A 72,089-nucleotide genomic window follows, 5' to 3' on the forward strand; every position below is an offset into this window, starting at 1 on the left:
GGTTGAGAGCTATACTTGCAACGCATTTTTCTTATTAAGACTCTCTTAATTGGTCTAACTTCTGCTACGCATCAATTTTTGGCACCGTTGCCGGAGAGTTGCAATAGTGTGCTAGATTATTAATTAGTGTACATATTTTATTTTATTTGCATATTTTATTTTTATTTCTATTACCATGAGCTATACGTCTTTCTCATTGAATGACGCGATCATTGCCTGATCCGAGCTTAGCCGCTTTTGATCCTGAAATTGAAAGAACTCTTTCACGTATTAGGCGAGCTCGACGTCGGTTAGCCTCTGAGGGTGGTGAAGTGATTGTTATCAATTCACCAATCTCATCTGAGGGTGAATCTAAACCGCCATCTGAGTGCGAGACAAGCTCCTTTACTACTAATCCAGTTGATTCATGTGCAGGTGACATGGCAAAACCTAGGAGAATTACTCTCCAGGAAGTTGGAGCCCTAGATTTTACACTACAATCTTATCAAGTACGTCATCCAAATATGGCTGCAGATTTTGAATTGAAGACTGCACTAATCAACTTGATGCCCAAGTTTCATGGCTTACCTGCTCAAGAGCCTATTAAGCACCTTAGAGATTTCCAGACAGCCTGTTCTACTGTTAGGCGTAATGGTACAGATGAAACTTCTATTCTGTTAACTACTTTTCTGTTTTCTCTTGAGGGGAAGGTAAGGGAGTGGTACTACTTCCAACCTGAAGTGACTGTTACCAACTGGGATACACTCAGGAGAGAATTTTTGAAAAAAATACTTTCCAGCTGAAGTCACAGATAGACTGAAAAAAGAGATCTTCTGTATTGTTCAAGGTGACTCAGAGACTCTCTATGAATACTGGGAGCATTTTAAGAACCTTCTAGATGTATGCCCCCATCACATGATTGACAAACTAGTGTTGATCAGCTACTTGACTCAAGGCATGAATCCCCAGGATAAAACTACACTGGATGGTACTAGTAATGGTTCTATGAAAAAGTATAGAACCGCAGATGAAGCATGGCAACTGATCAGTGACTTAGCTGAGTCCACTAGGAATCACAGGCCGAGGCGTAGCCACTCAAAAGCTGTTGCAGAGGTTTCCTCTAGCATTGAGACTACTGCTCTTACACAGAGTATATGTGAAATGACCAACCTACTGAAGCAGATGCAGTTAAACCAACAACAACAAGCTCAGCCTCACCCACCACAACAGAGCCAATAGTTGGTTCCACAAAGAGTATGTGGGATCTGTGCTTATTACAGTCATTATACTGATAAATGTCTGCAGCTCCAACAGGAAGACAACACTTTGGCAGCTACTCATAACTTCTATGACCGCCCGAATCAAGGATACAATCAACAAGGTGGCAATTACAACCAAGGTGGAAACCATAACCAAGGTTGGAGAGATAATTCTAACCATAATTGGAGGGACAACTATAACAGAGGAGGCAGAGATAATAATGGAAACCAAAGGTGGAATAATAACATTAACAATAGACAGTAGAATCAGAACCAGCCTTACAGAGCACCTCACCTAAGACAATCTCAAGGATTCCAGCAAAACGAACAACAGGTTCCTCAGATCACTTACTCAAATTCCTCATCAAATAACGAGATGCTCGATTTTCTCGCACAAGGGCACCAAGACATGCAGACGCAGCTGAACTCTACTTTAAATGGTATGACTTCCATTTTACAAGCTCTCGTCTCCTGGTTAGATTCATCACCAAATTCCACCTATCAACCTTCAAGCTCCAGTGAAATTCCTTCTCAACCCCTACCTAATCCCAAAGGTGGCATCAATGCTATCACTTTAAGGCCCGAAACTATATTGCAGGAGAGGGACCAGGAAGAGCCAAGCCTACTAGAACACGCCCCAACTGAGGATGTAGTGGAAGTGGAAGATGCTAAAGAGGAAGAGGACGTACAAGACATAGTTGAAGAAGAAGTAGCTCAACCACGGAACGAAACACCAAAGGATGCAGAGGCTGTACAGGACGCCATTCCTATCCCATTTCCACACCTGGCAAAGAAATCCAGGAAGTAGATGGAACTTGATCCCAAAATGGTAGAAATATTCAAAAAGGTTGAGGTAACTGTTCCCCTTTTTTTATGTTATTCAGCAGGTACCTAAATACGCAAAGTTTCTAAAAGATTTATGCATACATAAGGATAAGATAATGAATTAGAAACTATTCCTTTAGGTAGTTCTATATTTGCTTTAATGGGAGGTATACCTGAAAAATGTAGTGACCCAGGTACATGTATGGTTAACTGTACCATTTGAGGTGTAATTTTTTCTGACTGCATGTGTGATTTAGGAGCATGTGTTAGTATAATGCCATTGTCTATATATGATACCTTGAGGCTCCCTCCCTTAAAAAGGTCAGCAGCTCATTTTGTATTAGCAGATAAAAGCATTATTACAGTAGTCGGAATTGCTGAAGATGTATTAGTGAGCATTAAGGGGCTCACATTTTCTATTGACTTCTATATCCTGGAAATGCCCCCTAATGTCTCAGGAAGACCATCATCAATCCTGCTTGGAAGACCATTCCTGAAGACTTCAAAGTTCAAGCTGGATGCATTCTCAGGAACTTACTCCTTTGAGATAGATGGTAAAACAGTGAAATTCAGTTTAAATGAAGCTATGAAGCACCCTCCAGAAGATCATTCTATATTCCAGTGCGACATTATTGATGAAACTGTAGCTAAAGTTCACCATGAAGAAATGGAAGAGAAGCACATGGAGCAAGGTCCAAGTGTGGGGACACTTTCTGAAAACAATGAAGACCCATTACCATAAAGGTTTAGAAGGCTCGAGAAATGATTGAAAGCTTTAAAAATGCATTTTTCAGAAAAACAGGGTGGTCACGTACGCATCCACATGCTCGCTGATAAACCCCAATTTTGTGGTTTATCTTGTGCTTATTTTGGGAGATTTTATCACCTTTTCTCACATTTATTCAATGAAATAGCATGGTTTTGCAATTCTCCCTTGATTTGTGCATAAATGTGAAAATATGCTTTTTAGGCCCAAAAATTGGTGATTTTAATTCACTTTAATTCCATTCGATGCCTTGATATGTTTGTTGAGTGATTTCAGGTTCATAAGGCAAGTATTGGATGGAGGAAGTGAGGAGAAAAGCATGCAAAGTGGTAGAACTCATGAAGAAATAAAGGAACCGTGAAGCTGTCAAGCCTGACCTCTATGCACTCAATCGACCATAACTTGAGCTACAGAGGTCCAAATGAGGCGGTTCTAGTTGCGTTGGAAAGCTAACATCCTGGGCTTCAAAATGATATAAAATTTTCCATATGTTGCTTTGCGTATAGGGGCGCACACGCGTCATGTACCCGTGCGCACCGATGCTGCTTGTGGCCCACTAAAGTGAAATTGCCCCCAGCGATTTCTGAAGTACTTTGGGCCCAACTGATATGCGGAAAACTTGTCTCTCAACAAATTTCCTTCGGCAAGTGTACCGAATTTGTCGTCAAGTAAAAACTCACAATAGAGTTAGGTCGAATCCCATAGAGATTGATTGATCAAGCAACTTTAATTAAAGGAATGTTCTAGTTGAGCGAACCAGAATTTGAGTTGAGAATTGCAGAAAATTAAATGGCGGGAAAGTAAATGGTGGAAACAGTAAATGCTAAAAATAAAGAGCTGAATGTAAATGGCGGAAAGTAAATTGCAGAATCTTAAATGGGGATGGGGCAATTGCTCATAAAAGTAAATGGCAGAAATTAAAGAGAATGGGTAAGATCAGAAATGGGGAGTTCATTGGGCTCAGAAGATGTTGCATTCTACGGATCAAGTTCATTTTCATCTCTTCCTCAATCAATGCATTCATTGATCTCCTTGGCAATCTTAAGTGATCGAATTACAATTCCTTGTAATTCAATCTATCAAATCTTGATCAATAGCCAATTCCTTGGTCAATTGCTCATGAGAAGAGATGAAGTATGGTCACTGATTATACCACTTGCATTTCCCAAATCAAGTGTTGGAAGGATTATAGTCACATATCCATCCACACCCAATTTGGTCCAGCATGAGAAAGCATTTCTAGCATGATCCCTTCATTCCTCTTTCAAGGTTCAGAAGAGATCCAAGTATGAATAGCTTCTTTTCCAAGATAACTACCCAATTAGATGAAGATCGAAAGCCTTCTAGTAAAATCAAGAGAAAAGATAGAAGAAGGAGAATGAAAACTAAAATTGATCCATCAAATTACAACAGAGCTCCCTAACCCAATGAAAGGGGTTTAGTTGTTCATAGCTCTGGAAAATAAAAACAAAGATGGAGAATACATGCTGAAAGTAAACTAGAAGTGCAGAGAAAGTAAAATACAGAGAGTAATTCTAGGCCAAAGGTTCCCTAAAGTTTCCAGCTCTCCAATTAATTCAAAGCTACTCCTATATATACTACTCTTCTGATCTTCTAGTTGGCTCTTCAAGTCTTGGGTATGGGCTTTTGGATCCTGAGTTTGAAGCAGTTATCTTCATCATTGGGCTTAGCTTTGCTTGCAGAGAGAAAGTGTGAAGTAGGCAGGGACTTTTAGCTCAGGACGTTAGTGGTGTTAACGTTAAGTGAAAGTGTGGGTTCGAGAACGTTAGTGACAATCACCTTTTTCACTAACGTTGCTCACCCAAGTATGAGCCACGTTAACCTCAACGTTAGTGGCACAAACGTTACCACTAACGTTGCCTCTTGGCCCTTCGCACACGTTTTTGGGACTAACCTTTCCCAATAACGTTGATAAACCTCCCCCTTCCTTACGTTAGAGTCCATGTTAACTTAGTTAACGTGGCTCTTAACATAAGCTTGCCAATCCTTCGAGAACGTTAGTGACAAAGGTGAGTGTCACTAACGTGGCTTTTAACGTAGTCATGCTAGCCATCTCCAACGTTAGTGACAAATGTGAGTGTCACTAACGTTGGCTCATCATCTCTTTATCCACGTTAGCTTCCACGTTAACTAAGTTAACGTGGGAGTTAACGTTACTCATGGTGGCTCTTGGTGGTTTACCCCAACGTTAGTGACAAAGGTAAGTGTCACTAACGTTGGCGACCAATTGCTCTCTCCACATTAGCTTCCACGTTAACTAAGTTAACGTGGGAGTTAACGTGGCTTATGGAAGCTTGGCCAACGTTAGTGACAAAGGTGAATGTCACTAATGTTGGCTTCCTTTTTGCTTCTTAACATTAGAAGCCACGTTAACTAAGTTAACGTGGCAACTAACGTGGCCAATTATGAGCTTGGTCTAACGTTAGTGACAAAGGCGAGTGTCACTAATGTTGGCCTTGTTGTCTTCTTCCACGTTAGAGTTCACGTTAACTTAGTTAACGTGACTCTTAACGTGGACTTATGATGGCTTTGAGGGCGTTATTGGCGATTACCTTTCTCATTAACTTTGCAAGTTAGCACCCATTCCACGTTAGAGGTCACGTTAGTGGGACTAACGTGACTGCTAACGTGGTTCTTCTTTGCTTTCTTTGTCCTGAAATCAAGCAACAAAGTGCATCAAAGTTCTAGTCCAAGTCATGAGTCATGCATCATCCAATTTATCATATAATTTATGCAAAATCCTCATGAAATCATGTAAAGTGCACAATGTATGCTTGAATCAAGATGTAAGTGAATATCTACCCAAAACTAACTTATTTTCTAAGAAAATGCATGAAACTACCCTAAAAACAGTAAAGAAAAGGTCAGTGAAACTGGCCAAAATGCCCTGGCATCACAACACCAAACTTAAAGCTTGCTTGTCCCTAAGCAAGTACTGGAACAAGAGAATGATGAATGGAATGCCAAGAGAAATGAGTCATTCTTGTGGAAGTCATGTTTCTGGTTTTATGGTGGTTTCATGCATAGCAACTTAGGTTCATTCCTTCACTGGCTTTCAGACCTTTATCATGTCCTAGAATACTCACTGTGATTGCATCCCATGAGAATTTTATTCATTGATCCTTTTGTTGTCATTTCAGGGCTTATTTGTGTTCTTAGGCTAAGTGCTCTGTAAGGGGGCAACTCTTTAAAATAAGCTTTCAGCCAACACTCCCGAACCAGTTGGTTCAAGGTGCTAGGTGTTGAAGCACCCCTAAGGACTTACTTCCTCAAGTCTCTCCCCCATACATACACACCACAGGCACATGGTTTGTTTATTTTCTTTCCTTGAGGTCTTGGTGTCCAGCACCTCTTTGGGTTACTAAATGTTCTGTAGCAAAGATTGCTCTTGATAGTGGACTTTCAGCTGATGATCCCGGGTTAGTTAACCCAAGTTACCAAGTGATAAAGCACCCCTGAGAGCTTAGTAATCCAAGCAGATCCTTGGTACAAGAACACCACAGACACATCCCTCAAGACTCAAACCCTTGGTGCCTAGCCTCTTTTCTTGCTATTTTTCTTTTATTCTTCAACTTTGATTGTTCTTTCCCTTTTTCTTATTAGGATCTTGTTATTTAGCTAGTCTCATGGGGTGCGTTCAAAGCATAGTATTCATGACAGATAGTTGTCTTCTCACCTTGTGGTTGAACCAACTTAGCTAACTTATGATCACACCACAAACTCAAGAACTTACTCCATAGTATGAACTCCACTCTGGTCTTTTATAAAACACTCATTCTCTTTTCATTTGATTCAAAAGGACAAGCATACAAATAAGTAAGGAAATGATGTAGTAATGACATTCAGACTAGCAAACACAGCCCTAATCAACAAAAAGTTTTAAAGACAGAATTGAAAATGGTTCAAACTAACATGGAAGCATGTTCTATCTCATACAAGATCTTCCTTATTCAAAGCATAGAAAAAGATGGACCAAAGAAGGAACTCCACCACCTTTTACTCATGTGGTTGCCCATGCTCTCCTCCTTGCTTGTCCTCTTTGTGTCCCTCTTGAGTGCTCGTACTCCCACTCCCTTTGCTCTTTCCAATCAACTTCTTCCAGAAACCACCATCTTCCATCTTCTTCTTTAGTGTTTTCTTCTGCTGTTTCACTTTCCTTTCTTCTTGTTCTACAAAATCTTTTTGAACCTCATCATATGTAGGGATAGCATAGTGTAGATGATGCATATGACTAGACATGTAGTTCATCTTGGCTTGAGTGTTTACGTTGAACTCCTCCCTATGTAGTTGCCGTCCTTCATTAAGTACAGTGAACTCATTGAATGCTTTCATCTGAGCTATTTGCCACTGATTGAGTTCTTGCAAGTGCTTATCTTGACGTTCTTGCCTCTCAGTAACTTAGTGGATGGCTTGAGTGAGCTGGGAGTAGTGTTCCTGTTGCTGCTCTATTTGTTGTTTCTGCCACTCTTCTTGTTGGCTCATCCAGTTGGACTGAAGGTTTAGTATTTGCTCTTGTCCTTCCATATGTCTCATCCCCAAATATTCAATGGCTCTTAGAAGGTGATTCATATTCAAGTTGGCTGGGTCATGATGTTCTTCTTATTGATATTCTTCTTGATGAGATTCCTCTTGATGAGCTCCTTCTTTCGCTTTTTGCTTTCCTATTTGGGGTCTTCTTTGTTGTTGGGCGGGAGTAGTATAGATCAGACACTGGAGTGTAACTAGCCTCCCAAGATTCACCCAGTTTGGATTGCTATCTTCGAAGACTACCTTGGCTCTTGTACACAATCTGAGAATAGTGCTGGGGTACCAAAGCCTGGCACCCGGATCAACCTTCTCAGCTGACTCTTGAATCCCCTCAGCTATGAGTTCATGCACATTGATTTCTCCACCCTGTACTAGGCAATGTACCATAGTCACTCGATTGATATTGACCTCTGAATTATTTGCAGCTGGGAGGATAGACCTCCTTATGAGTTCAAACCATCCCTTGGCCTTCGGGCTAAGGTCTCCCCTCTTGATGAATCGGGGTCTCCCATCTACATACCTCTCCCAGTCAGCTGCTATAACACAGATATCAGTCACGATTTCTGTGAGCTCATCATTGTCAGGGCTCTTATTTATCCTTGCATGATAACTGAGCTCATCAAAATGTGGTGATTTCAGGTGAAGAGTTCTTGTTATAGCATTTGGGCTGACGTCCACCTCCTTTCCTCTTACGTAGCTTTTGAAGGTTGGGGCCTTGGTTTTGTCTTCTCTAACCACATTTGCATAGAACTCTTTGATGAGGTTTGCATTGATCTTCTCCTCTGGATTCGTGAGCCTTTGCCACTGGTGCACGAAATTGTGATCTCAGGCAACGGCGCCAAAAACTCTGTACGCACATCTTAATAAATCGTTTTTCATTCACAACTTCGATACAATTAACCAGCAAGTGCACTGGGTCGTCCAAGTAATAAACCTTACGTGAGTAAGGGTCGATCCCACGGAGATTGTTGGTATGAAGCAATCTATGGTCATCTTGTAGATCTCAGTCAGGCAGATAATAATTGATTATGGAGTTTTCAAAAATTATAATAAATAAACAAAAAATAAAGATAGAAATACTTATCTTTATCATTGGTGAGAATTTCAGATAAGCGTATAGAGATGCGTTTGTTCCTCTGAACTCCTGCTTTCCTGCTGTCTTCATCCAATCAATCCTACTCCTTTCCATGGCTGGCTTTATGTAAGGACATCACCATTGTCAATGGCTACTTTTCATCCTCTCTGTGAAAATGGTCCGATGCACTGTCACTGCATGGCTAATCATCTGGAGGCATCACCGTGGTCAATGGCTGCATCTCCTATCCTCTTGTGAAAATGGTCCAAATGCTCTGTCACAGCACGACTAATCATCTGAGGTTCTCGATCATACTGGAATAGGATTCACCCTCCTTTTGCGTCTGTCACTACGCCCAGCACTCGCGAGTTTGAAGTTTGTCACAGTCATTCAATCCCAGAATCCTACTCATAATACCACAGACAAGGTTTAGACTTTCCGGATTCTCATGAATGCCGCCATCAATCTAGCTTATACCACGAAGATTCTGATTAAGAGATCCAAGAGATAATCATTCAATCGAAGGTAGAACGGAAGTGGTTGTCAGGCACGCGTTCATAGGGAATGATGATGATTGTCACGTTCATCACATTCATGTTGAAGTGCGAATGAATATCTTAGAAGCGAAATAAGTTGAATTGAATATAAAACAGTAGTACTTTGCATTAATTCATGAGGAACAGCAGAGCTCCACACCTTAATCTATGGAGTGTAGAAACTCTACCGTTGAAACATACATAAGTGAAAGGTTTAGGCATGGCCGAATGGCCAGCCCCCATGAAAGCCTAAGATAGCATAAAACTGATCAAAGATGTCAAATACAATAGTAAAAAGTCCTATTTATACTAGACTAGCTACTAGGGTTTACAGAAGTAAGTAATTGATGCATAAATCCATTTCTGGGGCCCACTTGGTGTGTGCTTGGGCTGAGCTTGAAGTCTACACGTGCAGAGGTCATTCTTGGAGTTGAACGCCAGTTTGTAACGTATTTCTGGCGTTCAACTCTGGCTCGTGACGTGTTTCTGACGTTTAACTCCAGACAACAGCGTAGAACTGGCGTTCAACGCCCTTTTACGTCATCTAAACTCGGCCAAAGTATGGACTATTATATATTGCTGGAAAGCCCTGGATGTCTACTTTCCATCTCAATTGGAAGCGTGCCATTTTGAGTTCTGTAGCTCCAGAAAATCTACTTTGAGTGCAGGGAGGTCAGAATCCAACAGCATCAGCAGTCCTTCTTCAACCTCTGAATCTGATTTTTGCTCAGGTCCCTCAATTTCAGCTAGAAAATACCTGAAATCACAGAAAAAACACACAAACTCATAGCAAAGTCTAGAAATGCGATTTTTAACATAAAAACTAATAAAAACATCCCTAAAATTAACTAGATCCTACTAAAAACATACTAAAAATAATGCCAAAAAGCGTATAAATTATCCGCTCATCACAACACCAAACTTAAATTGTTGCTTGTCCCCAAGCAACTGAAAATCAAATAGGATAAAAAGAAGAGAATATACTATAAATTCCAAACTATCAATGAAACATAGCTCCAATCAGATGAGCGGGACTTATAGCTTTTTGCCTCTTGAATAGTTTTGGCATCTCACTTTATCCATTGAGGTTCAGAATGATTGGCATCTATAGGAACTCAGAGTTCAGATAGTGTTATTGATTCTCCTAGTTCAGTATGTTGATTCTTGAACACAGCTACTTTATGAGTCTTGGCCGTGGCCCTAAGCATTTTGTTTTCCAGTATTACCACCGGATACATAAATGCCACAGACACATAATTGGGTGAACCTTTTCAGATTGTGACTCAGCTTTGCTAAAGTCCCCAATTAGAGGTGTCCAGGGTTCTTAAGCACACTCTTCTTTTGCTTTGGACCTAGACTTTAACCGCTCAATCTCAAGTTTTCACTTGACACCTTCACGCCACAAGCACATGGTTAGGGACAGCTTGGTTTAGCCGCTTAGGCAAGGATTTTATTCCTTTAGGCCCTCCTATCCACTGATGCTCAAAGCCTTGGGATCCTTTTTATTACCCTTGCCTTTTGGTTTTAAGGGTTATTGGCTTTTTGCTCTTGCCTCTTAGTTTTAAGAGCTTTTGGCTTTTTTTGCTTGCTTTTTCTCTCTTTTTTTTTCGCTATATTTTTTTTCTGCAAGCTTTGTATTCACTGCTTTTTCTTGCTTCAAGAATCATTTTTATGATTTTTCAGATTATCAAATAACATGTCTCCTTGTCATCATTCTTTCAAGAGCCAACATATTTAACATTCTCAAACAACAACTTCAAAAGACATATGCACTGTTCAGACATTCATTCAGAAAACAAGAAGCATTGTCACCACATCAATATAATTAAATTAAGTTCAAGGATAAATTCGAAACTCATGTACTTCTTGTTCTTTTGAATTAAAATAGTTTTCATTTAAGAGAGGTGATGGATTCATAGGACATTCATAACTTTAAGACAAAGTTACTAAAGACTAATGATCATGTAATAAGACACAAACATGGATAAGCATTTATCATAAAGAAAACGAAAAACAAAGAATTTAAGAACAAGGAATGAATCCACCTTAGTGATGGTGGCGTTTCCTTCTTGAGGAACCAACGATGTCCTTGAGCTCTTCTATGTCTCTTCCTTGTCTTTGTTGCTCCTCCCTCATTGCTCTTTTATCTTCTCTAATTTCATGAAGGATGATGGAGTGCTCTTGATGTTCCACCCTTAATTGTCCCATGTTGGAACTTAATTCTCCTAGGGAGGTGTTGATTTGCTCCCAATAGTTTTGTGGAGGAAAATTTATTTGAGGCATCTCTGGGATCTCATGGTGATAAGCTTCATGCGTCTCTTGAGATCCATGAACGGGCTCTCTTGTTTGCTCCATCCTTTTCTTAGTGATGGGCTTCTCTTCCTCAATGGGAATGTCTCCTTCTATGAAAGCCCCAACTGAGTAACATAGATGGCAAACAAGATGAGGAAAAGCTAGCCTTGCCCTAGGAGAGGGCTTTTCGGCTATTTTGTAGAGTTCAAGGGAGATGACTTCATGAACTTCTACTTCCTCTCCAATCATGATGCTATGGATCATGATGGCCCGATCCACAGTAACTTCAGATTGGTTGCTAGTGGGGATGATGGAGCATTGTATGAACTCCAACCATCCTCTAGCTATAGGCTTGAGGTCCAGTCTTCTAAGTTGAACCGGTTTGCCTTTGGAGTCAATCTTCCATTGAGCTCCTTCCACACATATGTCCATGAGGACTTGGTCCAACCTTTGATTAAAGTTGACCCTTCTAGTGTAGGGGCGTGCATCTCCTTGCATCATAGGCAAGTCAAACGCCAACCTCACATTTTCCGGACTAAAATCTAAGTATTTCTCCCGAACCATGGTGAGATAATTCTTTGGGTTCGGCTTCTTACTTTGATCATGGTTCCTAGTGATCCATGCATTGGCATAGAACTCTTGAACTATTAGGATGCCGACTTGTTGGATGGGGTTTGTTAGAACTTCCCAACCTCTTCTTTGGATTTCATGTCGGGTCTCCGGATACTCATTTCTCTTGAGCTTGAAAGGGACCTCGGGGATCACCTTCTTCTTGGCCACAACATCATAGAAGTGGTCTTGATGAGCTTTGGAGATGAATCTTTCCATCTCCCATGACTCAGAGGTGGAAGCTTTTGTCATCCCTTTCCCTTTTCTAGAGGATTCTCTGGTCTTGGATGCCATCAATGGTAATGGAAAAACAAAAAGCTTATGCTTTTACCACACCAAACTTAGAATATTGCTCGCCCTCGAGCAAGAGAAGAAAGAATAGATGAAGAAGAAGAAAAAATGGAGGAGAGGGAGAGAGAGATGTGTTTCGGCCAAGAAGGGGAAGAGAGGGTTGTGTTGTGTGAAAATGAAGAAGAATAGAGGGCTTTATATAGGGAAGGGAGGGGGGTTAAGGTTCGGCCATATGGGTGGGTTTGGGTGGGAAATTGATTTGTGAATTTTGAAGGTAGGTGGAGTTTATGAGGTAGGTTTATGGGTAAGAGTGGATGATGTGAGTGGTGAAGTGTTTTGGGGAAGAGTGTTTATTGGGAAGAGAGGATGAACATTGAGAAGAGGGAAGAGAGTGAGTGGAGGTAGGTGGGGATCCTGTGGGGTCCACAAATGCTGAGTTGACCCTGTGGAGTCCACAGATCCTGAGGTGTCAAGGATTTGCATCCCTGCACCCATTAGGCATGTAAAATGCCTTTGCATGCAATTCTGGCGTTTAAACGCCGAATTGATGCTTGTTCTGGGCGTTCAACGCCCAGATACAGCATATTTCTGGCGTTGAACGCCAGCCAGATGCTTGTTTCTGGCGTTCAGCGCCAGCTCTTCTTCACTGTGCATTTCTGGCGTCTGAACGCAGCTCTGTTCTGGCGTTGAACGCCAGACAGATGCTCCTTACTGGCGTTTAAACGCCAGTGAGATCCTCCTCCAGGGTGTGAATTTTCTTCTGCTGTTTTTGATTCCGTTTTTAATTTTTATATTTATTTTGTGACTCCACATGATCATGAACCTAATAAAACATGAAATAACAATAAAAATAAAATTAGATAAATAAAAATTGGGTTGCCTCCCAACAAGCGCTTCTTTAATGTCAATAGCTTGACAGTGGGCTCTCATGGAGCCTCACAGATGTTCAGAGCATTGTTGAGACTCCCCAACACCAAACTTAGAGTTTGGATATGGGAGTTCAACACCAAACTTAGAGTTTGACTGTGGGGGCTCTGGTTGACTCTGTTTTGAGAGAAGCTTACTGTGTCTCTTTTCCATGTTTACAGAAGGATGACCTTGAGTTTTAAACACAAGGGAGTTCTCATTCAATTGAAGGACTAGTTCGCCTCTGTCAACATCAATTACAGCTCTTGCTGTGGCTAGGAAGGGTCTTCCAAGGATGATGGATTCATCCTCATCCTTCCCAGTATCTAGGACTATGAAATCAGCAGGGATGTAAAGGCCTTCAACCTTTACTAACACGTCCTCTACTTGTCCATAAGCCTGTTTTCTTGAATTATCTGCCATCTCTAATGAGATTTTAGTAGCTTGCACCCCAAAGATTCCCAGTTTCTCTATTACAGAGAGGGGCATGAGGTTTATCCCTGAACCAAGGTCACACAGAGCCTTTTCAAAGATCATGGTGCCTATGGTACAAGGTATTAAGAACTTTCCAGGATCCTGTTTCTTCTGAGGCAATGTCAGTTGATCCAGATCACTCAGTTCATTGGTGAACAAGGGAGGTTCATCTTCCCAAGTCTCAATACCAAATAATTTGGCATTCAGCTTCATGATTGCACCAAGGTACTTGGTAACTTGCTCCTCAGTAACATCCTCATTCTCTTCAGAAGAGGAATACTCATCAGAGCTCATGAATGGCATAAGGAGGTTTAATGGAATCTCTATGGTCTCTAGTTGAGTCTCAGATTCCTTTGGTTCCTCAGCGGAAAACTCCTTATTGATCACTGGACTTCCCAGGAGGTCTTCCTCCTTGGGATTCACGTCCTCCCCTTCTTCCTTGGATTCAGCCATGATGGTTATATCAATGGCCTTGCACTCTCCTTTTGGATTTTCTTCTGTATTACTTGGGAGAGTACTAGGAGGGATTTCAGTGATCTTTTTACTCAGCTGGCCCACTTGTGCTTCCAAATTTCTAATGGAGGACCTTGTTTCATTCATGAAACTCACAGTGGCCTTAGATAGATCAGAGACTAAGTTTGCTAAATTAGAGGTATTTTGTTCAGAGTTCTCTGTCTGTTGCTGAGTGGATGATGGAAAAGGCTTACTATTGCTAAACCTGTTTCTTCCACCATTATTAAAGCCTTGTTGAGGCTTTTGTTGATCCTTCCATGAGAGATTTGGGTGATTTCTCCATGAGGGATTATAGGTGTTTCCGTATGGTTCACCCATGTAATTCACCTCTGCTATTGCAGGGTTCTCAGGATCATAAGCTTCTTCTTCAGAAACTGCCTCTTGAGTACTGTTGGATGCAGCTTTCATTCCATTCAGATTCTGAGAAATCATATTGACTTACTGAGTCAATAGTTTGTTCTGAGCCAATATGGCATTCAGAGTATCAATTTCAAGAACTCCCTTCTTCTGATGCGTCCCATTACTCACAGGATTCTTCTCAGAAGTGTACATGAACTGGTTGTTAGCAACCATGTCAATGAGTTCTTGAGCTTCTACAGGCGTTTTCTATAGGTGAATGGATCCACCTGTAGAAGTATCCAATGACATCTTAGCTAATTCAGACATACCATCATAGAATATATCCAGGATGGTGCATTCTGAAAGCATGTCAGAAGGACACTTTTTGGTAAGTTGCTTGTATCTCTCCCAAGCTTCATAGAGGGATTCACCTTCTTTCTGTTTGAAGGTTTGAACATCCACTCTAAGATTACTAAGCTTTTGAGGAGGAAAGAACTTGGCTAAGAAAGCCGTGACCAGCTTATCCCAAGAGTTCAGGCTATCTTTGGGTTGAGAGTCCAACTACACTCTAGCTCTGTCTCTCACAGCAAAATGGAAAAGTATGAGCCTGTAGACTTCAGGATCTACTCCATTAGTCTTAACAGTATCACAGATCTGCAAGAATTCAATTAAGAACTGAAAGAGATCTTCAGATGGAAGTCCATGGAACTTGCAGTTTTGTTGCATCAGAGAAACTAATTGAGGTTTCAGCTCAAAATTGTTTGCTCCAATGGTAGGGATGGAGATGCTTCTTCCATGTAAATTGGAATTAGGTGCAGTAAAGTCACCAAGCATCCTCCTTGCATTATTATTATTTTCGGCTGCCATCTCCTCTTCCTGTTCGAAAATTTCTGAAAGGTGCTTGCTGGATTGTTGTAATTTAGCTTCTCTAAGTTTCCTCTTCAGAGTCCTTTCAGGTTCTGGATCTACTTCAACAAGAATATTCTTGTCCTTGCTCCTGCTCATATGAAAAAGAGGGAACAAAAAAATAATAATAATAGGGATCATTTTTACCACAGTATAGAGGTCCCTGTGTGAGTAGAAGAAAAGAAGAAGAAAAGAATGTAATGTAAGAAAAGAAACACAAGGGTGAGGAGAGCAGAGATGTGAGATGAAGAGAAGTGTTGGTAGATGAATAAATAAATAGACGGAGATGAGAGAGAAAGAGAATTTTTGAAAATTATTTTTGAAAAATGGTTAGTGATTTTCGAAAATTAAAAGAAGAAATAAATTAAAATTGAATTTTGAAACAATTAGTTAATTAAAAAGAATTTTTTTTTTGAAAAAGAGGGGGATATTTTCGAAAATTAGAGAGAGAGGGTTAGTTAGGTAGTTTTGAAAAAGATGAGAAACAAACAAAAAGTTAGTTAGTTAGTTGAAACAAATTTTGAAAATCAATTTTTGAAAAGATAAGAAGATAAGGAGTTAGAAAAGATATTTTAAAATCAAATTTTTGAAAAAGATAAGATAAGAAGATATTTTTGAAAAGATATGATTGAAATTAATTTTGAAAAAGATTTGATTTTTAAAATTACAATTAATGACTTGATTCACAAGAAATCACAAAATATGATTCTAGAACTTAAAGTTTGAATCTTTCTTAACAAGTAAGTAACAAACTTGAAATTTTTGAATCAAAACATTAATTGTTGATGATATTTTCGAAAATATGATGTAAAATTAAGAAAAAGATTTTTGAAAAATATTTTTAAAATTTTCGAAAATAAATGAGAAAAATGAAAAAGATTTAATTTTTGAAAAAGATTTTGAAAAAGATAAGATTTTTAAATTGAAAATTTGATTTGACTCATAAGAAACAATTGAATTTTAAAAATTTTTGAAAAAGTCAACTCCAATTTTCGAATTTATGAGAAGAAAAAGGGGAAGATATTTTTTTTCTATTTTTGAATTTTTTTATGATGAGAGAGAAAAACATGAAAATGATGCAATGCATGAAAATTTTGGATCAAAACAATGAATGCATGCAAGAATGCCATGAATGTCAAGATGAACACCAAGAACACTATGAAGATCATGATGAACATCAAGAACATATTTTTAAAAAATTTTTATAAGCAAAGAAAACATGCAAGACACCAAACTTAAAAATTTTTCATGTATAGACACTATGAATGCAAGAATGCATATGAAAAACAAGGAAAGACACAAAACAAGGAAATTTAAAGATCAAACAAGAAGACTTACCAAGAACAACTTGAAGATCATGAAGAACACTATGAATGCATGAATTTTTCGAAAAAATGCAAGATGAACATGCAATTGACACCAAACTTAAAATCTGACTCAAGACTCAAACAAGTAACACAAAATATTTTTTATTTTTATGATTTTCTAAATTTTTTTTGGATTTTTGTATATTATTTTCGAAAAACATGTAGGAAAAAGAAAATAAGAAATCCAAAATCTTTAAGAAGAATTCCAGGAATCTTTCAATATTAGCCCAAAGCTCCAATCAAAGGGTTGGACATGGCTTAATAGCCAGTCAGCTTTAGGATGTAAATCAGGTGGATCCAGAACAGCAGCAGGTGGATTAGCAACAACTAGCTTGCTCTTGATAATATTGGGTTGGAAGCCCCAGTCCAAATGAATTTAGACATGGCTTTACATCCAGTCAGGCTTCAACATGCTTTATGAAACACTAGAATTCATTCTTAAAAAAATTTAGAATAATTTTTGAAAACAGATGAGAAATTTTTGAAAGATTTTTGAAAATTTTTTTTTGAAAACTTTTTGAAAATAAAATAAGAAGAAAATTACCTAATCTGAGCAACACGATGAACCGTCAGTTGTCCAAACTCGAACAATCCCCGGCAACGGCGCCAAAAACTTGGTGCACGAAATTGTGATCTCAGGCAACAGCGCCAAAAACTCTGTACGCACGTCTTAATAAATCGTTTTTCATTCACAACTTCGATACAACTAACCAGCAAGTGCACTGGGTCGTCCAAGTAATAAACCTTACGTGAGTAAGGGTCGATCCCACGGAGATTGTTGGTATGAAGCAAGCTATGGTCATCTTGTAGAACTCAGTCAGGTAGATAATAATTGATTATGGAGTTTTCGAAAATTATAACAAATAAACAGAAAATAAAGATAGAAATACTTATGTATATCATTGGTGAGAATTTCAGATAAGCGTATAGAGATGCGTTTGTTCCTCTGAACTCCTGCTTTCCTGCTGTCTTCATCCAATCAATCCTATTCCTTTCCATGGCTGGCTTTATGTAAGGACATCACCATTGTCAATGGCTACTTTTCATCCTCTCTGTGAAAATGGTCCGATGCACTGTCACTGCATGGCTAATCATCTGGAGGCATCACCGTGGTCAATGGCTGCATCCTATCCTCTTGTGAAAATGGTCCAAATGCTCTGTCACAGCACGGCTAATCATCTGAGGTTCTCGATCATACTGGAATAGGATTCACCCTCCTTTTGCGTCTGTCACTACGCCCAGCACTCGTGAGTTTGAAGTTCGTCACAGTCATTCAATCCCAGAATCCTACTCAGAATACCACAAACAAGGTTTAGACTTTCCGGATTCTCATGAATGCCGCCATCAATCTAGCTTATACCACGAAGATTCTGATTAAGAGATCCAAGAGATAATCATTCAATCGAAGGTAGAACGAAAGTGGTTGTCAGGAACGCGTTCATAGGGAATGATGATGATTGTCACGTTCATCACATTCATGTTGAAGTGCAAATGAATATCTTAGAAGCGAAATAAGTTGAATTGAATATAAAACAGTAGTACTTTGCATTAATTCATGAGGAACAGCAGAACTCCACACCTTAATCTATGGAGTGTAGAAACTCTACCGTTGAAAAATACATAAGTGAAAGGTTCAGGCATGGCCGAATGGCCTGCCCCCATGAAAGTCTAAGATATCATAAAACTGATCAAAGATGTCAAATACAATAGTAAAAAGTCCTATTTATACTAGACTAGCTACTAGGGTTTACAGAAGTAAGTAATTGATGCATAAATCCACTTCCGGGGCCCACTTGGTGTGTGCTTGGGCTGAGCTTGAAATCTACACGTGCAGAGGTCATTCTTGGAGTTGAACACCAGTTTGTAACGTATTTCTGGCGTTTAACTCTGGCTCGTGACGTGTTTCTGGCGTTTAACTCCAGACAGCAGCGTAGAACTGGCGTTCAACGCCCTTTTACATCATCTAAACTCGGCCAAAGTATGGACTATTATATATTTCTGGAAATCCCTAGATGTCTACTTTCCAACGCAATTGGAAGCGCGCCATTTTGAGTTCTGTAGCTCCAGAAAATCCACTTTGAGTGCAGGGAGGTCAGAATCCAACAGCATCAGCAGTCCTTCTTCAACCTCTGAATCTGATTTTTGCTCAGGTCCCTCAATTTCAGCCAGAAAATACCTAAAATCACAGAAAAAATACACAAACTCATAGTAAAGTCCAGAAATGTGATTTTTAACATAAAAACTAATAAAAACATCCCTAAAAGTAACTTGATCCTACTAAAAACATACTAAAAACAATGCCAAAAAGCGTATAAATTATCCGCTCATCAGCCACCCTCTTTGTTCAATTTTCTCCTGAATCTGTGGGCACTCGTCTTCATTGATTTGGAAGGTTAACTTGGGCAGTATCTTTTTGAGCTTTATCCGCTCAAATTCTTGTTCATGGAACGCAGTTTTGAATCTCTTCTCATCGAAAGGAATGCTCTCCATTGGTTCCTTCCTCTTTTGTCTCTTGGAGCTTGATGATGCCATGAACTTGAGTTGCTGTGTGAGGAGATTGGAAGGTACGGATAGATGAGGAATTTGGTTGGTTAGGACGAGGTGTGATGAAGGAATTTTGGATGCCGGAAGTGTTAAGTGTAGAGAGTGGGAATTCGAGTGTGAGGGGTAAGTACGCACCAGGACTCACTTATATAGAGAGATGATGAGGGGATGAAAGGTATGGATTGATGTGGAGGTTGTTGGATGGACGGATGGGGTTTTATAGAGCATGAGCACAAGGGTCCTCATCTTTATGAGGGCTATTGGTTCGGTCTTCAAGGGTCTCCTTTCTTCAATGTTGCATGGCAACATTTTCCAATACATCCCCCTTTGGGGCACGTGTGTTGTATCCTCCTTTTGTGGTGTCCAAACCTTCTTCATTTAATTGTCCAATCAATCCTCTTCAATGCTCCTTTCCTTTTCCCTATAAAAATAAAATAAAAAAAAATCAATATCATAAAAAAAGATTTAAACTTTACGGCTAGAATAATAAAGAAAAAGAATTAGATTGTTTATTCATGAATACCAACTAACTAACTAACTGTGCATCTTTATATGCATATTCGTGGCACCTTGGCTGACACCAAACTTAGTTTGGAGCATTGTGATGAAAAAGTCTTTGTTCAAAGCTCCAAGACTAGCATGCTCTGAGTTGCATTCATGCTTTCTTGGCATGCTTTGAACACCAAACTTGTTCTTCACTATATACTGCATAACAAGGATTTCACCAAGTGTTAGTCAAGTTTGAGTTGGAATTCATAAAAATTGACTTATTAACTATTTTCTAAAAGCATATAAAACATGGGTTGCCTCCCATGAAGCGCTTCTTTAGAGTCACTAGCTTGACGTTTTGCCTTCATCAAGGAGGTCGATAGTGCTTCAAGTCTTCTCCTCTGGCAGTAGACCTATATCCAGTAGTTGTATCAATGATCTCTACATGTTCCAAGGAGAGAACTCTGTTGATAGCGAAGACCTTAGGTAGCTGAGATGGCACAGTGGGGAGATCAGGGGGGATATCTGGGAAGTAAGCTGAGATCACTTTATCCCCTGGAGAGAAGTCCTCTGTAGGGATCTTTTTGTTCCTCCACCTCCTTGGTACCTTCTTCTTTGTTCCTTGTGATGTTGTCTTACTCTTTGTGGCCTCTTCTTCTAAAGAAATTTTGATGTTGTCTTCACATGCCTCTGGTGGTTTAGGTTCCTCCAGCTTTTCCTTGAGCTGTGACAGCTGCTTGTTTCCTTGTCCATCAACCAAGGGAGTTTCCGGATGAGCTTGTTGTTCTTCAGTACTCATCTCTTCCTTCAGTATCTCATTGTGATCCTTCCTTGGTTCCTTGTTCTCTTGATCCGTTTCTTGTGAGAGTTTGAAGACAGTGAAGGTGAGCTATTCATCATGGATCCTCAAGATTAGCTCCCCTCGCTCCACGTCTATGAGTGCTCTGGCTGTAGCTAGGAATGGTCTTCCCAATATGATTGGGTGAGTGTAACTCTCTTCCATGTCCAATATGACAAAGTCTGCTGGGAGGAAGTATTTCCCAGCCTTTACCAACACATTTTCCACCACTCCTATTGCTTGTTTTTTAGTTTTGTTAGCCAGCCTGATGACTACATCTGTGGGCATTATCTCATTGATCTGCTGCCTCTTCACAAGGGCCAAGGGCATTAAGTTGATGCTTGCTCCCAAGTCGCAGAGTGCTCTATCAAACATTGTTTCTCCTATGGCACAGGGTATGTGAAAACTCCCTGGGTCCTTTCTTTTTGTAGGCAACTCTGGTTGAATGAGGGCGCTGCACTCCTTGTTCATCACTATAGTTTGGCCTCCCTTGAGTGAGCTTTTCCTGGGAAGCAGTTCCTTCATATACTTGATGTATGCAGGCATTTGTTGGATGGTCTTGATGAATGGTATGTTTACATGTAGAGATGCAAACAAGTCAAGAAATCTTGAGTATATTCTCTTCTCCACAGCACCATTGAGTAGTTGGGGAAAGGGTGCATAGAGTCTCAGCAGCTCTTGTTGTGAGATTTTTGGTTCTTGGTGATCTTTTACCTTCTCCTCTGCTGAGGTATCTCCAGGTTGTTCTGACAGCTTGTTTGGCTTGTCCTTAGTCTCCTTATCACTTATAGTGACCATCTTGCAATTTTCCCATCTTACTTTCTTTGTTTCTCCTATTAGATTTTTCTCTGTGTCACTTGGGAATCCATCTGTAGGTTTGGGAATCTGCTCAGAGAGATACCCTACTTGAGATTCCAACCTCTTGATGGTGTCTCCCTGGTTCTTAAAATTTGCTCGCACTTCCTCCTTGAACGCCTTGTTGTCTTGAATCTCTTTGCCTATGCCTTCAAGTAGATTCTCAATCCTTGAGAGTCTGTCATCAAATGATGGGTGATTGGGATTAGAAGTGGAAGGATGAGAAATATTATTTTGGTTTTGATATGGATGTGGAGAGGTGTTGTCATGGTGGTGTTGATATGTTCTCTGTGTGAATTGTTGGTGAGCTACATTGTTGTTGGGGTTGTGATGTCTCCGATCTTGGCCTTGATCTTATTGATTCCCCCACCCAAAGTTTGGGTGATTCCTCCAACTAGGGTTGTAGGTCTTGGAGTATGGATCATGGTTTTGCCTAGGTGAATTCCCAATGTAGTTGGCTTGCTCCTGACTACCCTCTGCTTCTTCATTCACTCCTTCTTGGGTTGCTGATGAAGTGGTGATTGCTGCTACTTGGTTCCTCTCCATCTTCTTGGTGAGGTCAGCCAGCTGCTTGGTAATGAGCTTATTTTGGGCCAGCAGAGCATCTACATTGTTTAGCTCCATCACTCCTCTAGTGTTCCCTCTTTCAGAAGCATAGAAATAGTCATTTTCTGCTACAGTTTCAATGACATCTATGGCCTCCTCAATGGTCTTCTTCTTGTTCAGAGATCCCCCGGATGAGTGGTCTACTGCTTTCTTTGATTCATAAGAAAGGCCTTCATAGAAAATGTATAGCTGCACCCATTCATTGAACCTATCTGGTGGACACCTCCTTGTCAGGTCCTTAAACCTCTCTCATGCTTCATATAGAGTCTCACCATCTTGTTGCCTGAAAGTTTGGACCTCAGCTCTCAGCCTGTTGATTCTTTGGGAAGGATAGAATTTGGCTAAAAATTTGTTCACCACATCTTCCCAAGTTGTCAAACTCTCCTTCGGAAAAGACTCCAGCCACTTGGCTGCCTTATCCTTGAGTGAGAATGGAAATAAGAGCAGTCTATAGGCGTCAGGATGAACACCATTAGACTTCACCGTGTCACATATCCTCAGGAAGGTGGTTAGATGTTGATTGGGATCTTCTTGGACTCCTTCTCCGAACGAACAGTTGTTCTGAACAAGGGTGATGAGCTGCGGTTTTAGTTCAAAATTATTGGCATGGATGGTCGGCTTTTGAATGCTACTTCCACAGTTTCCTGGGTTTGGATTGATGTAAGAGCCTAAAACTCTTCTCTCCTCCCCAGCATGATTTGCTCGACCTTCTCTGCCATGGTTGTGAGCCTCTTCTTCATGATGGTTTTCCATGTTTTTTTCCATGTTTAGTTCAAAGTATTCCTCCTCTTCCTCGGCACCCACTACTCGTTTTTCTCTTGCTTCCCTCCTTAATCTAAGGAAGGTCCTCTCAGGTTCTGAATCAAAGGAAGTTGAAGCCCCGCTTCTTTTCCCTGTCATACAACCAACAAAGCACAAGCAAGGAAAATAGATGCAAGAAGTATTTCTGTTAGAATTACTGTTAGTGTGAGTGATGCAATATATCAAACAGTTAGTGGGTCAGTGAACTGAATTGTAAATAACTAAAAAAAATGAAAATGTAAGGGGAGGGGGAGAAATTAACTAAAACTGAAAGTAAATTACTCAAACAGAAAATTAAATCAAACAAACTAAAAATACTCAATCTAGTTATCCTCCAATTTAATCATTGTTGATTCAAAATCAATCCCCGACAACGGCGCCATAAACTTGATACGCGAAAAACTTGTCTCTCAACAAATTTCCTTCGGCAAGTGTACCGAATTCGTCGTCAAGTAAAAGCTCACAATAGAGTGAGGTCGAATCCCACAGAGATTGATTGATCAAGCAACTTTAATTAAAGGAATGTTCTAGTTGAGCGAACCAGAATTTGAGTTGAGAATTGCAGAAAATTAAATGGCGGGAAAGTAAATGGTGGAAACAGTAAATGCTGGAAATAAATAGCTGAATGTAAATGGCGGAAAGTAAATTGCAGAATCTTAAATGGGGATGGGGCAATTGCTCATAAAAGTAAATGGCAGAAATTAAAGAGAATGGGTAAGATCAGAAATGGGGAGTTCATTGGGCTCAGGAGATGTTGCATTCTCCGGATCAAGTTCATTTTCATCTCTTCCTCAATCAATGCATTTATTGATCTCCTTGACAATCTTAAGTGATCGAATTACAATTCCTTGTAATTCAATCTCTCAAATCTTGATCAATAGCCAATTCCTTGGTCAATTGCTCATGAGAAGAGATGAAGTATGGTCACTGATTATACCACATGCATTTCCCAAATCAAGTGTTGGAAGGATTATAGTCACATATCCATCCACACCCAATTTGGTCCAGCATGAGAAAGCATTTCTAGCATGATCCCTTCATTCCTCTTTCAAGGTTCAGAAGAGATCCAAGTATGAATAGCTTCTTTTTCAAGATAACTACCTAATTGGATGAAGATCGAAAGCCTTCTAGTAAAATCAAGAGAAAAGATAGAAGAAGGAGAATGAAAACTAAAATTGATCCATCAAATTACAACAGAGCTCCCTAACCCAATGAAAGGGGTTTAGTTGTTCATAGCTCTGGAAAATAAAAACAAAGATGGAGAATACATGCTGAAAGTAAACTAGAAGTGCAGAGAAAGTAAAATACAGAGAGTAATTCTAGGCCAAAGGCTCCCTAAGCTTTCCAGCTCTCCAATTAATTCAAAGCTACTCCTATATATACTACTCTTCTGATCTTCTAGTTGGCTCTTCAAGTCTTGGGTATGGGCTTTTGGATCCTGAGTTTGAAGCAGTTATCTTCATCATTGGGCTTAGCTTTGCTTGCAGAGAGAAAGTGTGAAGTAGGCAGGGACTTTTAGCTCAGGACGTTAGTGGTGTTAACGTTAAGTGAAAGTGTGGGTTCGAGAACGTTAGTGACAATCACCTTTTTCACTAACGTTGCTCACCTAAGTATGAGCCACGTTAACCTCAATGTTAGTGGCACAAACGTTACCACTAACGTTGCCTCTTGGTCCTTCGCACACGTTATTGGGACTTACCTTTCCCAATTACGTTGATAAACCTCCCCCTTCCCTACGTTAGAGTCCACGTTAACTTAGTTAACGTGGCTCTTAACGTAAGCTTTCCAATCCTTCGAGAACGTTAGTGACACTTACCTTTGTCACTAACGTTCCAATGTGCCCCTATTTCTCACGTTAGAGTCCATGTTAACTAGGTTAACGTGGCTTCTAACGTGGTCATGCTAGCCATCTCCAACGTTAGTGACAAAGGTGAGTGTCACTAACGTTGGCTCATCATCTCTTTATCCACGTTAGCTTCCACGTTAACTAAGTTAACGTGGGAGTTAACGTTGCTCATGGTGGCTCTTGGTGGTTCACCCCAACGTTACTGACAAAGGTAAGTGTCACTAACGTTGGCGACCAATTGCTCTCTCCACGTTAGCTTCCACGTTAACTAAGTTAACGTGGGAGTTAACGTGGCTTATGGAAGCTTGGCCAACGTTAGTGACAAAGGTGAATGTCACTAACGTTGGCTTCCTTTTTGCTTCTTAACGTTAGAAGCCACGTTAACTAAGTTAACATGGCAACTAACGTGGCCAATTATGAGCTTGGTCCAATGTTAGTGACAAAGGCGAGTGTCACTAACGTTGGCCTTGTTGTCTTCTTCCACGTTAGAGTTCACGTTAACTTAGTTAACGTGACTCTTAACGTGGGCTTATGATGGCTTCGAGGGCATTATTGGCGATTACCTTTCTCATTAACTTTGCAAGTTAGCACCCATTCCACGTTAGAGGTCACGTTAGCGGTACTAACGTGACTGCTAACGTGGTTCTTCTTTGCTTCCTTTGTCCTGAAATTAAGCAACAAAGTGCATCAAAGTTCTGGTCCAAGTCATGAGTCATGCATCATCCAATTTATCATATAATTTATGCAAAATCCTCATGAAATCATGTAAAGTGCACAATGTATGCTTGAATCAAGATGTAAGTGAATATCTACCCAAAACTAACTTATTTTCTAAGAAAATGCATGAAACTACCCTAAAAACAGTAAAGAAAAGGTCAGTGAAACTGGCCAAAATGCCCTAGCATCACAAACCCAACTCATTTCTAATACTATTTCATGCAGAATTCAAGCTTGGGCAAGGGGGGAGCAATTGTTTGGTAGTATAGCATCATGTAGGTTAGTTTCTAGAGAGAGAAGCTCCCTCTTCTCTCTAGAATTAGGTTAGGTTAATCTCCATCTTAGATCTAGGTCAATTTTCATGTTTTCATCTTGTTTCCTTCATAATTTCTTGTTCCTACTACTTGACTCTCTTAGTTTTCTTGTTAATTTCCCTTTTTGTTCTCTTTTGTGATGTTGAACTCTTAATGGATTTGGATCTCTTTTATGAAATTTATGTTTGATGTTCTTTTAATTGTTAATTTGAGTTGTTGATCTTGTCTCCTTCCAATTTGTAGTTGATAGATTTTACTATTTCTTGTCATTTATTATGCTTTCCTTTTATGCCTTCCAAGTGTTTGACAAAATGCTTGGTGGATCTTAGAGTAGATGTTGAGCATTCTTGGCTTGGAAAGAGTAATTAGGCAATCTTGAGTCATGAAAACCCAACTTATGTTGGTGATCTAGAGTTGTTAGTTAATATCATTTTCAATGACTCTAATCTTTTGCTAATCCAATTAGTAAGTTGATTAGGACTTTTGATTTGAGATTAACTAGTCTTGTTAGACTTTCTCTCATGGAAGATAACCTATATCTTCTTCCAATGTTGGAGATGACGTAATGAGATCGATTCTTGTTATTATTGTGATATGATTGATTAGTCTTGTTTGACATTCTTCCTATGTGAAGATAACATGATACCTTCTTCCATTTGTTGGAGTTGACTAAATAAGATGAATTAATCATTGTATGACTAGGATAAAAAGCCTATGATCTCAATTCTTGCCATGAATGTCTCTCTTTATTACTTGCTTTCTTTAGTTATTTGCTTGATTTACTTTCCTTGTCAATTAATTTCTTTCCCTTTTATCAATCAAAATCCCCCCTTATATCCTTCATAGCCAATAATCATACACTTCATTGTAATTCCTTGTGAGATGACCCGGAGTCTAAATACTTTGGTTAATTCTTATTGGGGTTTGTACTTGTGACACAACCAAAAATTTAATTTGATTTAAGGATTGACTATTGGTTTGGACTATACTAGTTTTTCAAGCAATTTTTCACTTGTTTCATAGGTTTTATACACTTTCTTGAGTTACAAGTAAGCCATTTGGGTAGAAATTCATGTGTACTTGGATTCAATCAACCATGAGTAAATTGATGCATTTTCATGAGGTTTTGTGCTATAATTGCTTATATGTCCAGGATAAGAAGAAGTCTCATGATTTTAGCATTGCTTTGATGCATTTGTTGATTGATGATAGGTGAACAAAAGGCTTGGAGGAAGGTTGAAGAAAGGAGATGGCAGGAATGGAAACGAGGGCAGCATTGAGAAGATCACGTTTGAGTTCACGTTTGCCTCAAACATGAACTCAAACGTTGGCCTAAGGAATCCCCTGGAAGAGATCAATGTTTGCGCCAACGTTTGCCTCAAACGTGAGGTCAAACGTTGGCTAAGGAAGCCACCTTGGGAAGAGCTAACGTTTGCGCCAACGTTTGCCTCAAATGTGAGGTCAAATGTTGGCTTAAAAGAATACCCTGGAGGACTCAACGTTTGTGCCAACGTTTTCCTCAAACGTGAGGTCAAACGTTGGCTTAAAGGAATACCCTGGAGGACTCAACGTTTGCGCCAATGTTTGCCTCAAACGTGAGGTCAAACGTTGGCTGAAAATTGCCTTGGAGGGATCACGTTTGACCTCAAACGTGAACTCAAATGTGAGTGACAACAAATCCCCATTCTGCATGATGCCATTACACGAAGACGTTTGAGTCAACGTTTGCCTCAAACATTGACTCAAACGTAAATGATCCCAAAGTCCATAGTGCGAACGGATTTCTTCTCAAGACCAAGAGCAATCAACATAGGCTATCTTCAACCCACTTCCATCAAGGCCAAGGGCCTAAATTCAAGGCTTAATGGCCATTAGAAGGAAGTGTATAAATAAAAGCTAGTTTGAGTTAGAAAGGAACACTTTTTTCTTCTTTTACAATTTTCACCTGTAATTTTGAGAGTTTTTACTTTGATTTTGGATCTTAGAGAATTGGGAGGAGAATTGAGTTCTCTTCCTCTGGGTTTTCTTGTTTTCTTTTCTACATACTTTGCTTGAGTCTTGGGTGTTGAGAATTGAGGAAATTTCTTTCTCAATCTCACCTTGAGATCTCTTTGTTCCTTTCTCTGCATAATTCAAGATTTGGTGATTTGAATTCAAGTTTCTTTACTGTTTGATCTTTAATTTGTTTGCAATTGTTCTATGAGTTGGATCAAGGAAGGTAGTGAGATCTAGACTTGGATTTCTAGTCTCTTGACCCCTGAGATCTGCATTTTCATTTTAGTTCATTTGCTGAATGCTTCTTCAAGCTAATTTACTTTTCTGTTTGAGATCTACTTCAACTCAATTCATCTTCTACTCTTCTGTTTGTTGCAATTTACTTGTGATTCTTTAATTTCTGCACTCCCAGTCCCCAAATTCTTTTATTATTCAAGCCATTTACATTTCTTGCAATTTAAGTTTCAGTTATTTATATTTCTTGCAATTCAAGTTTCTGCAATTTACATTACTTGCACTTTAAGATTCAGCTCTTTTAATCCTTCTGCACTTTAAATTCTTGCCAATTATCCCTCTCCCTTTAAATTCCATGCAATTTAGCTTCTGTTGGATACAAATCACTCAAATCAACTCTTATTTGCTTGACTAAATCAACCACTTAACTAAAATTGCTCAATCCTTCAATCCTTGTGGGATCGACCTCACTCACGTGAGTTATTAGTACTTGATGCGACCCGGTACACTTGCCGGTGAGTTTAGTGTTGGATCATTTTCCACACATCAAAGTTCATAATTCAAACTTGGATAAACAGTGGAGAAAGGTTCTCTTACCTTATTCCACGTGACTTTGGGTTAAAACCTTGCAAGAACTCACCATTGAATCTCCCCTAAACATCAAAATTCAAGATCTCCCAAAAAACTCAACCCAAAACACAAAATTAAAAGAAAATTGAAAACTGGGAATGAGTTTCGAGATTTCTTATCACAATACCTAGATAGACTTGAAGAGCTTGACAAGGGCGACGTGCGGCTACAAACGGCTCGTCGATTGGAGCTCCAAAGAGGAAGTTATGGTAGATTTAGTGTTTATGAGCTTAGGGTTTCTCTCTTGACCATCTCTTCTTCAATTTCAGCATGAGTGTGTAAATGAGTGAGTTGTTAGTGCTGAAATGGCCTAAGCTAGGGCTTATATATGTTGGGCTTGGGTCCAACTTGAGTCCGGTTCATATATATGGCCGTTTAGCCCAATTTTGGGCCAAAACCTTTAAGATTAGCGTTTTAATGTATGTTTTAATGATTTGTTACAATCTCAATTACAAATTTTTAACTTTTTAACCTTTCTCACTCATAATTAATCTTCTCAGCTACAGTAGTAGACAGATCTCAGCTGGTACTGCCGGTCAAATTTTTCGTATGTATTTTTACGCAGAAAAGTATGTTTTTCGACTCAGAAAATCCACCGAGTCCAAATCTCATATTTAAATTTCTCAAATTACAATTGGTAAATTTTCCAACTATTTTCGCTCTCATTTAATTTATTACTTAATTAATTACGGTTTGACCGGATTTTATATAAATAATGACTTGGAATTTAAATTCAAACTAATTCAAAACAAAATCAAATCTAATTCAAATCAAATATTTTCTTAATAAATCTTAACTAATTAGTGATCTTTCTTGTAATTTGAAATTCAAAAGTTGATGTCATGCTTAGTTGAAATCATGGGCTTCAAGTTAATCTTGGGCCAATCAAAGAGAGCACTTGAAGTTAGAGACATTAGTGAAAGATTGGGAAGGATTAGGATGTCCTTGGGAGTGGTCCCTTCTTGGTGTGTAAGATGCAACATATCTTGTGTGAGACGTAGGCCCGAGGTGAAGATGTTGGAGGCCTCTGGAGTGCTGTGTGAGGTGCAAGGAGAGTTGTGTGAGGTGCAGATGTTGAGAATAGCCCCTGGGAATGGACTTGGAGGCTGCGTGAGGAGCAGGGAAACTTGCGCTTGAGATGGGGCTGCGTTCAATGTAGGAGAAGGCTGTGTTATTTGCAAGTCCACTATAAACTATTATATATCGTTCAAAACCTATGGAAGTTAGCTTTTGAATGCTGTTCAAACTACATTATTTGGACCTCCAGAGCTCAAGTTATCCTTGATGGAGTTGGAAGAGGTCAGGGTTGCAAATTCTCTTTGAACTTCCCTTGGCTTGTTTTCAATTTTTGGTTCCTTGGGAGGTTGCTTCGTTTTTCATGCCTTCTTTTTTGGTTCTTCAGGGCTTCTTTGGTTCTCCTTCTCCTCTTTTATTTTTGTCTAAAATTTTTCAATAACTTTCTATACATATCAAAGCACAAAATAACTCTAAGAAACATTAATTAAAGCACAAAAATCTCAGTTATAACAAGGAAATCACTAACTTTAGTCAAAGAATTAATAAAAAAATTACTAAAGATGCTCATGAATCAGTGTCTAAGCCTAATCTAAAGTCTAAGTCCGAACCCAAACACAACCTAAACTAGAGTTAATTCTATAGTGGTGACATATTTCTAAACAGTAGGTTTTGTGTCCGGGTTTTGTTGTGTATTTTGAATTTAGGCCTTTATTTTTATCACAAGCAAAGCCTTGTAGATTGGTGTTTTTTTTTATGAAATGAAACTTTTATTTTGGTGTTTTGTTTAGATAACAAGCCATTGACGTATGTTTTATTTTGGTGTGCTTGCCTAAACACCCTTTACAATGTTTACCTATATGACAATGGTCTGTTTAAAAAGGAATTTAATAACAATTACTACTTTCGATTACTTATGGTATTAAAGAATACAAATGTTGATTATTATGTATTAGAAATCAATTGTGAATTGATATGGAGTTCTTTTGAAATTCACAATTAAGATAGGAATTTTTTTTCTTCTTCATTGTTGTAATTTAAAGTAACAAAACAAGCATACATTACAAGAAAAATACTCATTCAAATACACTTGAAAAGTGTAGCCAAACATAAAAAAAATGATGCCTTAGGCAAAGGCTACGCTTTTCGGGCTATGGAGATGCTTTAGTGGAGGATGCTTATTCGGCCGTTGCCTATTGACGTTAGGATTTTTACCAGTAAAGAATTTTATAAAAACAGTCGCGTTGTAGATATAGTCTCTAAACCAACAGAAATCCCTTCGTACAAACGTTTTGGTTGTCACAAGTAACAAATCCCTAAATACATTGATAACCGAAGTATTCAAACCTCGGGTCGTCTTCTCAAGGAATTGCAAGGAAGTATGTTCTTATTATTGGTTATGGAGATTGTAAATTGGGGTTTTGAGAATGAGGAGCGAATGGTTTAAATAAAGTAAATGAAGAACAAGCAATTTAAATGGTAAGTAAAATAAATAAATGACTGTAAATAAACTTTTGGCAAGGTATGAGAAATTGGAGGTCCTATCCTAGTTATCCTTATCAATGATGATGAGAATTAAATCTTAATTCCACTTTGTTAACCTTTACTAAGATAAAGAAAGGTCAAGGGATTAATTGGTTTGAACTTCGAATCCTATTTATTTCCTAAGAAAAGATTGGGATTATTGAAGTTCAATTTAATTAACAAAGATAACAATTATCAATCATGTTTGAGTTTGATAACTCCTGAGTTACTGATTTCTTAACCAAGACCAAAAGGAGAAAAGTAAATCTACTGGAATAAAAATGTCTTCAGATGGGAATAACAATAATGTAAATAAAATAAAGCAAGATTAAACTGAAATACCTCAAATAACGTTAATTCAAAAGAGTAATCTGTAACATGGAAGAATTCATAAATTAAATTGCAAAAGTAAATAAAAGGGAATATTGAACCTGATAAAGAGATAATCCTGAGGGCGAATAAAATCCTAATTCTAAATCCTAATCCTAAAGAGAGGAGAGAACCTCTCTCTAAACAAAATCTAAATCATGAAGACTAACTAAAAGTGGAGACTCTCCTTGAATGGATGCATTCCCCCACTTTATAACCTCTGGTCTATGCCTTCTGGACTTGGATTTGGGCCAAAAAGGGCTTCAGAATTTGCTGGGAGCGTTTTCTGCAATTTCTGGTGCGTGGCCTCTGTCACGCGTCCGCGTGGGTCACGCGGTCGCGTCATTTGGAGTTTTTCTTGTCACGCGGTCGCGTCAGTCATGCGGCCACGTCATATGTGTTCTGCTTAAGGCGCGCGGTCGCGTCAGTCATGCGGCCGTGTCGCTGCTTCTTCGCGCTTGGCATGCGGCCGCGTCTTCCATGCGATCGTGTGGATGCTAGTTTCTTCAAAAACTCCGTTTTGTGCTTTCCTTCCATTTTTGTATGTTTCCTTTCCATTCCTTTAAGTCATTCCTACCCTAGGGGATCTGAAACTACTCAACACACAAATCACGGCATCGAATGGAAATAAAGGTAATTAAAATAATTAATTTTAAAGTATAGGAAACATGTTTTTCACATACATCACATAATAAGGAAGGGAAAGTAAAACCATGCAATTAATATGAATAAGTGGGTGAAGGATTGAATAAATCACTCAAACTAAGTACAAAATATATCATAAAATATGGGTTTATAACCTATTCTCAAAAGCTACGCTTTTCTATACTAAAGGATACACTTTTGACGTTTGGGAATCGGGTGTGCTTTTCAAGTGATGCTATTCAGGATCAAAGGCTATACTTTTCATTTTTCATACTTACCAGAATAGGCTACACTTATCCTTGCTATTGCATCACCTTTAAAGTGTAGCCATATTGTATACTATAGCTATTCTATATAAGTGTAGCTTTAGGTCCCTCATTATTTTTTTTTTAATTTTCTATATATAATATTCTAATAATTTTTTGTACAACATAATATTTAGTAATATGATTATATATATAATTATATATTTTTAATTGAACGAGTTAAATATTATAAAATAAAAATAAATACATAATTATACTAAATAATTTTTTAAATAATAAAAATTATTTGTAAACAAAATATACTTATAATGAATCAAATGTATTGGAATGAAGTCAATTTTGAATATTCATATATCTCACACTAAATTAAACATAGTCATATCAAAATAAGCATGAGACCACTTAGAATTTATTACTAATACTCTACAAAAAATTAAAATATTATATTATACATAAATATCCTCTAATAAAAATCATTAGCCATTTATAAGAGATAGTGATTGTTTAAGACTCTAAATTAGTTGTTGAATTGATCGAATTACTAATAAAATTTGTCTTAATCAACTTTTAATAACCCATAATATTCTATGGCACCAACAAAGATAGTTGATTAATAACTCATAATATTCTATGGCACCAACAAAGATAGTTAACGTTGAACAGAACAATGTTTACAATGGTCACTTGGTCAGCAAGGTAATGAAAATAATTTGAGTACAAAACTACTATGAATAAATATTTTAAACTTGCACAATCAACAACTATTGGTATTGTTATATTTAAATTGGTTATCAAATTTTCATATAAGACACCCAAAGCAAAGAAAACATAACCAAAAAAAGCATCAGATAGAAATATAGCTTGAAGCTAGAAATTGAAAACAACCTCTATGTTCAAGGAATGCATATGAACCAAGACATAAATTAAAATATTTCAGTGTGAAACTTGTTCTTTTCATTAATTTTTCCTTAAGATACTAAACTAATTGAAAACCTAAAATTAGAAAACCTTAAATTAGAACCCAAAAATCCCAAAAATTCACAAAACCAACTGAAAATTGATACATACCTTCTCTATCTCACTTAGCCACTATCAAAGCCATACACACCTTAGAACTGAAAAGTGAGAGCAATTTTAGAGAATGAGCGAGAAAGAGAGGATACATAACAGAGATTGCTTACCTGGTGACAGAGGATACAATGATGGTGATGAACAGTGACAGTGAAGAAGAGATGAGCAGCACCGGAACGGCTTGGAGACGGTTCAGCAACTCAGCGGCAAGCTCCAGTCGAAGGCAGCTCAGCGACAGAGTATGACAACAGCGAGACGTCCCTTCGAGCTCCTCGGCGGCGGCATAGCAACCCGACGGTGGCAGAACGGCGACGACAACAAGCCCTAGCAGCGGCGGTGGAGCTTCAGCGGCAACAGAGCACTCCCTTCCTCTCTCCTCCATTGCGTTTTCTCTCTTCCTCGAGCTCTCTCTCTCTCTCTCTCTCCATCTCACACTGTTGTTCGACGAAGACGATGGTGGAGCCCTAGCCGGCGTCGTCCTCTCCTTCCTTTCCTCTCCTATCTTTTTTTTTCCCGTTCTCCCCCTTAGCTTTCTGATTTCTTCCCTCTTTCAAGTGTGTGTTGAGTGAGTATGAGGGGGTCTATTGCGTGAGTGAGGGACTGAGGGTGAGGACAAAAAATTTTTTACTTAAGTGTTTATTTGGATTTTTAATATTAGGAGACACTTTTGAAGTGCACCCAAAATATAACAAATAGGTTACTTTTCAAAAGCGTTCTCTTTGGTAAGAAAAGTGTATCCATAGATATTAAGCAACGGCTACGCTTTATATGTGATTTTTTTTAATATCTAGGGAGACACTTTTCAAGTGATGCCATACTCGTGTTTCCTATTCTCATAAAAAATGTAATACGCAAAAAAGTGTAGCCTATTCTATGCATAGGCTACGCTTTTCAAATGTAGCTTAAAAAAAGTGTTGCTGAATGGGTGATTTTCTTGTAGTAATTGCCTTACAAGGCATTACAATCACTTGTGAAAAGTATAAATAAACATCAACAAAGTATAAATGTCCATTTCTAAGCAAATATACTGCACCTATTTTCTAATGCATTTTAATTCTTCTTCTATCTCAATGATGCAAGCGCATCATGTTATGTTTTGCTATGCTTTTTCATATAAGAAATCAATGCATAATGCTTAATTATAGAGAATTTTTATGCTTAAATTGAATATTGCTTTGATTGCTTGAGTTGATGAATTTTGCAGGAAATAATAGAAAATGAAGCAAAAAGCACAAAACAAGCTCAAAAGAAGAAAAAAAAGGAAGTTTTGGACACACTTTCAAGCTTTAGACATGCTTTGGAACTTTAGTCCACACTTTTGAAAGCATGGCCCACGAAGAATTGCATGGCGTTTAACACGCCTGGTTGAATGGGTGTGTAGAATGAAATGCCTTCGAAAGTGCACTCATGCATACGCATACCTCATGCGTACACGCAACACCTGAAAAATGGGGATTCATGCGTACAGATGCTACATGCGTACGCGCAAAAGCTCGAAAAGTGAGGACTGATGCGTATGCATGCTGCATGCGTATGCACGATTAAAGATTTTTATCATGATCATGCATACGCACGACCCAGTGAATAATGGGCGTTCCACACGCCAGGAAGAACGGGCGTTTGAGCTTTACACACCTTCGACACAGTAAGTGAAGGCTTCTATGTGCAATATACAAGGGAATTTTAGACCCACTTTGGGCATGTCACATGCCACATTTTTACCTCCCAAGACCTTTTTTAGTTGAGTGGCGTTCCACACGTCGCGGCCCGGCGTTACATGCGGGGCCAAGTTTCAAGAAGACTGTTTCAAGGACCCCATTGTGAGTTCTAGAGACCAGAGGAGGAGGGGCATCACTACCACAAATATGGGCTTTAGCAACGCCAAAATTTGTAACGCCTTAAAACCGTTCTCTTAGAGGGTTTTAGACAATGATTTTTTAAACTGTTGCAATTGAAGTTCAATTTTTCACTATTTTTATAGCAACAAAATAAAACTGTTCTCTTTGACTATTTTAAAGAATGGTTTTATAACCGTTACAATGATTTATTTTTAGGCAACGGTTTTTTATTGTTGTTTAAATATTTGTACAAAGAACACGCATAAAAAATGTTGACAAAATTGTAACACTTTAAAACCGTTCTATAAGATAATATTAGAGAACGGTTTTTACAATGTTATTGTTGAAGTTCAATTTTTTACTACGTTATAGCAATAAAATAAAACTGTTCTCTTTGACTATTTTAAAGAACGGTTTTATAACCATTACATCAAATTTTTTATTAAAAAATAATTTTTTAATGTTCTTTAAATAATTTAACAAATATTATTTATGAAAAAATAAATTTAAAACAAATATTAATTTTTGTTTCATTCAATTTCCTCTAAAATTTAACATAATATATTGTTTTGACACTTAAAAAAATCCAAAATAATAATTTTTTAATATTATTTAAATAATTTAACAAATATTATTTATAAAAAAAATAAATTTAATACAAATATTAAGTTTTGTTTCATTCAGTTCCTCTAAAATTTAACATATAATATTACTTTAAAACTTTTAAAGAAAAATCCAAAGAGTTAATTAGAGCCCAATAGAAGACTTTCTAGTTCCCGTTCATTCCTTCACGTGATTATAACTCCCACCAGCATAACCCATCAGTCACCATCTTCATTCCCTTTACTAGGAAGCCCTAACCCACCGCCGAAAAAAGCCATTCGTGGTGCGCTATTGTTGCGTCTCTGCCTCTGTCCTGCGCATACTTGGGTCCTCTTTGCCGCTCTCCTTGCCGCGTACGTGGGTCGTGTCTGCCCTTCTCCTCACCGTGAACGTTGGTTGTGTATGCCCCTCTCCTCTTTCCCGGCGTGCGTGGTCGTTGCTGGTTCTCTCCTAGTCGTCGTTGCTAAAGTCGCTCCTCGCATTGCGTCATGGTCTACCCTTGTCGTCGTTGTTCTGCTTCTGAATTGCTTGCGGTCCTCTGCCTCCTCAGCTCGTTGTGGCTCAACCACTAATTTAGGTAACTCAAGTCTCTTCATATTAATAAATTGCTTCGATCTTATATATTGCTTCCATCTTACATTCTCTTTTCTTTCAATGTTAATTACTATTTGATTAAAAGCAATATTATGTGATTCATGAATAATAATAATAATAATAATAATAATAATAATAATAATAATAATAATAATAATAAATACATAGAGGAACTTAGAAGCAGGGCATATGGAAAAACCTTGTTCTCTTTTGTTAATAGAATCTATCTATTTCAATGTTTTTAATTAGAAAATAACCCACTCCTCGAATCTAGACATATATAAGTTAAAAATGTGAACGCATATATTATTCTATATAATAATTGGGTCCAAAATTTGATTCATAGGAAGCAAGGGATGAGTCTGACTCATGTCTCCAGAAGAAGGTAGCATCAGATTTGGAACAATACTAGTACAGGTAAGAGGAGGAGATTTTTTCAAGTTGACTCACAGTTACTGTTGGTGAAGTTGTTCATGGATGGCTCCCTCTTAGAGAGTCGATTCTTTCAAAAGTTAGATAAGGTACTTTTTCAATTAGATTTTAGGGTTTTTAGAAACTGTTTATGTAAGTAAGGTATTGCTTTTAGGCTTGTGAATGATATAAACTAAGTTAAAAAACTTTTTGCCTTTTTAATATAGTTGACTAGGACAAAATTTGTAGTGATTTTCTAATAGCTTGTTTGAAATTAAGAAATAAGAATTTGTGATTTATTATCAAGAATTTAAAATAAATAAAAAAATTAAAAAAAGTTAATTAGTATTAGTTAAAAAAATTAATTTCTTAACATCATTTTTTTTGTCAGCATGCTATTTATTTAAGTCTTTCATCTGCATGTCTAAGACCGCGTGTAACTATAAAATTGCATATTTAATTATAACTTATATTAAATTTGATTCATATATATATATGGTTAGGACATTCATATTTTAGTACCAAATTTAGTACCAGTCATCCCACCGACCCAAAACCTTATCCAATTTATAATATGCTCCGGTTTTTTCTTGTTTCCTTACAATTTATGCAATGTTATTATTTTTTTAAGAAATCTAAAGTATTTCAGTTATATTAATTAATGATTATATAAAAAAAATGTCAATGAATAGTAATTTTGATTTTCTAATAGCTTGTTTGAAAAGTTTCCAATGAGAAAATGTTAACATTCACTAATCACTAATATTGAGAAAATGTTAACATTCATTAATGACTAATATTGATAATGCCAAACTAGCTTTGATTTTCAAAACATGGCACAATTAACTTTCTAATTTGATGTTTTTTATTACTTTTAAATTTTTTCTTGTTTTTTCCACCTAATTATTAAGGCATCCATGTCGTAGTTCAAAAGTACTAACTTGAGCACTGTCTAGGTAATGACAAAGCACAAGCTGTTGAGAATTGCACCGTATTAAACATTCAACTATTCCACTCTTTGTAGCTGCCACCATCTTAGAAATTGAACTACACTACAGGTAAATAATTTAGCATGTTATCTCTTTGATTTCTTTTGAAGATTTAATTATTAAGAACATTTAGTGATTGATTGATTGATTAAACTTCTTTGAATACTTTATTGGATACAAATTGTTAGTTTTATGATTGCTTGAGATGTTTCTTTTAAGCATTAGTGGTTGACTTCTAGGAACCTTTAAAATTAATAAGCTATTGATTGAAAAAATCACTTATCGTTAGTCTAAAGTCTATGTCTGTAAATTTTATTTTAGTTGACAAAGTAATGGACAAAGAGTGGACTAGTTTAACAAGACATACTGAGGAGTACCAGCATGGTGTTAATTCTTTTTTGGATTTTGCCTTTTCTAAAGGTAGATCACAAGGACAAGAAATCCTTTGTCCTTGTTCAATATGTAACAACTTTAGTTGGGGGCGAAGGGATGAAGTTGATGACAATCTAATAAGTAAGGGATTTGAAAGAGGTTACACTGTGTGGGTTCATCATGGCGAGAGGATAAGTCACATGGATATTCATTCTGAAGAGGTTGAGGTCCAGCAAGGATTTTTCGATGACATTGAAGGGTTGCTAAATGAGACATTTAGGCATGTGCTTGAAGGAGATAAAGATGGTGATGGACTAAATGAAGATGCTGAAAAGTTTTATAAATTGCTTAAGGAAGGAAAACAAGAGTTGTATCCTGGTTGTAAAAAAATTTTCACATTATCATTCGTTATCCGAATGTATATGTTGAAGACTCTAAATGGTTGGAGCAACGCATCCTTTACTACTCTACTTGAATTATTGAAAGAAGCAATTCCTCATTTGAATATTCCTGATTCTTTCAATAAAATCAAGGTCATGGTAAAAGATCTAGGACTTGGTTATAATAAAATTCATGCATGTCCCAATGATTGCATTTTGTTCTGGGATATATATGAAGATGATGAATTTTGTCCAATTTGTGGAGCTTCTAGGTACATTGAAAATGTTGAGGTAGATACGGAAGTTGATAAGTTGAAGAAAAAATCTGTGCCTGCAAAGGTTTTGAGGAACTTTCCCTTGATTCCAACGCTTAAGAAGTTGTTCATGTGTTCAAAAATAGCTGAATCATTAAGGTGGCATGATGAACATCGTTCAAAAGATGGAAAGTTAAGACATCCAGCTAATGTCCAATCATGGAAAGACTTTGATAGGCTTCGTCCTAATTTTGCTATAGAATCTCGTAACATAAGACTAGGGCTACACTACAAGAAAATAAGCTTTCTGCCACGCTTTAAAAGCGTGCCAAAAAGTACAAAAAAGCGTGCCAATAACTTTTTGCCACGCTTTTTGAGCTATCGGCACGCTTTTGAAAGGGTCACATCCGCCAGCGTGCCAATTGCTCTATCGCCACGCTTAAAAAGCGTGGCCATAGGTCTTAACCTATAGGTACTATATGCTTCAAAAGCGTACCGAAAAGTACACATATCACCACACTTTTAAAACGTCCCAGAATGTATGCTTTGGGTACTCTTTAAAAGTGTGCCAATAGGAGAAGATATGGCTACACTTTTTAAACGTGCCAATAGGGTAAACATATGGCTATGCTCCAAAAGCGTGGCTATTTACAAATACGGAAAGATACGGCTATGCTTAGAAAATGTGCAAATAGATGAGGATATGAGTACGCTTTTAAAGCGTGCCGGTTGCCAAGTTATGGCCACGCTTATTATGCGTGCTTGTTGAGCCCAAAATTAAGATATAGCCTCCCTTTTTTAGTGTGCCCATAAGTTTGGTCAAAATTTTTTTTTCATTAATCTTCCTAATATTTCGTGCAAAATTCATACATAATTTTAAAATCATAGACCAAAATAAAATTATATATATTGAACTAATCCAACAAATATAAATTTTCCCATAAAAAAAGACATACATACAAAAATTGTCACCACAAAAGTAGGCTTTGATGACAAAGTACCAAAAAGTAAAGTCATAACAAGTAAATAAGAATTGCAATTCCATCAACTGTCACATATCTACTTCTTTTATATTCTTAGTTACAAAATATCAAATTTCATGAGTAGTGTGATCATCCATTATGAGCTCCATTGTTTTTATCACTACCCTGCAGAATTTTAAAGAATCTTGTGTTAGTGCATGTTATAAAAGAGACTTCAATTAAGTCCAACAAATCCAATTGCAAATCCAAATTGATTAAACATGAAAATAGCAAGGCAACTTTAATTAGGTCCCGCAATATTGCATATTCAGCCATTAGAACAAAAAACACATATCAAACACAAAAGAAATAGTCCCTATACAAGGTCACAACCATATATGCTCCCCTTGGCACTTTTTTATCTAGCACCATTGATAACATACCTATATTCTAATTCAACAGATACTTTATTTGAATAGAAGCTAAGAAAAATAGAAGGTTAGCTCCTACAATAAATTGAATTGAACACATATACTTATTTCATTCTATTTATCTACAAAAAATTGAAAGAAAAACTCATGCGAAGCAGCAAATTAAGCAATCAATAGTACATATTCAGTAATTTCCCAGCCACAAGACAATATACGAAGAAGCTTCAAAATCACAGTTGGTAGCTTCAGCATCACTTTTTTCTATTTCCAATTTCTAATGATTAGATCAAACAATTAACACAAGCTTTAACTAGACAAAAAGCGGTGGTCTTTCTTCAATATACATACAATATCACATGATCATGTGGAAGTTATCGACTTATGGGTTGTGTAGTCTTTATAATAACTCAAGTGTTGTTGTAGCTATTCAAATCAGCTACCTTTAACAGCCTGGTGCAGGACACAACATGTAATCATCCACTCATAGCTAAACATAAAATATAGTAATTAGGGAGTAATTAGCTATTTGGTAAACCTCCCTTAGTTACTTTTGGCCATGTCAATGAGAAGATAAAGCATAGAAAAAATTATAGTTAAGCAATCAACAATACATATTCAGCCAATAGTACACTACAAGAAAATTCAACAACCAATAATACGAGGTTAGGACATAAATCAACAGTACATATTCAGCCAGCAACATAAATTCAACATCAAAAATGAAATTCTATAATCTAAATCAAGGGAATGACAATAATACGAGGTTAGAACAGTTACTTACATCATTGGTTGGTGGAATGTGAGTTGCTTCGAAGGAGTGGGGAGTATTTCTTGGTCTACTACTTGAGGCATCCAAAGGAGAATTTTGGGCTACTTGCACTAAGGCTGCTACCTCTTCGTCACTCATTCTAGGATTGAGTTGGTGTAACATCACCTTTAATAGACCACAAACACCATCCATCTTCTTTTCTAATGATAAAACCTTATCATTGTATTCAACCTTCACTTGGCGAATCTCATCATCCTTTCTAAAAGAGCTTCTTGTAACTGAAGTCCAATAACAACGAACTCGACCTAGTCGGTCCTTTCCTAGCACTGCTACAAATGCATCCTCATAATTTTCCCCTGCCTCTATGCAGCTTTGAAGTTCATTCTACCAAAAGCAACAACAACAAAAATACAAAGTCACATTAACTTAATATATATACAAATCTATCTAGAATTTATATTGTACAAGTCTAAATACAAATACAAAACAACTCACAATTGTTGTTTGTGTTTTAGCATTAATTTCTTTTCCATTTTTACTTGTGCGAGTTGCTATGAAAATTTCAGCCCTTGATGGCTCTCCATTGTTATCTTTAGAGTCACGCTAGAGTATGAAGAGAAAAATTTACATGAAGCATACTAACTCGACAATATAACATGGATATAAAGGAGAAATCACAAAAAAATAAGTTATGTTACCAGCTGCTTGCGCACTATTGCAAAATTTGTGGATCCCATTTGGTGAGGACATGTTTGCTTTGACCTATTTTTAGTATTCTTAACAGACATAGCCTAAATATAAATATGAAAAAAAGATATTATTATTCTTAATGGACACATTTTCTTTCTCTTTGAAAATCACATCAACTTTTTTTGAAATACCAAGTCTAATCACAAAAAAATCAAGGATAGCTAGAAGAAATAGAAGACATAACATTACCTTGATAGTAGGAAGACTCCAATACCGAATTAGCTTACGAAACTGAAATTCAGGAATCTCTAACATGCAAGCATTTTAACAGGTAAAGACGGATAGTAAAAGATAATCTTGTGAATCCTTTACACTCGGGGTATAATTCTTGGCTTGCCTCGTCCACCAATTTATAAAATTCCTTTGCACATTCGTTGGGCCCTGTATTTTGTCTATCAAATTATGTAGTATCTCTGAATCTATCACGTAACAGCTCATCAATGTTATCATTACAATATATTCATCGTTTGTTTCACTGTCAGCATCCATAGCAACAAATGATTCTCCATGATTAAACCACCACCTATAACCTTCTACAAATCCGTGGTATATTAAATGGTTATACACGTCATCTCGCTTTAACCAAAGTCTATTACAACACTTTTTACATGGGCATTGAATTTCTTCCCCTTGAGGAATTCCCGCTGATGAAAAAGAAAAATGTAAAAACCTTTCTACACGGAGTTGATATTCTTTCAAATGATGGGGCATATCCATCCAATCTTTGGAGACATCCATTGAAAACCTATCTATTTCAAATAGATCGCTAAGTTCCTATTCTAAAGTCCTTAATTAATGTTAGTTTCACTAACTGCAAATCTAGCTTCCTATGTAACTAATAAGAGACAATGTTTTCCCAACCTCCAAAATACTTTGAAAATAACTAACAAAAAATATCAAAGAAAATTGAGTTTTAGCAATTCTTAAAGAAAGCCTTGAAGTGACTGCCTCGGGAAAACACTTAAGTAGTATACATAACATGAATAACAAATTAATGGATGTTGTTTTGAAGTTTAGCAAATTGATAACAAAAATTGCTAATGATAAAAGCAATTGAAGGATCCAACCAACAATGGGTTAATGATAATTAACGAGTGTAGTTTATACGAGGTTAGGACATAGAGAACCACGATCACATGACCTCCAATGATAAGGGTTCTTGTACAAAATAAATAAGTTATAACAACTTAACATTCATTAGCATATTTGCCTCTACAGAAGCTGTCGGAATTTTTAAAATTAAACTAAAATAAAGATAGTCAACTAGCGCCGCAGAAACTAAATCCGTACCCTAGCAGCAACAGCAGTACCACAGCAGAAGCAAACCAAGAGAGGTGGCAGCGGCAACAGCAGTGAAAAGACAACTATTAAAAGCCTGTAATAAAAAAATAGACTTAAATCAATACTAATAAGATTTAGTAGTAACCAAGTAAACACAACATTCAGTTCAAGCAAACAAACACAGAGTATCTATGATGATTATTTGTAGCGAGACAAGGAGGAATAAAAAAAAAGTTATTAAAAAATTTTAAGTAGTTCAAAATAAACCGCTAAGATATATTATTGTTGTTATGCTCACATTTAAATTTCAATTAAATTAACCCACAATTCTTCACTGACAAGTGGGATTGAGTATAGTAGGTCTATAATTTAAGTTGAATTCTTGAATTCTCAACTAATTCCAGAACATTGAATAATGACTTAATTACCTTTTTGTGTATAATAAAATAAATTTGTGACTCACTCAATTTCAATATGACTGCATTAGTGCATGACATACAAACAGATGTAGTAGTAATTGCATTTAACTGAGTTGCTATAGCTAACACAGAGATCAGACCCTACATAGTACATAGTACTTACTCTACAAAGTAAAATACAAATAAGGATAAGGTATTCTTTGCAATTTGCAAACCAAAAAATTGTAGTACTAGTATACAGAGTCCTCAATATTCAAAGAGGCAAATGCACTCAAATGAAGGTAAATTTTAATACAATTCAGCGTAGTATTGATAAAGCAAACTAAATACAAAGTGTATGTGTTTGAATAAGTTAAATTTTGTTGCTGCCTCAAACTAAAAGAAGTGAGAACTCACAGCTTAGAGCGAAAAATGAGAAGCTTAGAGCAGATAACATGAGGTTGGATCCTCATTCATCGAACTCTACCCTTCTTTTAGATCGAGGTTGTAACTTAAATATGCCTGAAAAAAAATCTGCACACTGTAAGAATACTAGAACAAACACAATTGACATGATATTAAAAATTAAATCCAATACGGGTAAAACTTTTTTGAAAAGGAATGAATTAAAATATCAGAAAGATATGATCCTTCTCGGTGGCACATGCAGAAGCAGTAGTAACCCTAATTAGTAGTTATTAACCAAAATCAAACCTAAGTTGACTCGTTAATTACACTAGTTAGCCAAAGAGAACAAATCCTAAAATAAAACATAAACGGAAAAATTAAATGGGTTAAAAAAAGTTAGAAATGAAGAGGTAGCATTAGCGTGGAGCAGTGTGGATGATCTTGATCTGAGCTGCAAAAGACTATGATCTGTGATAACAAGACTGAAATCAGATTAAATGGGTGTATTCTATTATTTTCTAATCACTATTTTTGGCTTTATGGTTAGATAGTGAGTGTAACCCAAAAAATAAAGTAGTTAACTAGTGAAAAGGTTTCAACAAAAATGAGCAACCATATGCTCGTTCAAATAATAAAAATCAGTCAACATGAGAGAAATAACAGGTCACAACAACAGCAAACGAACAGAATTAGTAAACCCGACTTCATACATAGCAGAATTTCAATTCTCACATAGCAAATTTGTTTAACCTCATCATTTTGATTAGCATCAAATTTGTTTAACCCCATCATTTCCAACACAGCAAACACAATAGCATTAATAAAGAAAACGGCAGTGCCTAATTTAAGAAAGAAAGTAGAAACACTGAAGGGTGATGTCAAATTTTGCTTTGATAAGCTTACATATATTATTATCAAGGAAGAAAGAAAGAAAATGGAGGAAACTGCTAACTTGTTTAATTATAAAGCTGCCCTATATTTCTTTTAGATTAAAAATAAAAAAATTATAAAGAACAACAAAAACAAGCAACAATGGTGACATAATTCCTTCAAGTAATTGACATTCTCCTAAAAATCAAACCAGAAAAGACGAACTTACTCCCAAAGGTAAGCATGTATTCCGAGCTGTCAAGGAGATCCCTCAATTTGCTTTCCCTTGAATTATCTCGGCTAGAAATCCCATGAGAGCCACATTGACCTGAACTTGTTAATGAAACATCATTAGAAGTTGTAACAAAAATAAAGATGGCAGTTAATTCAAATAGAATTAAACCTATAAGTCCCTACATTATATATAATTTACTATGACAATAATTCTTTAGCATTATCTATCTGCACAACTTTAACGGAATTTCCAGTTTGGTTTTTCATAAGTAACTTGTTGTAAAATTTGCAGAACTTGAGCTTTTGAATTAAATATAAACAAGTGTATCTTGTGTAAACATCTATAATGCTCATATAGTAATTCTGATCTAGAAACAATTGGGACAGGAATCCATACATCAATGTAAATTAATTCAAGAGGAGCAATAAAAACAATATTAGAGAAAGGTAAGGTATGCATTTTGCCTTTTGCACAAGCTTCACACACAACAGAATCAAACTTATTTTTATATATTACAGTGTCTAAGAATAATCTCAAAAATAATAAGTGATGGATGTCCTAATCTTCTATGCCAAGTTCTAAATTAGATTTTACATAGCAAGAAAAGATTGAAATACTTTGGATTCATTAATCTGTCTAGGTATATACATGTTCTCAAAAATATATAGATCTTGTTTAAGTATCCCTTGAAGGAGCACGTCCTTAGACACCTGAGATTTGACATAACAATGAAAAGTATAAAATTTGAAAAACACATTGTTATTTAAACAAAATTTGAAAATACTGATTAAGTTCTTTTCAAGGGTAGGAACATGTAATAAGTTTTTCAAAATAAAAATCATGTTAGTAGTAAAACAGCAATATATTACTATCACTATCACAAGAATTACCCACTAATCAATTCAATAAAACAGCAGAAAACATTCAATAAGCATCCAATTTTCTTGATTACAAATTAAAACAGCAGCACAGCAAGAGCTAATCACTAATCAATAAAACAGCAGAAAATATTCAATAATCATCCAATAATCATCTATTTTACAAATTAAACCAACAGCACAGCAAGAGCTAATCACTAATCAATTCAATAAAAAGTTAACAGTAGAAAACATTCAATAATCACCCAATTTTCTTGATTGATTCTAAATGGAGCATTTTAAAAAAATAAAGATGGAGCACAACTGAGCACTAACCTTCGAGCAGCACGGCGAGCATGTAACACCCTAATTACCCTAAGCCTTACCTCTAGCTGTAAGGCAAAGGTTAATCAGAGATTACGACAGTTCTAAGGCTTATACATATTTATATATAGAAGAAAATAATATATTCTAGAAGCCCGATGAAAGATATAGCACAAAGTAGGATTTCAAAAGCGCAAAAACATACTAACGAAGCTACTCGTTTAAGGCACAAGAACAGATATAAGATAACATAGATAAGTATATAATAATCATAAGAAACTAGCCACGGCTCGTGGAGTTTAAGCCAGCTAGCCATATACAGACGACCAGAAACTGAAGTTTTAAAAGAGCTTTTATAAGTTTTATCCCCTCAAATACATGCTTCTAGGCAAAACAAAATACAAAAGATGAGAGAATTATAACCAAAATAGACAAAAGACTCCAAGAGGGTATCAAGATCCTTTGCTTCTGTCACCATCCAAGCAACTCACCGAGGTGAGTCGCAACCTACATCTGAAAAACACAACAGAAAATATGGTATGAGAACAGGAGGTTCTCAGTATGGTAACAGTACCCAGTGATGTAGGATATAAGACCCCGGGATGCCAAAGGCAATCCTAGACTTCATATCCATCACAAGACTCAAACTTAAGGCATACTAAAACAGTTAAGCATAACATAAACCTAAACATAGATAAACCGGGTAACCTATCTTAGGGGGTTTCAATTCTAACCAACACCACTGTCCCACAACCTTCACCAACCGATCCTCCATACGATCCCATCGCCACCGCCTTCCGAACCTCTTCAATCCCAGCAGAAATCACAATTATATACAAGCCAAGTAAATCACAAGTAGAAGCATATATGGCAAGTAATTCAAATAGCGAATAATCATGTTATACAAATAGGCAAGCCATTTCAAATAGTCAAAGCATACAAACACATAGAAAATGCATATGATGAATGACTGCCCTACTGGCTGTGATATCACATTGTCGGTTCAACTGCCAACCCGACACATCTCCATGGAGACGTTGCCCTTCGGAATTCTCATATGGAAACCTCCGAGATATAGTGCTCGGATCACTATCTAGGTACCGGCGCCTGCACGCTCTATAGATCCGAATGGATGTGAGCGGGATACTCTTGCCACCGACCTCGCATCTAAGTGCAAGCGGGACGAACTACCACCCTTACGCCGCCGCCACTACCTCGACAGGCGGGATCCAACCGCAGCCCCTGCCGGGCGCATAGCGTCTCATAATCTCAATATAAAATAATATTTGAGTGGTTTTCCAGAAAACAATTTTTCAATACATCAGTGATTCCTCATCACACATTCGAGTCCGCGACTTATCTCAACCACCGTCAATTCACATTTTAATCCGAACTCAACAGTTCCTCAATTCTCATCTCATATATCAACCATTCATCACATAACACCACACCGTCCTCAGGACGTCAGAAACCTAGACCTCCGTTTTCTAAGTTTTCCAAATAATATCATCTAAAATCTCTAAATTCTTTCCCAAAGTTTGAAAGGTCTAAAACTAGGCCCAAGAGTCCTAAAATGGTGTTAGAGAAGCTTACAACCTTGTTGGAAAGGTGGAATAGTTGAAAACAAAGTAAAATTTGAGAAATAGGGTGTGTGTGTCCGCACAGGGGTGTGCGCGCGCACGCTCTGGAGAGTTTTAAAATGTGTGCATACGCACAGGGGTGTGCGTACGCACAAGTGTCAAAACTTACAAAATATGTTCAGTCGCACAACCTGTGCCAGCGCCCCCAACAGACTGGCATTCCCAACATGTGCGTGCACACAGGTGTGTGCGTACGCACAGGTGTGTGCGTACGCACAGGTTGTAATTCATCCTTAGATATGTGCGCGAACAAGCTGTGCTAGCGCCGCAAACAGAACGCATTTCCCTGCCTGTGCATGCGCACAGGTGTGTGCGTCCGCACAGATCAAAATTTTTACAGGATTTTGCATCCGCACAGGGGTCTGCGTACCCACATATCATAAATCATAAAATTTTGCAACTTAACAGAATTTCAGATTTTTAACACCAATTTTGAATGATCATAACTTCCTCTACAAAATTCCAAATTTTACAAACTTTATATCAATTTAAAGGGTTTTCAAAGATCTTCAACTCTAAACAAATCTCATCAAATTTTAAAAACCGAGGCATAAGTTATGATCGAAAAAAGTTCACCTAAAATCCCAATTTTACCAAACTTCACAATTCCCACAATTCCTTACCATACACATTCCAAACCATACCAAACCATTCAAAACTCCACTTTTCATCAAATTAACCTGTTGTATCATAATACACCAACCTTACCACATTCTCCTTCTCATTTCATTACTCTCAACTTTAACATCAACTATTTAACACTTATGATCAAACCACATTCAAATTACCCTTTCATCAATCTTAACACTACAATTATCATAATAAACCAACTTCCAATCCATACAATCATTCAACAACATCATATCATTGTAAATAATCATAATTGAACCCAACATTCATCAACTCATCAATAACCATCATACATCAACATTCAACATATCAATAATCATTTTATTTCAAACCTATCCTATAGGTCACTAGCCTAAGTGTCCATGAATATTATATACTACATAGAGAAAACCGAAACCATACCTTGGCCGATTTCAATATGCATGAAAACCCAAAATTGAGCCCAAGATAAGCTCTTAATCATAAACTAAGCCACCAAGAATCTCCAACAAGCATCAACAAGCTCCAAACTCACCATAACCAAGCTATATATACATGAATCATCACAAATCAACCTAGGGCTCATTATAATTGAAATTTCACAAGCGTTTCAATGCCTCTTACCTTGCCCAACAGTTTTGGAAGCCAAAACCAACAACAATCAAAGGCTAGAGTGTACCTAAACACCCAAAAATCACAAAACTTCACTTAGCCAAAAACCCTTAAAATTAGAAAATTTGAGGAGAAGAACTAAGAGGGATTCGAGCTTTACTTACCAGTTTATTATATGGGTTTTGTAGAGCTCTTCACAAGGAACGCGTAGCCGCAAACGGTGCGGCGATCGGAGCTCTGTAGCTCAAGATATGAGCTTGGGAAGAAGATGATGAATAGTGCTCAATCTCTTCTCCTCTCCCTCTTTCAATTTCTGATGGGTGTGTTTGAGTGTGTTTGTGCTGATTGGTTCATTAAATGAACCTTATATATGTTGGGCTTAGGCCCCACTTGGGCCCAGTCCAACCCGTTAGTATTTTTAGCCCGTTTGGCCCAACTTCGGGCCAAACCTTTAAAATTAACGCCCGGTTTTTTACTTCTAATATTTTTCTAAGGTTTTTGACTGTTTTCACTTTTTCTCGCACAGTACCAGGTAGACTTGAATCGGTTCAACTGGTTCAACTGCCGGTTTATGGTTTTTCTCGGTTTTTCGCAGAAAAAACATTTTCTGGCTCTAAAAGACCTACTGAGTCCAAAAATCCTATTTAAACCCCCAAATTCTCAACCTATCTTGCCGGAATTTAATTTGGGCATTTAAATGATTTTATTCGTAAAAAATTCGGTTCTTACATTCTCCCCTCCTTAAAAAGATTTTCGCCCTCGAAAATCCGATCCACGCGATGTAATAGATATATATTACATATTCTCTATGAAGCATCCTACTCCCAACGTTACCAACCCAACAAGTTGCCAAAGTATCTCATTCTCCAATTCCCAAGTACGCTCTCCAACTCCTACTCTCCTCCAAGAAACCTTGACCAATGAAACTTCCTTCCCTCGCAGCTTCTTCACATGGGTGTCATCGACTCTTACTGGTGTCACTTGGAATGTCAGGTTCTCTCTCAACTCGACCGACTCAGGTTCTAACACATGAGCCACATCCGACATGTACATACAAAGTTTTGACACGTGGAATACGTCATGCAAGTTAGACAGATGGGGTGGCAAGGCTACTTGGCACGCCACCGACCCAAATTGCCTTAGAATCTCAAACGGTCCTATATATCTCAGATTCAACTTCTTGGTCTTAATTGCTCTTCCAACCCCAGTTATCGGTGTAACCCTCAGAGATACTTGCTCTCTCACTCCAAACTCTAAAGGTTTCCTTCTCTGGTCTACATCACTCTTCTGTCGACTCTGGGCAGTTAGAATTCTCTCCCGAATCTTCTTAATCTTCTCCGTAGTCTCTGCTACCAAATCTGGACCCAATACACTTGCTTCACCAGATTCATACCAACAAAGTAGAGACTGGCACTTCCGTCCATACAAGGCCTCATATGGAGCTATCCCTATGCTCGCATGAAAGCTGTTGTTGTACACAAACTCCACCAATGGCATGTAGCGATCCCAACTTTTGGGTTGATCCGAAACACATGATCTCAGCATATCTTCCAACGTCTGAATGATCCTTTCTGACTGTCCAGTTGTTTGCAGATGATGTGCGGTACTGAGACATAGCCTCGTACCGAAAGCTCTTTGGAAAGCTCCCCAAAACCTTGAAGTGAATCGGGGATCACGGTTGATGAGCGGATAATTTATACCCTTTTTGGCATTGTTTTCACATAGTTTTTAGTATGTTTTCATTAGTTTTTATGCAAAAATCACACTTCTGGACTTTACTATGAGTTTGTGTGTTTTTCTATGATTTCAGGTATTTTTTGGCTGAAATTGAGGGACCTGAGCAAAAATCTTATTCAGAGGCTGAAAAAGGACTGCTGATGCTGTTGGATTCTGACCCTCTTGCACTCGAAGTGGATTTTTTGGAGCTACGAAAGCCCAATTGGGGGCGCTCTTAATTGCTTTGGAAAGTAGACATCTTGGGCTTTCCAGAAATATATAATATTCCATACTTTGCCTGAAATTTGATGGCCCAAACTGGCGTTCAAATACCCACCTGAGACCATTTTCTGGAGTAAAACGCCGGAACTGGCACCAGAACTGGAGTTAAACACCCAAACTGGCACCCAAGCTGGCGTTTAACTCCAAGAATGGCCTATACACATGAAAGCTTCAACGCTCAGCCCAAGCACGCACCAAGTGGGCCCCAGAAGTGGATTTCTGCACTATTTGCACTTAGTTACTCATTTTCTGTAAAACCTAAGTTACTAGTTTAGTATAAATAGTACTTTTTACTCTGGTCTTTAGAGCTTATGCCATATTCATGTTTGGAAAGGCTGGCCATTCAGCCATGCCAAGACTATTTTCACTTATGTATTTTCTACGGTGGAGTTTCTACACCCCATAGATTAAGGTGTGGAGCTCTGCTGTTCTTCATGAATTAAAGCAATTATTACTATTTTCTATTCAATCACGCTTGATTCTATTCTAAGATACTCACTCGTACTTCAATATGGAGAATATGATGATCCGTGGCACTCATCATTATTCTCAAATCTATGAACGCGTGCCTGACAACCACTTCCGTTCTATCTGAGCTCAACGTAGTCATTGGGCGACAGCTTGAGTGCGTATCTCTTGGGTCTCTAATACACGGACCGAGTCCGTGAGATTAGTATCTTTGTGGTAGAGGCTAGAACCAATCGGCAGCCATTCTTGAGATCCGGAAAGTCTAAACCTTGTCTGTGGTATTCTGAGTAGGATATGGGAAAGGATGACTGTGACGAGCTTCAAACTTGCGAATGTTGGGCGCAGTGACAGTGTGCAAAAGGAAAAGGGTCCTATTCCGACGCTAGCGGGAACCGACAGATGATTAGCCGTGCGGTAGCTGTACTTGGTATTTTTCATCTGAGACGAGAAATCCGACAGTTGATTAGCCGTGCAGAGATCGTACCTGGTATTTTTCATCCGAGAGGATCATACAGCTTGCCATGGAAGGGAGCACGCATGATTAGAGGAAGACAATAGGAAAGTAGAGGTTCAAAAGTAACAAAGCATCTCCAAACGCTTATCTGAAATTCCCATCAATAAATCACATAAGTATCTCTATTTTATTTTATGTTTTATTTATCCTTTAATTATCAAAACCTCATAACCATTTGAATCCGCCTGACTGAGATTTACAAGATGATCATAGCTTGCTTCAAGCCGAGAATCTCCGTGGAATCGACCCTTACTCACGTAAGGTATTACTTGGACGACCCAGTGCACTTGCTGGTTAGTTGTGTGGAGTTGTGAAAAGTGTGAATCACAATTTCGTGCACCAAGTTTTTGGCGCCGTTACCGGAGATTGTTCGAGTTTGCACAACTGACGATTCATCTTGTTGCTTAGATTGGGTAATTTTATTTTATGTTTAAGCTTTTTAATTTTATATTCGAAAAAAAAAATTTGGTTTTCGAAAAATTCAAAAAAAAATATTATTTTGTTCTTCAGAGTTTTTAAGAACGAATTCTGGAGTTTCATGAGATATGTTGAATCCTGGCTGGCTGTTAAGCCATGTCTAATCTTTTGGACTGAGGTTTCCACTTATCTTTGCAAGAGCCTTTTGGTTCCCATCAATTTGGCTGTTGTATGTAATGCTCTGCTAAAGCTTGGCTGGCCATTTGGCCATGTCTAATTCTTTTGGACCGAAGCTTTAGACTAGCATTGCACGAATCCTAGAATTCTTATTAAAAATTTTGAATTTCTTATTTCTCTTTTTCCAAAATAGTTTTCGAAAAATACAACAAAAAAAAATAATAAAATCATAAAACCAAAAAAATTTTGTGTTTCTTGTCTGAGTCTTGTGTCAAATTTTAAGTTTGGTGTCAATTCATGTTTTAATTTTTCTTTAATTTTCAAAAAATCATGCATTATGTTCTTCTTTGATCTTCAAGTTGTTCTTGATGATTTTCCTTGTTTGATCTTTAATTTTTCTTGTTTAGTGTCTTTTGTTGTTTTTCATATGCATTTTCGAATTCATAGTGTCTAAACATTAAAAATTTTTAAGTTTAGTGTCTTGCTTGTGTTTCTTTTCTTAAAAATTTTCAAAAATATGTTCTTGATGTTTATCATGATTTTCAAAGTGTTCTTGGTGTTCATCTTGACATTCAAAGTGTTCTTGCATGCATTATTTGTTTTGATCTTAAATTCTTATGTCTTGTGTCATTTTGTTGTTTTTCTCTTTCTTCCTTAATTCAAAAAAAATCAAAAATAATATTTTTCCCTTATCTTACTCATAAATTTTGAAATTTTGAGTTGATTTGGTCAAAAATTTTTAAAATTTAGTTGTTTCTTGTTAGTCAAGTCAAAAATTCAATTTAAAAATCTTATCTTTTCAAATCTTTTTCAAAATCAAATCTTTTCCATTTTTTCTTTCACGTTTTTAGAAAATTCTTCAAAATAAAATTTCAAAATATTTTTCTTATTTTTATTTCATAATTTTCGAAATTATTGCTAGCATTTAACGTTTTTATTCAAAAATTTCAAGTTTGTTACCTTCCTTTTAAGAAAGGTTCAATCTTTAAATTCTATAATCATATCTTTTAGTTTCCTGTTAGTCAAGTCATCAATTTTAATTTTCAAAATCAAATATTTTTAAATTTCTTTTTAAAATCTTTTTTAAAATAAATTTCAATCATATCTTTTTAAAAACTTAATTTCAAAATCTTTTTCTAACTTCTTATTTATTTTCAAATCTTTTTCAATTAACTACTTGACTTGTTTGTTTTAATTAAAAAGTTTACTATTTCTTATCTTTTTCAAAACCACCTAACTACTTTTCCACTTCTAATTTTCAAAAATCACTAACCACTTTTTCAAAATTCTTTTTAATTAACAAATTATTTTAAATTCTAATTTTATTTTATTTCTTTTAATAAATTCGAATTCTAACTAATAATTAAAATAAAACCAAAAATATTTTTCTTTTCTTTTAAATTAATATTCGAATGCTATCTCTCTCTCTCATCTCTTTCTATTTATTTTATTTAATTACTAACACTTCTCTTCTTCTAAAAATTTGAACCTTCTCCCTCTGTCTGTGTTCGAATTCTCTTTATTTTCTCTCTACCTCATTCTTCATTCTTCTATTCTTCTACTCACAGAAAAGAATCTTTGTACTGTGACATAGAAAATTTTTCTTCTTTTCTGTTCTCTTCTATTTTACATGAGCAAGAACAAGGATAAGGACATTCTTGTTGAAGCTGATCTTGAACCTGAAAGGACTCTAAAGAGGAAGCTAAGAGAAGCTAAAGCACAACACTCCGGAGAGGACCTTACAGAAATTTTCGAAAAAGAAGAAGACATGGTAGCCAAAAATAACAACAATGGTGGAGATGCAAGGAAGATGCTTGGTTACTTTACTGCACCAACTTCTGACTTCTATGGAAGAAACATCTCAATTAGTTTCTCTAATGCAACAGAATTGCAAGTTTCATGGACTTCCATTGGAAGATACTCATCAGTTCTTAGCTGAATTCTTGCAAATCTATGACACTGTTAAGACCAATGGGATTAATCCTGAGGTCTACAGACTTCTGGTTTTCCCCTTTGCTATAAGAGACAGAGCTAGGATATGGTTGGACTCACAACCTAAAGAAAGCCTGAACTCTTGGAAAAAGTTGGTCAATGCTTTCTTAGACAAATTCTTTCTACCTCAGAAGTTTAGCAAGCTTAGAGTGGAAGTCCAAACCTTCAGACAGAAGGAAGGTGAATCCCTCTATGAAGCTTGGGAAAGATACAAGCAATTGATCAAAAGGTGTCCTTCTGACATGCTTTCAAAATGGAGCATCTTATGTATATTCTATGATAGTCTATCTGAATTGTCCAAGATGTCATTGGACCACTCTGCTGGTGGATCTCTTCATCTGAAAAAAATGCCTGCAGAAGCCCAGGAACTCATTAAAATGGTTGCAAATAACCAATTCATGTATACTTCTGAAAGAAATCCTGTGAATAATGGGATGACTCAGAAGAAAGGAGTTCTTAAGATTGATACTCTGAATGCCATATTGGCTCAGAATAAAATATTGACTCAGAAAGTCAATATAATTTCTCAGAGTCTGACTGAAATGCAAGCTGCATCCAGTAGTACTAAAGAAGCTTCCTCTAAAGAAGAAGGTTATGACCCTGAGAATCCTGCAATGGAAGAGGTGAATTACATGGGAGAATCCTATGGAAACACCTATAATCCTTCATGGAGAAATCATCCTAATTTCAAATGGAAGGATCAGTAAAAGCCTAATCAAGGCTTCAATAAAAATGATGGTGCAAGAAATAGGTTTGGCAATAGCAAGCCTTTTCCATCATCTTCTGAGCAACAGACAGAGAATTCTAAGCAGAGCCTCTCTGACTTAGCAACCATAGTCTCTGATCTATCTAAGACCACTCTCAGTTTCATGACTGAAACAAGGTCCTCCATCCAAAATTTGGAGGCACAAGTAGGTCAGCTGAGTAAAAGAGTTACGGAAACTCCTCCTAGTACTCTCCCAAGCAATACAGAAGAGAATCCAAAGAGAGAGTGCAAGGCCATTAATATAACCAAAATGGCCGAACCTATAGAGGGGGAAGAGGCAGTGATTTCCAGTGAGGAAGACCTCAATGGACGTCCACTGACCACTAAGGAGTTCCCTAATGAGGAACCAAAGGAATCTGAGACTCATACAGAGACTATAGAGATTCCACTGAACTTACTGTTGCCATTCATGAGCTCTGATGAGTATTTTTCCTCTGAAGAGGATGAAGATATTATTGAAGAGCAAATTGCTCTGTATCTTGGAGCAATCATGAAGTTGAATGCCAAGTTATTTAGTAATGAGACTTGGGAGGATGAACCTCCATTGCTCATCAAAGAACTGAATGCCTTGGTTCAATTGAAATTACCTCAGAAGAAACCGGATCCCGGAAAATTCTTAATACCCTGTACCATAGGCACCATGACCTTTGAGAAGGCTCTGTATGACCTGGGGTCAGGAATAAACCTCATGCCACTCTCTATAATGGAGAAACTAGGGATCTTTGAGGTACAAGCTGCAAGAATCCCACTAGAGATGGCAGACAAATCAATGGAACAGGCTTATGGACTTGTAGAGGATGTCTTAGTGAAGGTTGAAGGCTTTTACATCGCTACTGATTTCATAATCCTAGACACTGGGAAGGATGAAGATGAATCCATCATCCTTGGAAGACCCTTCCTAGCCACAGCAAAAGCTATGATTGATGTGGACAGAGGAGAGTTAGTCTTTCAATTGAATAAGGACTACCTTGTGTTTAAGGCTCAAGGATCTTCTTCTGTAACCATGGAGAAGAAGCATGAAAGGCTTCTCTCAATACAGAGTAAAACAAAGCCCCCACACTCAACTTCTAAGTTTGGTGTTGGGAGGCCACCATTAAGCTCTGAGTCTCTGTGAAGCTCTCTAAGAGCTCACTGTCAAGCTATTGACATTAAATAAGCGCTTATTGGGAGGCAACCCAATGTTATTTAATTATATTTATTTATATTCCATTGTTATTTTATGTTTTCTTTAGGTTGATGATCATGTGAAGTCATAAAAATAGCTGCAGAATTAAAGCAAAATCAAAAACAGCATCAAAAATAGCACACCCTGGAGTACAGGCTCATTGGCGTTTAAACGCCAGTAAGGATAGCAGAATAGGTGTTTAACGCTCAGTCTAGCAGCATTCTGTGTGTTAAACGCCAGAATGGGCAGCATTCTGGGCGTTTAATGCCAGAAAAGGGTGTCCGGCTGGCATTAAACGCTAGAAAGGGGTAGCAGACTAGCGTTTAACGCCAGGAAAGGTAGCAGAACTGGCGTTAAACGCCAGAATTGGCACACAGAGGGCGTTTACACACCAGAATGGTGCAGGGACCAGAATTCTTTGACACCTCAGGATCTGTGGACTCCACAGGATCGCCACCTACCCCACCTCTTCTTCTCTCCTCTTTACACCTTTCCATAACACTCTTCCCCAAATACCCTTGACCAATCACATCAATACATCTTCCCTAAACACCATTCACCTATCAAATCCTACCCTCTTTCCCATATTCTCTTCACCACTCACATCCATCCATCATAAACCCCACCTACCTCACCATTCAAATTCAAACCATTTCCCTCCCAAACCCACCCCCTTCATAACCGAATTCCCTCTCTCTCTCTTACCCTATAAATACCCCTCCTTACAACCTTCAATTTCACACCTCATACACACTTAAACCCTCTTGGCCGAATTCACTACTCCCCTCCATCTCCTCCATTTCTTCTTCCTCTACTCCTTTCTTTCTTCTTTTGCTCGAGGATAAGCAAAACTTCTAAGTTTGGTGTGGGAAAAGTTCTGCTTTTTGTTTTTCCATAACCATCAATGGAACCTAAGGCCGGAGAAACCTCTAGAAAGAGGAAAGGAAAGGCAATTGCTTCCAACTCCGAGTCATAGGAGATGGAGAGATTCATCTCAAAGGCCCATCAAGACCACTTCTATGAAGTTGTGGCCAAGAAAAAGGTGATCCCCGAGGTCCCCTTCATGCTAAAAAAGAGTGAATATCCGGAGATCCGACATGAGATTCGAAGAAGAGGTTGGGAAGCTCTCACCAACCAAATCTAACAAGTCAAAATCTTAATGGTTCAAGAGTTCTATACCAATGCATGGATCACTAAGAACCATGATCAAAGTATGAACCCGAACCCAAAGAATTGGCTCACAATGGTTCGAGGAAATTGCTTGGATTTCAGTCCGAAAAATGTGAGGTTGGCATTTAACTTGCCAATGATGAGAGGAGATCCTCATCCTTTCACTAGAAGGGTCAACTTTGATCAAAGGGTGGACCAAGTCCTCATGGACATCTGTATGAAAGGAGCTCAATGGAAGAGAGACTCAAGAGACAAGCCGATTCAATTAAGAATGCTTGACCTCAAACCCGTGGCTAGGGGATGGTTGGAGTTCATCCAACGCTCTATCATTCCTACTAGCAATCGGTCTGAAGTTACAATAGACCGGGTGATGCGTGAGCATCTTATTTATCTTTTCCTTGTGAATTTGCACTTGAATTTCTAAGTTTAATCAAAATTTAAATATCTTTTAGCCACTATGGATGCTACTTTGAGTTGTGCACAATTCTATTTATTTCAGGTAGCATTTGGATGGATTTGACGAAGTTTTGTAGTAGAAAAGGGAGAAAGCAAATGATGCTGTCAATCCTGATCTCCTTGCACTCAAATAGGAATAACTTGAGCTACATAGGTCCAATTGACGTGATTCCAGCGGCATTGGAAAGCTAACTTCCAGGGCTTTATAACAATATATAATAGTGCATACTTATTCTCCAGCAACTTCTGTCTCCTCCACGTTGAGCTTGGCCCCTGCCAAGTTCAGCATGGAACTTGAAAGCTCCCAGGAAAACCATGTGCAACACTCCACGCTGAACTTGGAAGCCAAGTTCAGCGTGGACTCAAAGGGGAATGCTAAATATCACACTGCCTCCTCCACGCTAAACTTGGCTTTTTCCAAGTTCAGCGTGGTCCCCATATACGTCAGCGTGGTTGCACAAACAATCAATTAATTTTGATTAAATTTGTATATTATTTTTAAATAGGAAAAGATATTATTTTATTTTTAGAAAATATATTTTTACATTAATTAGGAATAGATATAAAAGAGAAAAGAATCATCTCTTCTCTTCTAACTCATTCCGCACTTTACAGTTTTTCAGAATCCTAGTTTTCTCTCTGAACCATGAACAACTTGATGTGTGGAAAACGATCCAACACAAAACTCACCGGCAAGTGTACCGGGTCGCATCAAGTAATAATAACTCACATGAGTGAGGTCGATCCCACAGGGATTGAAGGATTGAGCAATTTTAGTTTAGTGATTGATTTAGTCAAGCGAATCAAGATTTGGTTGAGTTGTTTGCAATTGGCAGAAATTTAAATTGCTTGAAATGTAAAGGGAAAGGGGAAATTGCAGTAAATTAAAGAACAGAAAAGTAAATGTGCTGAATCTTAAAGTGCAAGTAATGTAAATTGCAGAAACTTAGATTGCAAGAAATGTAAATCACTGAAGCTTAAAGTGCAAGAAATATAAATTGCTTGAATTATAAAAGGAATTGGGAATTGGGATTGCAGAATTTAAACAAGACAGAAGTAAATTGCATTAAACATAAAAGACAAAATTGAATTGCAGTGAAGTAAATCTTAAACAGAAGAATAAAATGCTTTGAGAATTTAAAAGACAGTGAAAGCAGTGCTTAATTTGCAGCAAAGTAAAAGAGGGTGAAGATCTCAGGGTGGAAGAGACTAGATAACAAGTCTAGATCTCAAATCCTTCCTTGATCCAACAAGAATAATTGCAAAAGAAACTGAAAAGTAAATTGTAGAATTGAATTGCAGAAGAGTAGAAGAAGATGCAGTAAACAGAAATTGAAATTCAATTATGCAGAGAAAGTAAACAAGAGATCTCAAGGTGAGATTGAAACAGAAGTTCTTCAATTCTTCACCCAAGATCCAAAGCAAGAAAATAAAAGAGTGCTCAAACAAGAACCAAGAAGAAGAGAGCTCAATTCCCCTTCTCAATTCTCCCAGAAAATTCAAAGTAAAAACTCAAAAATGAAAATGACAATTAAAAGGAAAATTCAAAGTAAAAAGTAGCTCTTCAATTTACATCAAACTAACTCCTATTTATACACTTTCTATTCTTGGATTTTGGAATTTGGGTGGGCTTTTGATTTGGTGAAGAAATGAATTAAATTGGATTTTTAATCCAATTCCTAGCCCAATTTGCACCTCCAGGGGAAAGCTCAGTTGGAAAATCCAACTTAGCTTTCAAGCATGCTCCATCCGTGTCAAGTGTGGTGTGCAAGGCTTCCTTGGTGCGCCAAAGTGTGAAAGTTCAATGCTCAGTTGGAAAAACCAACTGAGCTTTCCTTGTGTTGAGCTTTGTTGCGCCAATTTGGTGCTGCCCGTGTCATGATGCGCATGGTTTCCTTCTTGGTGCGCCAAAATGTGGGGAAGGATGGGAGAAGCAATGCTAAGTTGGAATTTCCAACTTAGCTTCCCTTGTAGCGCCTTTGCTTGTGGCCTTAAGGTCCCAGGTTCAACACTTGGTGGAGGAAGTGGAGGAAATCTTTGGAGCTAATTTCCTTGGATGAGTGGGCACTCCTCCTTAAGTTTCCAAGAATACCCAAGTTCGAAACTTGGAGGAAGCAATAAAGCTATTTTCCTTGTATTTCCTTGCAAGCTTGGTGGCACTCCTTCCTTATGTTTCAAAGAATACCCAAGTTCAAGTCCTGGAGGAAGCATTCTAGCTATTTATTCTCAAATTCCCTTGCAAGGAGTAGCGTGTGGTTCCAAGTTCGAACCATGGAGGATGCATTTTGGCTATTTCTTCTTGAATTCTTTTGTGAGGAACGTTCCTTGCCTTCTCCTTGGTCCTTGGTTCGAATCTTGGTGGCTTCACTCATGGAATTTCATCTTGAATTAATTTGAAGAGGTCCCCGATAAAGTTAACTTAGTTAACTTAGCTTTGCACCCATTCCTTGCTTTCTTTAGTGCTAAGTTAACTATTTTAACTTAGCTTTGTAGCTTCCTTCTCCTTCCATCCCTTGTGAAGCTCAGTTAGCTTTTTCAACTTAGCTTTCCTTTCTTCCTCAATGTGGTTATGCTTTTCCTTCCCTTTGTCACGCTTTCTCTTCCCTTTGGACACGCTTCTTGCTTCCTTGGGCACATTTTCTTTCCTTTGGGCGCACTTCTTGTGCCACGCTTTTCTTCTTTTCTTCTTTCTTCACCTACAATTAACCAAATCAACCAATCAAAGTATCACTAAATTCACAAGGTTTATAAATCATTAAAATTCAATTAAATTTGGCTTCAACTTCATGATTTAGCATCAATTTCATGGTGGTTGTTTGATTCAAAGAAGTCATGCATTTTCATTCCAAATCACTTACTTAGAGTGCAAGAAAGTGCATAAAACCTAATAAAAACTAAGAAAAATGCTAGTGAAACTAGGCTAAGATGACATGTCATCACAACTAAACCTCCACTGTTAAGCTTAGGAGCTCTGTCTATTGTATGGATTGATAATATTATTTTTCTATTTTAATTCATGTACTGATTTATATTTTAAGAATTATTTTCATTCTTTATCTTATAAATTTGGGTGGAACGGAAGTATGACCCTCTTTTTAATTGAGTTCTTGTATAACTTGGAAAAGCTCTTTACTTGAACAACATCTTGAAAACATATTCTCCTAAATTTCTAATTATCTGGATTTAACGGGATACGTGACATATAATCCTCTTATATTTGGGTAATTAGGATTTTTGTGGCATATAAACTAGAATTGAACTTCATCCTCTAATTGGAATTAAGTGACCAAAGAATTGGCGGTTGATGAAAGTTAGAGTAAACTAAGAAGGTCTAAGGAATTAAGGCTTAGTCATATATAGTTTGCCATGAATTGAATCTTGCATGATTAAAATAGTTAATAAGAAAAGTCAATCCGGAAAATAGATAACTCTGAAGCCTTAACTGTTTCTCCATACATATTTCACAACCTGTTTACTGCTTGCTTTATTAATTTTCTGAATTATTGTTTAATGCTTTTGAATACCAAAACACTCTTTCCTGTTTGTCTGACTAAGCCAATTACTCAACCATTGTTGCTTAATCCATCAATCCTCGTGGGATCGACCCTCACTCACCTGAGGTATTACTTGGTACGACCCGGTGCACTTGCCGATTAGTTTGTGGGTTATAAATTCCGCACCAAGTTTTTGGCGCCGTTGCCGGGGATTGATAGTGATTAACAACTATTAGTTGTTTGATTGCTTAGATTACGCATTTTAATTTTAATTTTATTTAAATTTTGCTTTAGTATTTAAAAAAATAAATAAATAGCACTAATATTTTTTTTAATTTCTGAAATTAAGTTTGGTGTTACCTAGTTATTTTCATTTTAATTTTTTCTGTTCAATTTTATATATAAGAAAAAGAGAATTCTGTTCTTTCTTCTTTTCTTTTCTATTTACCACATGGTGCGTTTAATTCTTTTTGGTGTTTTATGCTAAGAAAAATAATGGAGAGAGATCACATGGGTTACTACTCACACCCAGGGAGTGATTCTTATTATTGTGAATGGGGGAACTACCCAAATTTTGGTTGGCAAAGTTAAAACCAAAGAAACTTCAATGCTCCATATCCCAACTATCAAGAACCACCATCTCCATATTCATATCAAGAACCACCATCTCCACATTCATACCAAGAACCACCACCTCTCTATCCATATCAAGAACCATCATCTTTCTACCCATATCAAGAGCCACTATCTCCATATCCATACCAAGAACCATCATCTCCTTCTTATTCATATCAAGAGCCACCATCTCCTTATTCATCTCAAATACCATCAGATCTTGAGCTTCTCATGAAAGAATTCTTACATGATATAAAGACGAGTGTCAAAAATGTAGAGAAACATGTGCAGTCAATTATCAAGTCACAGGAAGAGGAGCAAGTAAACTCCTTTCCAAGAGATATAATACAAGATCCTATAGAAGTAAGTGAGAAAATCAATCAAAGGAGTTTACACTCTAATGAATTAGAGTACTTTCCACCCTCACACATGGAAGAAGAGGAAGATGCAAAAACAAAGGAGGAAGATATGCCAACAAAGAAGGAAGATGCAGAAACAAAGGAGGTTGTAAGGGATGAAGACAATTATGGGAATCTACACTCCAATGAAGTAGAGACTGGCATAGATAGTGAGTTTATTGAACCACCAATTCAAGAAGTTCTTGATGAAGGTACACTCTAACTATCACACAACACCCAGATTTTGAAATCAAAGAAATGAAGGCAACCAAGGAAAGCACTAAAAAGGGAATTGTGACCAAGAAATAGAAGAAAATATCCATAAAAAAAAAAAGGTCAGCAAAAAACAATCCAACCTCTACCCCAACAAGCAAGGTGAATCAAGCTAATCACAATAAAAGAAAGCTTGTTAGGAGGAATTTATATCTGGGGGCACTAATCTTCACCTCTCCCCCCTTGGAGACATTTCTTTTAACCAACTGGAAGAAGAGGAAGAAACTTCAATAATCAAGTGTCAAGCTAGTGACGTTAAAGAAGCGCTTGTCGGGAGGCAGCCCGATGACTTCGTATCCTTAATCTATTTTTCGTAGTAGTAGTTTTATTATTTATTTAATTTTTTTATTTAGTTTTTACTATTTTTCCGTTGTTTTACTTGTGTTTTGATCATGTAGAAATTTTAGAAAAGGAACCGAATAATTAGAAGAATTTTTGAACACTCTAGAGAAGGTCAATCCTACCAGCTCCATACTGAACTTAGAATTTTCCAAGTTCAACGTGGGGAATACGTACAATTTGGAAAGGAGCCTCTCCCAAGTCCACGCTGAACTTGGAAAATTCCAAGTTCAGCGTGGCATACGACATAAAGTGGGTGAAATTATTAGAAGGTCTACGCTGAACTTAGTGTACACCAAGTTCAACGTGGAGAAGGCATCTCACACGTGAACTTGAAGACGCTAAACTTACCCTTTTACAAGTTCAGCGTGGACCATACTATTTTGGCCTCCAATCAAGCAAATTCCACGCCAAATCATGCCAAATCAACCAAATCTCCTGATCCTTGGTTCCCACATTGGTCACAAACAATTTCCCACCCGTAACCCTCTACATATACATATATATATATATATATTACTACCCCCCCCCCTTATATTTATATATATGCATACGCCCCCTAGTTTATATTTATATATTTATACACATATATTTCTATATTTATATATTATATATCTATGTCCTCCAATACTATATATATACTCAAGTAAAAATGCCATATCCTCAGAGGCTTCAGAAGGCTTCCAAAGACAAGTAATTTTCTAAATTCTTATAAGTCTTCAAGAAGCTGCAGATCAACATGCCTTTTGCAGAGGCTCTTGAGCAAATGCCTCTTTATGCTAAATTTATGAAAGAATTGTTGACTAACAAGAGGAATTGGATAGAACAAGAAACAGTGGTGTTAACCAAGGAATGCAATGCTATTATTCAATATAACATTCCTGAAAAGATGTAGGACCCAGGAAGCTTTGTGATTCCTTGCACCATTGGAGATGTCACCATTCAGAGAGCTTTTTGTGATCTTGAAGCTAGCATCAATCTAATGCCACTTTCAGTGATGAAGAAGCTTCAAATTGAGGAGGTAAAACCCACTCGTATTTCTCTTCAACTTGTTGATCTTTCTATTAAATTACCTGTGGGTGTTGTTGAAGATTTACTTGTGAAAGTAGGACCATTTTTTCCTGCTGATTTTGTTATTTTAGACATGGAAGAGGATGTAAAATCCTCTATTATTCTTGGTAGACCCTTTTTAGCTATAGGTAGAGCTCTGATTGATGTACAAAAGGGTGAATTAACCCTGAGGGTCAATGAAGACCAGGTGGTCCTTAATGTTTTTGAAGCTCTCAAGCACCCTAATGACTCTGAAGGGTGTATGAGAATTGATGTTGTTGAACCAATTGTTCAAGAAGTACTGGAAGCTAAGGTACTTGATGATGTTCTAGATCCTATTTCTGAGTATGAATTAGTTGAAGTTGATGATTCACTACCCCAAAAGGAGCTGATGAACACGCCAACAAAGGAGGAAGAAGTCCCCAAGCTTGAGCTCAAACCTTTGCCCCCTTCTCTGAAATATGTGTTCTTGGGTGAAAATAATCCTTATCCAGTGATTATTAGCTCTTTCCTGAAGCCTAAAGAGGAAGAGGCACTTATTTTAGTACTCACGAGCCATAAAACAGCTCTTGGGTGGACCATTAGTGATTTAAAGGGGATTAGTCTAACTAAGTGCATGCACAAGATCCTTCTTAAAGATGATGCTAAACCAGTTGTGCAACCACAAAGGAGACTCAATCCAACCAAGAAAGAAGTGGTCCAACAAGAGGTAATGAAATTATGGGAAGCAGGTATTATTTACCCTATTTCTGATAGTCCTTGGGTAAGTCCTGTGCAGGTAGTTCCCAAGAAAGGAGGAATGACAGTGGTCAAGAATGAAAAGAATGAGCTTATTCCTACAAGAACAGTCACAGGATGGAGAATGTGCATAGACTACAGGAGGCTCAACACCGCTACAAGGAAGGATCACTTCCCCCTGCCTTTCATTGATTAGATGCTTGAGAGGTTAGCTGGTCATGCTTTTTATTGTTTTCTAGATGGATATTCTGGATATAATCAAATTGCAGTGGACCCTCAAGATCAGGAAAAGACAGCATTTACATGCCCTTTTGGGGTATTTACTTACAGAAGAATGCCATTTGGACTTTGTAATGCTCTAACAACTTTTCAAAGGTGTATGCTTTCAATTTTTTCTGATATGGTTGAAAAGTTTATTGAGGTATTTATGGATGACTTTTCTGTCTTTGGTAATTCTTTTGAATAATGCCTTAAGCATTTATCTCTGGTCTTGAAACGGTGTCAAGAATCAAACCTTGTTTTAAATTGGGAAAAATGTCATTTTATGGTTACAGAAGGTATTGTTCGTGGACACCGAATTTCAAGTAAGGGGATTGAGGTTGATAGAGCAAAGGTGGAGGTAATTGAAAAATTACCACCACCAACCAATGTTAAGGCAGTCAGGAGTTTCTTGGGTCATGCAGGATTTTATAGAAGATTCATAAAGGATTTTTCAAAAAATGCTAAGCCACTAAGCAACCTATTGGTTGTTGATGTTCCTTTTGTGTTTGATGCTGAATGCCTGCATGCTTTTGAAACTCTGAAAGCAAACCTTACTTCTACTCCCATTATAGCTCCCCCTGACTGGGATTTACCATTTAAATTGATGTGTGATGCTAGTGATTTTTCTATAGGAGCTGTTTTAGGACAGAGGCATAGCAAGCTTGTACATGTCATTTATTATGCTAGCCGTGTGTTAAATGATGCTCAAAAAAATTACACAACTACAGAGAAAGAACTATTAGCTATTGTGTATGCTGTTGATAAGTTTATGTCCTATCTAATTGGTTCTAAGGTTATTGTTTATACTGATCACGCTGCTTTGAAGTACCTTCTAACCAAACAGGACTCTAAACCAAGATTAATCAGATGGGTGTTGCTCCTCCAGGAGTTTGACATTGAAATAAAGGATAGGAAAGGGTCAGAAAATCAAGTAGCCGACCACCTTTCTAGAATAGAGCCTGAAAAAGGAGTACCACCACCCATAGCTGTGACTGAGACATTTCCGGATGAACAATTGTTCCTCATTCAGCAGGCCCCATGGTTTGTAGACATTACAAATTACAAGGCCATGAATTTTATTCCAAAGGAGTACAGTAGGTAACAAGTAAAGAAGCTATTGACTGATGCAAAATACTACATTTGGGAGAAACCGTACCTTTTTAAAAGGTGTTCAGATGGTATAATCCGAAGATGTGGCCCGGATGAGGAAAAACAGCAGATTCTTTGGCACTGTCATGGTTCTGTTTATGGAGGACACTTTGGTGGTGAAAGAACAGCTACAAAGGTCCTTCAGAGAGGATTTTACTGGCCGACTCTCTTTAAGGACTTAAGAGAATTTGTGAAGCACTGTGACAGATGTGAAAAAGCCACGAACCTCCCTGCCAACCATGAGATGCCACAGTAGGGGATTCTTGAGGTTGAGTTGTTTCATGTATAGGGTATTGATTTCATGGGACCTTTTCCACCCTCACATTCAAACAACTATATTCTAGTGGCAGTTGATTATGTGTCCAAGTGGGTGGAAGCCATAGCTCTAACCACCAATGATGCCAAGGTGGTGATGAGCTTTCTTTAGAGATATATTTTTAGCCAGTTTGGTGTCCCAAGGACACTCATTAGTGATGGTGGAAGTCACTTCTGTAATAGACAGCTGGACTCACTTCTGCAGAGATATGGATTCCGTCATAAAGTGGCAACCCTTTATCACCCTCAGACAAGTGGACAGGTTGAAGTTTCCAACAGGGAACTCAAGCAGATTCTAGAAAAGACCGTCAGTGTTTCAAGAAAGGACTGGTCTAGGAAGCTTGATGATGCTCTCTGGGCATACCGGACAGCTTATAAGACTCCTATTGGCATGTCCCCTTATCAGTTGGTCTATGGCAAAGCCTGTCACTTGCCAGTTGAGCTGGAGCATAAAGCCTACTGAGCAATCAGGTATATGAATCTTGATTCAGAATCTACAGGAATTAAGCGAATGCTTCAGTTGAATGAGCTTGATGAATTCAGATATTCAGCCTATGAGAACGCCAAGCTCTATAAGGAGAGAACCAAGCTCTTGAATGACAAGAAGATTGCCATCAGAGTCTTTGAGCCAGGGCAGAGAGTACTTCTGTATAATTCAAGTCTCAAACTCTATCCCGGGAAATTGAAATCCCGGTGGTCATGACCGTTTGTGGTTACCAGAGCCTCACCATATGGTCATGTAGAAATACAGGAAGAGAAATCTGATAGGAAATTTATAGTGAATGGCAAGAGGTTGAAGCACTATCTTGGAGGTGTGATTGATCGCTAGAGGTCCGCTCATCTGCTGAATTAGCAGAACTGACCGTCAAGCTAGTGACATTAAAGAAGCACTTGTTGAGAGGCAACCCGATAATTTCGTTTCCTTAGCTATTTTTCCATTGAGTTGATTATATTATTTGTTTGATTTTTATTGAGTTTTTACTGTTTTCCTTTGTTTTACTTGTGTTTTGATCATGCAGAATTTTTAAAATAGGAACCGGACACTTAGAAAAAATTTTGGAACACTCTGGAGAAGGTTGAGTCTGCCAATTCCACGCTGAACTTGGGATTTTCAAAGTTCAGCGTGGCATGAGCGTGTAATGTGGAGAGGTGTCTCTGCCAGTTCGACGCTGAACTTGGGATTTTCCAAGTTCAGCGTGGTTAGAAGCGTGCAAAGAAGGATTTCTTACTGCCAAGTCCACGCTGAACTTGGAAAGAACGACGTAAATTAGCGTAATAGGAGCCAAGACCCACGCTGAACTTGGAAAATTCCAAGTTCAGCGTGGAAGCCATGTACAAAGCAAAAGTTGGGGTTGCCATTCCCACGTTGAACTTGGCCTTTTGCAAGTTCAGCGTGGGAATAAAAAAAATTTTAAAAAAAAGGAGAAGGAGATCATAAAAAAAAAAACAAAAAAAAGGGTGTGAACCCACGCTGAACTTGGGCTATACCAAGTTCAACGAGGGAATGGACGCATGCATTCAAGAGCGTTCACGCAAGTTCAGTGTGGAACATGAACTTCTAACGTGACGAAGGTCACGCTGAACTCTTGCCTCACCACGTTCAGCGTGGATGACGTTGGAATTTTTGCCAGTAAAGAATGTCATAAAAATAGTCGCGTTGTAGATATAGTCTCTAAACCGACAGAAATCCCTTCGTACAAACGTTTTGGTTGTCACAAGTAACAAACCCCTTTGAAATTGATAACCGAGTATTCAAACCTTGGGTCGTCTTCTCAATGAATTGCAGGGAGGTGTTCTTATTATTGATTATGAAAATGTGTATTTTTGGGGAATGTTGAGTTTGGGCAATGGGCACAGATATATTTAAATGACAAGTAAAATAAATAAATAACTGTAAACTAAACTCTTGGCAAGGTATTATAACTAGAAGTCCTGTCCTGGTTATCCTTATCAATTGTAATGAGAATTGGATTTTTCTCCCACTTGTTAACCTCTAACTATGAAGGTAAGTTAAGTGGATGAATTAATTCTGATTCCTCAGGTCCTAGTCTTTCCTTGAGAAAGGCTAGAGTTATTGGAACTTGAATTAATGAGATGAAGAAATCCAATTTTCAATCAACAATGAGTTTGATAACTCAAGTGTCTCCAATGACTCAACCAAAGCCAAAAGGGAAGAGAATCTACTTGAATGAAAATAACTTGGATAAACACAGAGCATTAACAAATTAAAAAGAGCAATCATAAGTCTGAAATACCTCAAATTATATTAAATAAAATATTTAAATCAAAACATGGAAAAGTTCATAAATTAAATTGGGAAAATAAATAAAAATAAAGAACCTGGGATTGAGAGTCACTCCTAAAACTAAGAGAAATCCTAAATCCTAATCCTAAGAGAGAGGAGAGAACCTCTCTCTCTAAAAACTACATCTACTCCTAAAATTGTGAATATGAGAGCCCTCTCATGAATGGATGTATTTCCCCACTTTATAGCCTCTAATCTGTGTTTTCTGGGCCAAAAACTGGGTCAAAAACAGTCCAGAATTCGCTGGTTTCGAATTTTCCCACGCTGGATTTCCGTCACTGCAACGCGGCCGCATGGATCACGCGGTCGCGTTACCTAGCGTCAGGGGAACCATAACATATTATATATTAAATCGAAGCCCCGGACGTTAACTTTATAACGCAACTGGAAACGCGTCGTTTGGACCTCTGTGGCAAAAGTTATAGCCGTTTGAGTGCAGAGAGGTCAGGCTGGACAGCTTAGCAATTTCTCCAACTTCTTGCATTCCTTCCACTTTTGCATGCTTTCTTCCCATCCTCCAAGCCATTCCTGCCTTATAATATCTAAAAACACTTAACACACATATCAAGGCATCTAATGGTAATAAGAGAGGATTAATAATAAGCAAATATAAGATCAAAGAAGCATGTTTTCAATCAAAGCACATAATTAGGAAGGCAAATGTAAAACCATGCAAATAATATGAATAAGTGGGTAAAGAGTTGATGAAATCCACTCAATTGAGCACAAGATAAACCATAAAATAGTGGTTTATCAACCTCCCCACACTTAAACACTAGCATGCCCTCATGCTAAGCTCAAGAGAAGCTATAAAGAAATGAAGAGGAAGGTAAGAGTGTATGAAATGCAACTACATGCTAAATGCTTTTACTTACTTGGTTAAGAGTAAATAAATTCTCCAAGACAAATACAAACCAATTTCCACTAATTCAAATCAGACAATAAAAAGCAAGTGAACTTGTAAGAAGACAGCTCATGAAAGCAGGGAACATAGAATTAAGCACTGAACCCTCACTGGTAGTGTATATCACTCTTAATCTCTCAAATGTATAGGGTTTTTCACTCTACTCTTCTCTAGTCATGCTTTCTAAACCTTGTTCTTCATCTAACCAATCAACAAATATTTAATGTACTAATTCAAACATCATGAGGTCTTTTCAAGGTTGTAATGGGGCTGAGGTAAAGGTAAGGATATATGTATGACCAAGTGAGCTATAATATGAATCTTCAATTAACCTAAGCTCTCACCTAATATACATATACTCTATATACTTTTAAATTCATGCCTAGCTACCCATAATTCTCACTTTTGTATAATTCCCATACTCATGTACCAAATTTTTCTTTAATTTTTTATCACATGTGCATTGATCTTTTATTAAACTTAATATTGGGGTAATTTTGTCCCCTTATTTATTTATTTATTGAGTATTTTTGGATTTTTCTCTTTTTTCTTTTTTTTTTAGAGAAACAAACATAACTTATCAATGCACATGGATTTTCTATTATTTTTCTATTTTGGTTTTTTCATGAGTAGGTTTCCAAATTCCTGAAATTCAAATAAATTAGAAACATTATACTTTTCCTTTATTAACCCATGTTCCCACAGTTTCCCCATACTTAATTAACACACTATCTTAAGCTAACCAAATATTCAATTGGGATATTTAATTATTTTTCTGCTTTAAGGCTAGTGATGTGGTAAAATACAGAACAAGAGGGGGTTAAAAGGCTCAAGGTGGCTGACAAAGGTGATTTAAAGGGTAGGCTTATTTGGATAAGTGAGCTAAAATCAAATAATGGCCTCATTCATATGCAAATATGTAAATACACTAAATAATGGACATATAGGTTGGAACAAAATATAGATTACAATCATAGAGAAGGGAACACACAGGAATAAAATATTTATGGTTAAATAATGTAACCATGTAAATAAGCTCAAAGTCTCACAGGTTGTGTGTTCTTTGACTCAAAAACCATGTTCCAAATACAACTTCTAAAAAATTTAACACATAAAAAATTTTATAAATTTTTATTTAAATTAGTGAAATTTTATAAAAATTTCTTGAAAAAAAAATATTACTTCAACCAAGTAGTAACTAAATGCAAAAATCAAATAAACATGTAATTAAACATGCAAATGCAACAACTAATTTAATAAAGAAAATTTAAACATTGGTGTTGACACAGAAAGGTACTAACCCATGGAGATCGGTATCGACCTCCCCACACTTAAAGATTGCACCGTCCTCGGTGCATGCTGAGATGTGCAGGTGGACGGGTTGTTCCAACTGACGCTCTTCTTCAAAGATTGTGCAGATGGACTTGTCTTGTCTCCCTATGTAAACGTTTTCCGCTTCCCTTCCGGGTGGCCATCCTGAAAGAAGAGGGAAAAGAAAAAGTAACCCAAAAATAACGATAGAAAATAAATTAGGTATGGGTGGGTTAATACCAAAATGATAAGGGTCTCATTTACATGGAAGCTTCAACATGTAAGTGAGAAAACAATAGAAGCCATGGCATACCAGTGGTGCAGAATTTGCAACAATGGGGAAGAGAGTGGGTAATGAAAGACAATGTAAATTCATGTCAATGCAAAAGGAATATCAGTATTATAAAAATTAGCATTGATTTAAATAATATTACCCAATTAGAATTAAACAAGTCACTAAGCACCAAGAAAATACCAGAAAAGATGTAACAGTTGAATAAGAACATTTGAACACCAATGGTAAAATAATAAATAAAAATATGCAATGAATGAAAGTATACAAATAAATTAAATAAAATAGAATGAGAGTGAAAAAGGGTGAGAAGAGGAAAAAGAAAGTGAGAAAGGAGAGAGAAGGAAGAAATTAGGATTAGAAAAGAAAAGATAAGAAAATTGGCACTAAGCTGGATAGGTTGTGCGACGCTGGCGACGCGGTCGCGTGGGTAACGTGGTCGCGTGGTGTGCGATAAGGTTGGGTGACGCGGACGCGTGGGGCACGCGATCG

General features: G+C 37.4%; 1 protein-coding gene, 1 long non-coding RNA gene and 3 other non-coding genes across 5 annotated transcripts; 4 read left to right on the forward strand and 1 right to left on the reverse strand.

The window, feature by feature from the left end:
• Window positions 1–14,775: 14,775 nt before the first annotated feature.
• On the forward strand, window positions 14,776–14,883 carry LOC112731302 (small nucleolar RNA R71). Its single transcript, XR_003167086.1, has one exon. It is a non-coding gene; the product is annotated as a small nucleolar RNA R71 (small nucleolar RNA).
• A 7,339-nt stretch (window positions 14,884–22,222) lies between these two features.
• LOC112732066 (small nucleolar RNA R71) lies at window positions 22,223–22,329 on the forward strand. The gene has a single exon (XR_003167807.1). It is a non-coding gene; the product is annotated as a small nucleolar RNA R71 (small nucleolar RNA).
• Window positions 22,330–36,078: 13,749 nt separating this feature from the next.
• On the forward strand, window positions 36,079–37,981 carry LOC140177319 (uncharacterized). The gene is made up of 3 exons (XR_011869146.1): window positions 36,079–36,461; window positions 36,825–36,999; window positions 37,846–37,981. It is a non-coding gene; the product is annotated as an uncharacterized lncRNA (long non-coding RNA).
• Window positions 37,982–38,210: 229 nt separating this feature from the next.
• LOC140176744 (uncharacterized) lies at window positions 38,211–40,325 on the forward strand. Its single transcript, XM_072208290.1, has 2 exons — window positions 38,211–39,150; window positions 40,309–40,325. The coding sequence occupies exons 1-2, from the start codon at window positions 38,211–38,213 to the stop codon at window positions 40,323–40,325; spliced, it is 957 nt and encodes a 318-aa protein (XP_072064391.1).
• A 14,411-nt stretch (window positions 40,326–54,736) lies between these two features.
• On the reverse strand, window positions 54,737–54,844 carry LOC112731007 (small nucleolar RNA R71). Its single transcript, XR_003166803.1, has one exon. It is a non-coding gene; the product is annotated as a small nucleolar RNA R71 (small nucleolar RNA).
• Between the last annotated feature and the right edge of the window lie 17,245 nt (window positions 54,845–72,089).

Source organism: Arachis hypogaea, chromosome 12 (genome assembly GCF_003086295.3).
Source record: "Arachis hypogaea cultivar Tifrunner chromosome 12, arahy.Tifrunner.gnm2.J5K5, whole genome shotgun sequence".
NCBI classification, from domain to species: Eukaryota; Viridiplantae; Streptophyta; class Magnoliopsida; order Fabales; family Fabaceae; genus Arachis; species Arachis hypogaea.

Excerpts from the sequence above, each read along its gene's own strand:
- LOC140176744 (XM_072208290.1), top strand. The coding sequence starts at position 38,211 with ATGGACAAAGAGTGGACTAGTTTAACAAGACATACTGAGGAGTACCAG.